Raw genomic sequence first — 72,089 nt, forward strand, 5'->3', positions numbered from 1 at the left:
AATGATCTGTTTTTGAAGCTGGGTGATGGGTACAGGTACATAGGTATTTGTTCTATAATTTATTCAAACTGTCAGACATGTATATTCTAAAATTTATAATGTATTATCATGAAAAATAAATAAAGTTAAAAAACAGGAATAATTGGATAGAGTGCTGGTGGGAGGGTATATTGTTTTAGGACCTTTTCTGAGGTCAGAGGGAATAAAACACTGCCCTCCACCCTGTTGAAGTGGAGCTAGGTGTGTAGGCAATTCCCTTTAGAAACATGGCTATGAATGGGAACAGACCCCAGAGAGTTCAGGTGATGGCAGGAGGGGCAAATAATGATTTTATTTTTTTTTAAAAGATGGGAGATACTAGACTATGCTTGTTTGCTGCTGGGAATGACCCAGAGATCATAGAAAGGGATAGGATGGGAACACAGAAGAGAAAGCGAAGAATGGAAGGGAAAGGGGGGGGCTGGGATCTGGGGCACTGGGCCTCAGAGAGAAGGAGAGGTCCTCAGGCCCTTCACTGTAAATAGAAAGGAATGAGACAAAAGATGAACACAGATACTGGGAAGTTTGGAGAGTCAGTGGTGGGAAGAGGAGGGTCTTGGAACAATGTTTGATGGCTTTTGTCACTGAAGCATGAGATAAGATCAATTTTCTAGAAATATTAGTCAGTCTTTCTTAATAGCATGGTTGATAGAAATTTGTTTTTTACTATTGATAGTTTAGAAAAGTTTCAGCTTTACAATAATGTACATTTTTAGGACTATTATAAAATGTGGGAAAACCTGTTTAATTTCTTTCAAATTTGAACTGTAAGATGCCAGGGCATTTCAATTTTTTTGTAGAGTGAAGAGTACATATCTTCAGTATACTCTGATTTTTCCCTGATTGTTAAGCAGGGCCTTGGAAAAGACCTGTGCAAATAAGGGACCCTGAAGCTTCGTTGACCACTATGTAAACCTCTCTTCGGCCTCTTTGAGGCATTCTCCTCCAGGAAGCATTCTCTGCTTTTCCCTGGCTGCTGTTCTCCCACAGGGCTTTATTCCTACCACTCACAGGACTTTTCTCAGTCTCTCTGAAGTAGCCAGGTCATCCTTTTTGATAGAGGGAACTCCAGAGGGTAAGGAGTCAGGATACACTTACCTTGGCTCAGCAGTCTTCCATTAGTCTGTGAGCAAGTCCACACACTGGAGTAGTGTGGCATGGTGGTCAAACATGCAGGCCTTGGAGTCAGGCAGACTGGAATTTGATTTTTTGCACCTTGGGTGCACAGATAGAACAGGGTTCATTCTAGTCCTTTGTTCATGACATACTCTCACCATTGGCCCACATAGGGGACCAACTGGTCCTAGCTCCTCTGTGTGATCCTGGGTAAGTTACTCATCACTCAAAGTCTCAGATTCCCCATCTGTAAACTGGGGATGATAATACTATCTACCACATCAGAGTTGTGAAGATTCGATAACATAATCCATATAATGAATGCACAGTCCCCAGTACCTAATGTTTAATAAGCACGTGATTGGGAGTATATTGTGGGTGGAGGATACATTATTGCATAACAAAGGCCTAGGCCCTGACTTCCTGAGTTCACAGCCTGTTGGGTACCACACAGTCCAGTGCCAGCCCTGATATATCCGAGACTTGTGAATGGTTGTTGAATCAAAATTACTTCATCTTGTGTCTCTATTTCTCTTTTATTTTTTACTGTCACCCCAGTTCACCATCACTGTCACCACTTCTCAGAGGTCTCCCATCTGTCTTACGCTGCTTGCTTGCCTTTCCATTTACATCTCTCTGGTGGTTTCTCTTTCCTGTCTCTCCTATTCTCTCTCCATCTCTCCCCTTCTTGCTCCTGCTCTCACTTTCTCTCTGTTGCCTCTGTTGGGGGTTGAATTGTCTCCAGTTTATTCTCATTTAACTTATGGCTCTCCTCTTGGTCTGTCTCCATCCTCACATACATAATACCACATTACCCTTCCTCATGTGTTTCTGAATTTGTGTTCCAAGATTTCAGTCTTTTCTGTTTTTTTTTTTTTTTCAAATTTCCTTTGGCTCCTTGGCCTCTTTTCTGTCTGCCCCTGTCTCAATCACACTCTACCTATTTATCTTACCTCTGGCTGTCTCCCAGTCATCATCTTTCTATTTGTATTGCTGCATCCATCTGTCTCTGTTCCCCACCTATCTTTCTCTATTTCTATTCTCACCTTTCTGTTCCAATCTCTGTCTTCACCCCTGCCCCTGAAACTCCCCCTAGAGTGAACATTTACATTCTCTGTTTCTGTCTCACACACATACCTCTCTGTTGGTCTTATCTTTTTTTCCCTCTTTGATACTCTCAGCTATCACCCCTTTTCTACCTCTGTTACCATCTCTCTTGTTGGGTGGCTCCCCTCATGTGCCTGTCTCTTGCCTCAATCTTTCTGTCCCTATGTGTGTTTTATCTGTGTGCTATCTTGTCTCCAGTTCCCTGTCTGTCTCTATCTGTCACTGACAAAGATGAGAGCATGGTCACTGGTGTTAGATTGTTTGGAGTCCAATCCTAGTTGTGTCCTCACCTGTAAAACAGCAGTACCTACTTCAGTGTTACCAAGAGCATTAAATGAGCTAACACATGTAAAGTTTGTAGAACTATGCCTCAGACAACAAGTGCTCAAAAATATTAGCTCCTAAAATTAAATGACAAGGACCTATGGTATAGCATAGGGAACTATATTCAATATCTTTTTTAAAAATTTTTATTTTTACTTTATTTTGCTTTACAATACTGTATATTCAATATCTTGTAACAACCTATAATGGAAAAGAGTCTGAAAAAAACACATATATGTACACATAACTGAATTACTTTGTTGTACACCTGAAACACTATAAATCAACTTTATCAACTTCTTCCTCCTCTTCCTCAATACCATCTCCATTTCTGTCTTTATCTAACCTCAGTCACTCTCCCAGTCACTACCTGGCTGTTATCATCTCTTTCTGTCCTCATGTTTTATGTAACTGCCTTTCTAACACCATTCTGTCTGTCTCTGCCCCCCTCTCTCTCTCCATACATTCCAGTCTTATTTCTGTCAGTACCTTTTTCTAACCTGCCCATTCCATCTGTCTATACATCTCTCTGTCCCCAATTTTGTTTCTTTATCATCATTTATTAGTATCTGTTGCTACCATTCAGGCCCTATTTCTTGGTCTCTGTCTCTTAGCCTCCTGTTCTCATTTCTCTACCTCTTGTTCCCACATCTATTTTTATTTATGTATTTGTTTAAAAAACCTTATTCTCTTTCTTTCTCTCATTTCCATGTGTCTTCTTCTGGCCTCTCTGGACAATTTAGATCAGAATTGGTCTGGTAGATAATGTGGAGCTATAAAAGGGTTTAGGAGGAAGAAGTAGGCCTGGCAAGAGGCGAGTGGCAGGGTGTGGAATTTCATGGCTCTGCCAGATCCTCCTGAAAGACACTGCCTCTGAGGTCAAGGTTAGCATAAACCTCCTCAACTCAGTCTCTTCAAGAAAGACAAAGAATGTTGCAGTTATTGGGAGGACCAGGAAGGGGTATTTTTTCTGAGTGAAATTCCATCCGGAAGCTGGAATCCAGAGCATTTCCTGTTGTAATGTTTCTTCCAGACTTGGAGAGTCTGAACTTGCCACGTAGCATGTGCACTGCATGCATATATTTCTACAGTAAAATATAAAGATGCATACATAATCCCCCACCCGCAGGCATGTGCAGAGACATAAAGATACACATAGAATGACGAACCCTCACAGTTGCAGATACTCAAACACATGGAAAAACACACAGAATGAATTACCAGCTGGCAGAGATGCAGATGTACACAGGGATATTAGAGACCCATGGAAATATTGCCATCACAGCTCATGGACCCATGCAAACAGAGACAGAAAAATAACTACCCAGAAAAATTTTGAAAAATTATTCATTTTCAGCCTGACATTTTAATATAAACAGAAACAAACCAGAGAATCATGTATAAAAACACACCTTTATAGAAGTGTACATATTCATTACACAATCACAAATATCCAAAGCAACAGAGAATCACATATAGCCATTGCTCTGCTGAAAATGCAGAGGTAGTCAAACTTCCTCTGCTCCCAAAAGACAGACATGCTTCTCCTCTTGTGCCCCTCTCTCTGTGAAGGCACCACCAGGTACTAGACAAATAACTGGAAAGATCTAGGTAAAGTTTTTTCCTAGAAAATTTAAAATGATAAAAATGGCATAGAAGGTAGAGAACTTGAAAGGTTACTAGGCATTAGTGAAATTGAAAGGGTAGGTAAGGATCTCCCTTTCCTCCAAACCTGGCCCCAGATGGATTTACAGGTATAATGTGCTGGATTCTCAAGAGTTATTTCTCTTCTTACACAAGTTATTCAAGAAAATAGAAAAGGAGAGAAAGCTGCCTAACTCATTTTATTTGTCTAGTAAAATCTTGAAATCTTGATTTTAAAACCAGATAAAGACAATAAAAAAACTCCATAGACTCATTTCACTTAGGAATATAGATGTCCAAGTCTTAAACAAAATATTAGCTTATCTAATTAAACAGTATGTTTAAAAATACATCACAGTTTAAGTGGGGTTTATTTTAAGAATCCAAGGAGAATGCATTCAACCTCAGAAAATCTATCAATGTAATTTACCATGTGAATAGACTAAAGGAGAATAATCATATGATTATCTCAATTAACATAGAAAAAGTATGTTACATGCCTACTTATGGTGAAAACTCTTTAAAAGAATGCAAATAGAATGTAAATTTCTTAACTGGTGAAGGTTACATATCAAAACCCTACATCATATTGCAAAATATGATGTAAATGGAGAAACTTAAGATGCATTACCTTGAAGATTAAGAATAATACTAGATACTTACTTTCACCAAGTACTGTTTAACATAGAACTGGAAGTCTTGCTTAATACTATTAAGGGAGAAAAAGAAATGAGAATTGTAAGGATTAGAAGAGATAAAACCAACAGATTCAACTGACATACTGTTAGAATTAAAAAGAGTTCAGCAAAATCAACTTACAGGACTTCCCTGGTGGTCCAGTGGTTAAGAAACTGCCTGCCAATGCAGGGGACATGGGTTTGATCCCTGATGTGGGAAGATTCCACATGCCATGGGGCAACTAAGCCCATGCGCTAGAGCCGGTGCTCCACAAGAGAAGCCACTGCATTGAGAAGACTGAACCCCACAACTAGAGAGTAGCCCCCCACTTGCCACAACTACAAAAAGTCTGCACACAGCAACTTAGCCAAAAATTAAATCACTTTTTAAAGGTCTTGCTATTTAGAATAAATCAACTTATAAAACTCAATAACATTTCTTTACACTAGCAATAGACAATTAGAAGAAAGTAACAAAATATACCTAAAATTAATCATGGTGGACGGTGACTGTAGCCATGAAATAAAAAGATACTTGCTCCTTGGAAGAAAAGCTATGACAAACCTAGACAGCATATTAAAAAACAGAAACATCACTTTGCCGACAAAGGTGCATATAGTCAAAGTCTTTCCAGTAGTCATGTGTGGATGTGAGAGTTGGACCATCAAGAGGGCTGAGTGCTGAAGAATTGATGCTTTCAAACTCTGGTGCTGGAGAAGACTCTAGAGTCCCTTGGACTGCAAGGAAATCAAACCACTCAATCCTAAAGGAAATCAACCCTGAATATTCACTGGAAGGACTGATGCTGAAACTGAAGCTCTAATACTTCAGCCATCAGATGCAAAGAAATGATTCATTGGAAGAGACCCTGATGCTGGGCAAGATTGAGGGCAGGAGGAGAAGGGGGTGACAGAGGATGAAATGGTTGGACAGCATCACCAACTCAATGGACGTGACTTGGAGCAAACTCTGGGAGATAGTGAAGGGCAGGGAAGCTTGGTGTGTTGCAGTCCATGGGGTCACAAAGAGTGGGCCACAACTTAGTGACTGAACAACAAGAATCAGGAGACCAAAATATAAACTTCTCCAAATGTCAGAACAACTGAAAAAAAAAAATCAAAACAGACTACATAAGTAATATGCTTTTTAAAAATCTGTAATATTTGCAAAAAGTTTGTCAAACAAAAAATAACCTAAATGTCCATTCAGATGAATGGATAAAACAATTGTGCTATGTCCATATGATAGAACACTACTCAATAATATCAAGGAATTAACTATTTATATAGAAATAATATAGATGAATTAAAAATAATTACACTGAGTAAAAGGAGCCAGACAATAAAGAGTACATAGATCATGATTCCATTTATATAAAATTCTAGAAAGCACAAATTAGTCTATAATGAACAGAAGTAAACCTGTGACTGCCTAGAACATGCTTTTAATATACAAAAATATAGCTAAAAAAGAAAATAAAATAATGTGACAATATTAAAATCAAACATCTTTTGTATCAATAAAAATAAATGATCTTAGTTTACATATTTAAAGAAAAACATTTTTCTATTGGATCACTAAGCAAAATCCAACTACTATATTCAGGAGAGTCAACTAGAACGAATTGATTCAGAAAGGTTAAAAATAGAAGAAGGGCAAAGGTATACCAGTCAAATGCAAATAAAGAAAGCAGAGGTTGCAATATTAATTATCAGACAAGTTAGAAACTCAAAATGAAAGGCATTAATTGACTGTCAAGGTCATGAAAAGACTGAGGAACTATCCACAGTTTGGAGGAGATATGATGACTAAATGCAATGTGGGATTTTGGTTTGGACCTTGGAACAGAAAAAGGACATGAGTGGACAAACTGATGAAATCTGAATAAAGTCAGGCATTTAGTTAATAGCAGTATACAAATGCCAATTTCTTAGTTTTGACAAATGTAGTCATATAAGATATTAACACGAGGGGCAACTAGATGAAGGGTTCTATAAAACTAAAATTATTCTAAAATAAAAAGCTTATTACAAAACCATTAATTGAGACAACAATGAAAATATAAAGTTATGACTATTTTTGTATCAAATAACACAGCAACTTTCACAAAGCTGAAATGTTAAGAGAGACAAGGAGAAATAGATAATAGATTGAAACACTCTAAAAATAGGAGAAATTTAACTCACCTTTTCCATTCTAGGACAGATCAATGAAATACAATAACATCAGCAAAAGCCCAGTAAGAGTATAGAAAACGTAAACAAAATCAATATTAGGCCAAGAAGAAAATCTCAGTAAATTCCAAAAGGTAGAACTAATATTGATAAAATTCTTTGGTCACAACTGGATAAAATAAGAAATCAATGTAAAATCTTCCATCTAAATATATAAAACTTCTCTGTCAAACAATTCTTGAGTCAAAGGGCAAACTCAAACCAAAACTGCTGAATTTCTGGACAATAATGATAATGAAAACATTACATATCAGAATCTATGGATACAGATAAAGCAGCAGTCACAGAAAAGTACACTGCCTCAAAATATTTCTATTGAAAACAGGGAAAAAAATTAAATGAATAAGCACTCAACTCAGAAAGTCAGTGAAAGAGAAAGAAAATAAATTTAAGGGGGGCAGAAGGAAAGAATTAACAAAAAGAAGTTCAAATAAAGGAGTTGGAAAACAGATAACAGTAGAACTCTCCTTCATGGATCACTGCCTTGTTGTGGCAAAGGGGCTTGTATTAACACAATGAAGCTACGAGCCATGCTGTGCACGGCCACCCAAGACAGATACAAAATGTGGTCCACTGGAGGAGGGAATGGCAAACCACTCTAGTATTCTTGCCACTACAATCCCATGAACAGTATGAAAAGGCAAAAAGATATGACACTGGAAGATGAGCTCCCCAGGTTGGCTGGTGTCCAATATGCTACTGAGGATGAACAGAGGGCAATTACTAATAGCTCCAGAAAGAATGAAGTGGCACTCTGTTGTGGATGTGTCTGGTGGTGAAAGTAAAGTCTGATGCTGTAAAGAACAATACTGAATAGGAACCTGGAATGTTAGGTCCATGAATCAAGGTAAATTGGAAGTGGTCAGACAAAGACAAAGATGGCAAAAGTGAACACTGACATCTTAGGAATCAGTGAACTAAAGTGGATGGGAGCGGGTGAATTTAATTCAGATGACCATTATATCTACTACTATGGGTAAGAATCCCTTAGAAGAAATGGAGTAGCTGTCATAGTCAACAGGAGTCCAAAATGCAGTACTTGGGTGCAATCTGAAAAATGACAGAATGATCTTGGTTTGTTTCCAATGTAAACCATTAAGCATCACAGTAATCCAAGCCTATGCCCCAACCACTAAAGCCAAAAAGGGTGAAGTTGACCACTTTTATGAAGCCCTACAGCACCTACAACTAACACCAAAAAAGATACCCTTTTCATCACAGGGGATTGGAATGCAAAAGGAGGAAGTCAAGAGATACCCAGAGTAACAGGCAAGTTTGGCCTTGGAGTACAAAATAAAGCAGGGCAAAGGCTAATGGAGTTTTGTCAAGAAAACACGCTGGTCATAGCAAACACCCTTTTCCAACAACACAAGAGTCATCCAACCAACTGTGGAAAATTCTTAAAGAGACGGGAGTACCAGACCACCTTACCTGTCCCCTGAGAAACCTGTACGTGGGTCAAGAAGCAATACTTAGAACCTTATGTAAAACAATCGACTGGTTCAAAATTGGGAAAGGAGTATGACCAGGCTGTATATTCTCATGCTATTCATTTAACTTCTGTGCAGAGTACATCGTGTGAAATACTGGGCTGGATGAACCACAAGCTGCAAGATTGCTGGGAAAAATTTCAACAACCTCAGATATTCAGATGATACCACTCTAATGGCAGAGAGTGAAGAGGAACTAAAGAGCCTCTTGATTAGGATGGAAGAGGAGAATGAAAAAAGCTGGATTAAAACTCAACACTCAAAAATCTGTGTTGGCATCTGGTGATGCCATCAGGCATCTGGTCCCATAACTTCATGGCAAATAGAAGGAGAAAAAGCAGAAGCAGTGACAGATTTTATTTTCTTGGGCTCCAAAATCACTGCGGACAGTGATTATAGCCATGAAATTAAAAGACACTTGTTTCTTGAAGGAAAGCTATGAGAAACCTAGATGGCATATTAAAAAGCAAAGACTTTGGGACTTCCCTGTTGGTCCCATGGCTAAGACTCCAAGCTCCCAGTGCTGGGTTTGATCCCTGGTCAGGGAACTAGATCCCACATACCATAAGTAAAGATCCTATGTGACACAAGTAAGACCTGGTGCAGCCAAATAAATAAATAAATATATAAAGCAAAGACATCACTTTACTGACAAAGGTCCATATAGTCAAAGCTATGGTTTTCCCAGTAGTCATGTAGTCATGTATGGATGTGAGAGTTTGACCACTGAATGCTGAAGAATTGATGCTTATGAATTTTGGTGCTGGAGAAGACTCTTGAGAGTTCTGTGGACTGCAAGAAGAACAAACCAGCCAATCCTAAAGGAAATCAATCCTGAATATTCATTGGAAGGACTGATGCTGAAGCTGAAACTCCAATACTTTGGCCACCTGATGCAAAGAACTGACTCAATGGAAAAGACCCTGACGCTGGGAAAGAATGAAGGCAAAAGGAGAAGAGGGCAGCACAGGATGAGATGATTAGATAGCATTACTGACTCAATAGACATGAATTTGAGCAAACTCCGGGACATAGTGAAAGACAGGGAAGTCTGGTGTGCTGCAGTCTATGGGGTTGCAAAGAGCTGGACATGACTTCGCAACTGAACAACAACAGTAGAAGTAATACATTAACAGATGAACTAATTCTGTGAAAAAGAAATATATAAGCCATAAATAATAATCAAGAAAAGAAGAAAGCACAAATACAAACCAAGAAATGAAAAGTTGGACATAACCACAGTACGAGGACATTTTACACATTTTTTAAAGGATTACTCATACAACTCTATTCAAATCATTTTAAAGACCTTGAAGGAATGGAAAACATCCTAGGAAAACATAATTTACCAAAACTCTAAAAAAGCAAAGTTCATATAGACCAATTTCCATGGAAGAAACAGAAAATGTTATGAAAAGCTACTTTCCTCCAAAAGCACTGGGCCATTATGATTTCACGGGGATGTCTACTAACACTGAGAGGCAGATGATTTGATGCTGTTCTTATTTTTCTGAGCCTAGACAAAAGTGGAACACTTTCAAATTCCTTTTATGAAGTGAGTATCATATTGATACCAAGATCTAACAAAGATTCCACAAGAAAAAGAAAATGATAAAGAGCAATTTTTGCTTATGTATATTAATACAAAATCCTAAATAAAATATTAGCAAACAGAATCCACAATTATGTGGAGTTTATTCCAAAAATCATTCAATATCATTCAAATCATTAATACAATCTAACATTGTGAATCTAAGGAGAAAAATCGTATCATCATTTTCAGAGATCCCAGAGAACCATGTGACACAATTCAATACCCATTCTTTACTAAAAGAATTCAGCAGAAGAGGAATATATGGTTTCTCCCTTAATATAATTATGTATATGTATATGTCTATGTATTTATATTTGTATATGTATGTATATGTATTTATATACATCTCCCCAAATCTAGCACTTCACTTAACTGGGGAAACACTAGCAGTGTTTATATGCTAAAATCACAAGTATACTCTCTCCACTACAAATTAACATTATAGTTAAGGTAGCAGAAGCACTGTGAGTAGAAAAGAGAAAGAAATTACGATTGGAATGGAGGAAGTAAAGCTGTCATTACTTATAGATAAGACTGTATAGTCAGAAAACCCAAGAGAATCCATAGAAAACAATTACAAACAAGAGAACTCAGCAAGGCAGCAGGATATAAAATTAATTATAGAAATCATTCAGTTTAGATGATGTACAGAAGAGGAGTCCATTTATCATAACAACAAAAAGACAAAATATTGTCTTGGTCTGTTGGGGTTGCTATAACAAAACACCACAGACTCAGACTATAAGCCAACCAAAACTTACTATTCACAGTTCTGGAGGCTGGGAAGTCCAAGATGAAGGCACTCATAGATTTTTATGTCTGGTGAGTGCCTGCTTCCTGGTACATAGACAGCCCTCTTCTCACTCTCACATGGCAAGAGTGGCAAAGGAGTTTTCTTAGGTCTCTTTTATAAGGGCACCAGTCTCATTCATGAGGGCTCCAATCTCATGATCTAATCACCTGCTAAAGGTCCTACCTCCAAACAGTATTACCTTAGGTTTCAACATATAAATTCGGAGGATGGGGGCAAATACAAACATTCAGTCTACATAGAAACAAACTTATCAAGAAATGTTTAAAAGCTCCAAGAGAAAACATTTATAACACTCTGAACAAACAGAACAGGCAGGGACAAATAGAAAGGCACCCCATTTTCTTAAGAAGACTAAAAATTATAAAGATATAAAGTTAATTTCTAAATTTAGTATAAGCTAAGTAAAAATACCACTTTTTCTTTCTCTGAAACTAGACAAGCTGATTTAGAGTTCAAATGGAAAAATAACAAACAAGCACAACCAGGATATCTCTGAAAAGGAAGAATAATGATGGAGAACTATTGCCACAATAATTCTCTGTAAAAAACCAAAATGAATATTTAGATACCCAAACTTGGATATAGTCTATGGTCAGCTGAGAGGTTCTGTGCTCTGGGTCAGGCTCTGTTGATGTCACTGCTAGTTCATGTGTTTGGTGGCTTGGCTAGAGGTTGGTTGCTATAGGATGCCTTGGCTCGGAGGCCCAGGCTCATTTCTAAATGTCCCTCATTGTAGTAGACTAGCCTGGGTATGTTCTCATAGCAGTGGTCGGGGGTCCAAGAGAGGAAGCAGAATATGCAAGAGCTTTCTCAGGTCTCTGCTTATATCAAGTTTACTACTATTCTGTTGGCTGAAGTAAACTGTATGGCCAAACTCAGTCAGTATGGGAGGGTACTACCAAAGGGTATGGAGACACATGAAAAATTGGAGTCATTAATCCAATCTATCTCAGAAGTACAAATCAAAATCTAGAATCCATAAAAGAAAACTGGATAAATTTGTTTACATAAAAATAAAGTAAAATTTGCTTGGAAAAAATACAATGGAAAAATCAAAAGAACAACAAACAGGGGAAAAAATATTGACAACTGATATCATTCACAAAAGTCTAACCTCTCTAATTTAATAAGCCTGTAGAAATCGAGGAAAGGTGAATAATCCAACAGAAAAAAAAACAGAGCATATAAACAGACAACTCATAGAAAAAGACAAAAATGACCCTTAAACATATAAAAAGATGCTCAATGTCATTCATTATAAGAGAAATATAAATTAAAACTACAGTGAGATACCATTTCTAACCTATCACATTTTCAAAAGCTTGAAAATTTTTAATAATATACACTTCTGAGTGAGGTTGTGGTGAAACATAAACTCATATATGAATGGTAAGTGCAAAATGGTACACCTATGGAGGGAAATTTTGGCAAAGTTACAAATGTGATTCTTACAGCTAATTCTATGGATGTATATCTGCATACATATGAAATGTCTATTCATCATGGCACCATTTGTAATACCGAAAGACTGAAAATACCCTGAACATCTGTAAGTAGGGTACTGCAGTCATTAAATGAACTATTATACATCCATATAATGTAATAGTTTGAGGAAGTACTCTATCTTTGCACTTCCATAGAGTGTCTATGTACTGGAAACTTTCTAATGCTCTGATATGTAAGGACCTGCAGGATGTATCAAGTGAAAAAAGCAACATGTATAACTATGTATATATATATATATATATAATGTTAACTTTTGTGTAAGAAAGAGGGAGATGGAACAGGATATACATTTATACTTGTTTTTAAGTGCATAAAGAAACACCGGAAGAATTAAAAAAAACTGGTAACTGTGGGTAGTGTGTATGGTGGCAACTGGGTAGAATGGAGAAAGGTTAAGTGACAATCCTCAACTTATAATTTTTATATAAGTTTGCTTTCAAAATGCATGTGCATTATCTATTCAAAAAGAAATTGAAATATTCACAATAGTAACAAAAACCAGGGGATAAAGCTACTAGAAATTAAATTAGTAAAATACATAACAATTCTAAAGAAAAAACTTTTAACTCTTAATAAAGAGCACAGCTAAAAGGTGAACTGAACAAATGAGAACATTCCATACTCTTGGATGGGATGAGTAAATATTTTGATGGTGTCAACCCCCCTAAATTAATCTATAAATTTAGTGCAATCCTAATAAAAATTACAGTTGATTTTTTGAAGAGCTCAATAAACTCTTTTTAAAATTTATGTGGATAGTTAAGACAACCCAAAAGAAGACTAAAGAGGAGGGACTTGCCCTATCAGATTTAAGATATATTATAAAATATTAAAACAAGGTGGCATTAGTTTAAGAACAGAAACAATCCATTTGTGTATGTTTCATAATATATGAAAAAGGTGGTATGGCAAATCAGTGAAAAAGGAAGGACTGCTTAGTATTTGGTGGTGGGAAATGTTGCTATGTGGAAAAAATAAAATTGCATACCTACCTATCAACACATATGAGATGGATTCTAAATGGATTAAAACCATGAAAGGTAAAACTATAAAGTTAATAGAAAAAAAAACAGGAGAGTATCTTTGTAACTTAGGAGGAGGGAACTACTTTTTAAGTACCCCCCACCCAAACCCAAAATCATAAGCAAAAGTGTGATGAATTTGATTACAGTAAAATTAACAGTATCTGTTCAAAGATGGCCATAATGGGCAAAGTTAAAACAAGGGAAGAATATTAGTCCCCTGAAACTGACAGAGGACTAATAGCTAGACTATATATGGAAATCTAGCAGATCAACAGGAAAGAAAGGAACCCTAATAGAAAAATGGGCCAACAATACAAGCAGGCAGTTTACAGAAGAGGTATTTAACATACATCTAAAGAGATGCTCAAAAACTAATTAGTGGGAATTCCCCAGTGGTATAGTGGTGAGGATTCTCTACTTTCATTGCTGAGGGTGCAGGTTCAATCCCTGACTAGAAATTAAGATCCCACAAGGTGCTCGACAGTAGCCACCCCCAAATTAATAATAATTATTAGAGAAATGTAAACTAAAACAAGGTAAGATATTACTTTACACCTATTAGACCAGCAAAAACTAGAAAGCTGGAAAATGTCAAGAGTCAGCGAGGATGGAGGGGTCCAGGAATCTTTGTACACTGATGGTAAAACTGGACTGGTGTAGCCATCCCAGAGAACCATTTAGTAGTACTGGTATTCTTAGTTAAACTAAGTATGTGCACACTATGATGCAATCATTCTGTTCCTGAGTATATATTTCAAAAGAATGGGGAAGGAGGTGGGAGGGGGGTTCAGGAATGGGAACTTATGTACACCCATGGCGGATTCATGTTGATGTATGGCAAAACAAATACAGTATTGTAAAGTTAAAAAAATTAGGAAAAAAAAAGAAATTCTTATACAGGCCAATAAGGAGACATGTACAAGGATGTGCATCACAGTATTATTTGTGGTGTCATGGAGCTGGAAGCAATCTTGCTGTCCATCACTGGGGTAATATTCAAGAAAAATGTGGTGAAGGCACATTGTGGTTAGCATGGTGGTGGTGGTTTAGTTTCAAAATCATGTCCAGCTCTTTCAACCCCATGGACTGTAGTCAGCCAGGCTCCTCTGTTCATGAGATTCTCCAAGCAAGAATACTGGAGTGGGTTGCCATTTCCTTCTCCAGGGGATCTTCCCAATCCAGGGATTGAACCAGAATCTCCTGAATTATAGGCAGATTCTTTACCAACTGAGCTATGAGGGAAGCATGAGCAGTTTCTAATTGTATTAGCATGAGCAGTGGTTAGCATGAATAGTTTCTAATTACATTAGATGTATATACAGCAATATGGATACTTTCAAAACAGAAGGCTGAATGAAAAAAGTAAGAAACAGAATGAAATGCCATTTATATAAAACAAAAATACATAGACAGAAAGCATTCTCCACAGTGGGACAACCTGATGTTATGTGCTCCTGAGAAGATACAATATGAAGTAAATGATACCCTCTATGTACTGTTATTGCTGAAATTATTTAACCTGAATCTAATCATGTGGAAAGGGGTGAATCCAGATATTCTGTGGGACACTCTATAAGAAACTGGCCTGAACTTTTGAAAAGTTATCAATGTAATATCAAATGTACACAAAATATAGGGTACTATTCTAGAATAAAAGAGGCTAAAGTATTACAATAACCAAATGTAATGCACAAACCGTAACTAGATACTGGGATCAAAAAAATCAGAGATGGAGAAGCTCTATAGAGTCAGCAAAAACAAGACCAGGAGCTGACTGGCTGAGATCAAGAACTCCTTGTTGCCAAATTCAGACTTACATTGAAGAAAGTAGGGAAAACCACTAAACCATTCATGTATGACCTAAATCAAATCACTTATGATTATACAGTGGAAAGGACAAATAGATCTAATCAAGGGATTCAGTTCAGTTCAGTTCAGTTGCTCAGTCGCATCCGACTCTTTGTGACTCCATGAATCGCAGCACGCCAGGCCTCCCTGTCCATCACCAACTCCCGGAGCTCAGAGTCGTGTCCATCGAGTCAGTGATGCCATCCAGCCATCTCATCCTCAGTCGTCCCCTTCTCCTCCTGCCCCCAATCCCTCCCAGCATCAGAGTCTTCTCCAATGAGTCAACTCTTCACATGAGGTGGCCAAAGTACTAGAGTTTCAGCTTCAGCATCATTCCTTCCAAAGAAATCCCAGGGCTGATCTCCTTCAGAATGGACTGGTTGGATCTCCTTGCAGTCCAAGGGACTCTCAAGAGTCTTCTCCAACACCACAGTTGAAAAGCATCAATTCTTCGGCGCTCAGCCTTCTTCACAGTCCAACTCTCACATCCATACATGACCACAGGAAAAACCATAGCCTTGACTAGACGGACCTTAGTCGGCAAAGTAATGTCTCTGCTTTTGAATATGCTATCTAGGTTGCTCATAACTTTTCCTCCAAGGAGTGTCTTTTAATTTCATGGCTGCAATCACCATCTGCAGTGATTTTGGAGCCCCCCAAAATAAAGTCTGACACTGTTTCCACTGTTTCCCCATCTATTTCCCATGAAGTGATGGGACCAGATGCCATGATCTTCGTTTTCTGAATGTTGAGTTTTAAGCCAACTTTTTTCACTCTCCTCTTTTACTTTTATGGAGTGCCTGAAGAACTATGGACAGAGGTTTGGGACACTGTACAGGAGGCAGCAGTCAAGACCATTCCCAAGAAAAACAAATGCAAAAAGGCAAAATGGTTATCTGATGAGGCCTTACAAATAGCTGAGAAAAGAAGAGAAGCGAAAGGCAAAGGACAAAAGGAAAGATACACCCATTTGAATACAGAATTCCAAAGAATAGCAAGGAGAGATGTCCATTGGCAGATGAATGGGTAATAAAGCTGTGGCACATATACACAATGGAATATTACTCAGCTATTAAAAAGAATGCATTTGAATCAGTTCTAATGAGGTGGATGAAACTGGAGCCTATTATACAGAGTGAAGTAAGTCAGAGAGAAAAACACCAATACTGAATATTGAGTATATTAATGCATATATATGGAATTTAGAAAGATGGTAATGATGACCCTATATGTGAGACAGCAAAAGAGACACAGATGTAAAGAACAGCCTTCTGGACTCTGTGGAAGAAGGCGAGGGTGAGATGATTTGAGAGAACAGCATTGAAACATGTGTATTATCATATGTGAAACAGATCGCCAATCCAGGTTTGATGCATGAGACAGAATGCTCAGGGCTGGTGCACTGGGATGACCCTGACGGATGGGGTGGGGAGGGAGGTGGGAGGGGGGTTCAGGATAGGGAACAGATGTACACCCATGGCTGATTCATGTCAATGTATGGCAAAAACCACTACAATAATGTAATTAGCCTCCAATTAAAATAAATAAATTTAAAAAAAGAGGTGGCAAGAATACACAGAAGAACTATACAAAAAAGATCTTCATGTCCCAGATAACCAAGATGGTGTGATCACTCACCTAGAGCCAGACATCCTGGAATGCAAAGTCAAATGGGCCTTAGGAAGCATCACTACGAACAAAGATAGTGGAGGTGATGAAATTCCAGATAAGCTATTTCAAATCCTAAAAGATGATGCTGTGAAAGTGCTGCACTCAATATGCCATGAATCTGGAAAACTCAGCAGTGGCCACAGGACTGGAAAAGGTCAGTTTTCATTCCAATCTCAAAGAAAGGCAATGCCAAAGAATGCTCAAACTACTGCACAATTGCATTCATCTCACACACTAGCAAAGCAATGCTCAAATTTCTCCAAGCCAGACTTCAACAGTACGTGATCCAAGAACTTCCCGATGTTCAAGCTGGATTTAGAAAAGGCAGAGGAACCAGAGGTCAAATTGCCAACATCCACTGGATGATCAAAAAAGCAAGAGAGTTCCAGAAAAACATCTACTTTGGCTTTATTGACTATGCCAAAGCCTTTGACTGTGTGGACCACAACAAACTCTGAAAAATTCTTAAAGAGATGGGAATTCCAGACCACTTGACCTGCCTCTTGAGAAATCTGTATGCAGATGAGGAAGCAACAGTTATAACTGGACATGGAACAACAGACTGGTTCCAAATCTGGAAAGGAGTACATAAAGGCTGTATATCGTCACCTTGCTTATTTAACTTATATGCAGAGTTCATCATGGGAAATGCCAGGTTAGATGAAGCACAAGCTGGAATCAAGATTGCCAGGAAAAATATCAATAACTTCAGATACGCAAATAACACCACCCTTATGGCAGAAAGTGAAGAACTAAAGAGCCTCTTGATGAAAGAGAAAGAGGAGAGTGAAAAACCTGGCTTAAAACTCAACATTCAGAAAACTCAGCTCATGGCATCTGGTCCCATCACTTCATGGCAAATAGATGGGCAAACAGTGGAAACAGTGAGAGACTTTATTTTGGGGGGCTTCAAAATCACTGCAGATGGTGACTGCAGCCATGAAATTAAAAGATGCTTGCTCCTTAGAAGAAATGCTATGACCATCCTAGATAGCATATGAAAAAGCAGAGACATTACTTTACCAACAAAGGTCTGTCTACTCATGTATGGATGTGAGAGTTGGACTATGAATGATGAGCACTGAAGAATTGATGCTTTTGAACTGTGGTGTTGGAGAAGACTCTTGAGAGTCCCTTGGACTGCAAGGAGATCCAACCAGTCCATCCTGGGGGAGATCAGTCCTGAGTGTTCATTGGAAGGACTGATGCTGAAGCTGAAACTCCAATACTTCGGCCACCTGATGTGAAGAACCGACTTATTTGAAAAGACTCTGGTGCTGGGAAAGATTGAAGGCGGGAGGAGAAAGGTACGACAGAGGATGAGATGGTTGGATGGCATGCTGAAGTGATGGACATGAGTTTGAGTAGGCTCCAAGAGTTGGTGATGGACAGGGAGGCCTGGCGTGCTGCAGTCCATGGGGTCACAAAGAGTTGGACATGACTGAGCGACTGAACTGAACTGAAGAACATTTTGGGCTTAACTGGAAAATCTGAATAGAGGGTATCCTTTATGATATTATGGAATTAATAAGTTTTCTTAGGTGTGATAACGGTACTGCAGTTATGTAGGAAAATGTCCTTATTCTACAAGATATGTGCTGAAGCTTTTAGGGATGAGGAGGTGTTATACTGCCTGCAAGAAAATGTACAGATACACATATAAAGACAAGTAGAGCAAATCTGGCAAATTATTAAGAGTATACTCTTTCATTGCACTACTTTTTCAACAGTTCTGAATTTTGCAAAATGGAAAAATGAAAATTTTGGGGAAATACATGCATGTAAAACAATATGCATTTTGCAAGAACACATAAAAAGAAAAAGATATGCATAAAAGACTTTAAAATGGTTGTCTATATGAGGGAAATAAGAGTGGGAATTAGAGATGAAAAATAATGGAAAAAACAACAAAACCTCTTCCTAAAGTAACATATACTCATTGAATACATGGAAAACACAGAAAAGCACAATGAAGAAAACTAAATTCATTGATAACTTCATTTTCCCCGTCAGTTTTCAAAATGTGGTACCTGGGTTTGCAGCAGCAGCTTCATCATCATCATCATCATCATCATCATTGAGAACTTATTAGAAATGTAAATTCCTGGGCTCTATTACAGACTTAACTAAAACACAATTCTGGGTGTGGGGCCCACCAACTGGTATTTTAATAAGCTTTCCCAAGTGATTCTGCTGCTGGCCAAATTTGAGAACCATTTAGACACCATTAATTTTGTTACAGATAAGTCTTTCTTAAAAAATATGAACTACTTCAGGCATACAAATAAGTATGAAGAATAACACAACACATACCCATGTACCTAGTACTCTGATAAAATATTAGAGAAACAGTTGCTAAGTCACTGTCAATTTCTCTCTCATGTTTTTCCCTTGTTTTCTTCCCCAGAGGTAATCTCAGGGCTACTGAGATGCGGCCACCTGGGCTGGGAGTACTAAACATCTTTACCAAATAAAACACTCTCTACTTTCAGGTTGTGACAAATTTTTTAGTTAACATAATCACCATTCTGCCTTTGTTGTTTAATTCCTTTGTTTTAAAAATATTGTTTATGTATCTATATAATAGATAATATAGTGAATTGTTTTCTAGCTTAAAAAATCCATATAAATGGTCTCAGACTTCATGTATCCTTTCACAACTTGCATTTTATCACAGCATTATGTTTTTGAGATTTATGTGTATTGGTATACCCAACTTTGCTTTGATTTTTTTCACTGCTGTATATGGTACTCTGTTGTCTGGCTGTACAACTATTTACTTATCCTCCTCTTGGTGAACTTTTAGATTGTTCAGTTTTTTTCTCTATTACTAACAGTTCTGCAATGAATACTCTTTTTTTACTGCTTAAAAAATTTTTATTTTGCAATGAATATTCTTGCACATGCCTCCTTGTGTATATGTGTAAGACTTTCTCTAGGACTTAATGTATATATGTGCACATCTCTGACAGAATTGCTGGGTTCCAGGGCCATCTTCAACTATTTGGATTACTTCTTTTTTTTTTCTGGTTACTTGTTTTCTAAAGTAGTAGTACCAATTTTCATTCCTATCAAAGACTTCATACAGTTTTTCCCCATGGTTTGTGCATTTAGGACTTTGTTTAAAAAGTCCTTCCACCATCCTAGGTCACAAAGATATTCTCTACCATCTCATGTGGAAATAAATAGGGATCCAGTTTACTCTTTCTTGTTATGGTAAGCGAAAATTTCCAGTGCTATCTACTAAAATGTCCATTTCTCATTGATCTGTGGTGTAGGCCTGTAAACTTACCCATTTAACAAATATTTGCTGAAGCCTGCTTTGTCTTGTGCTGGGTCTTGCAGAGGGCTCAAAGATATAGGCCGCTAGTCTCAGGGAATTTGCTCTCCTGTGGAGATACAGCAACATCAATGATAACCGTACTGAGATAAATGCAGCAAGGTGCTCTGAGTTTTTAACCAAGCTGGGAAAGTTCAAAGAAGCAACAAGAGTTAAGTCTTAAAGAATTTGCTAATGCAAAGGGGAAGGTGAAAGTGGCCAGGGCTGGTTTGGGGTCCAGAGTTGTGTTTCTCTAGGGAAAAGAGTTAAGATGCCGTCCATGGATGTAGTGGCAATGAGTCCTGTGTATGTAAGGGGTAGCAATAGGCAGAGGGAGTCCAGGAACATATCCTTGGGATAGAGAAGCTTGGCCTCACCCCAAAGTTTAGGCTAGAGGAAGAGCCGTCACTGGAACTAAATTATCAGGAAAAAGACATTTTCAGACATAATTATTTTTTTTACGGGGAGACTTTATTCTCCAGCCAGGTCAGGAGTTCCCCGAGATGGTTTCTTAAGAAACCCTCACTTGCCCCTACTCCAAAGATAAATCCATTCCCTCCAGCAGATGCCGCTCTGGAACCTGAGGGAAGGAGGGAGGAGGAGGAGGAAAAGAAAGCAAATGGGTGGGAGAGACTTTCAGTTGTCCGGGTTCCCGGGCCTGGCCCTAGATCTTTGCTAATGCAGAAAGAGCTCCGAGTGGGTCCCTCAGGGTTTGTCTGGGACCCTGCATGCCGGGATGGTTGCTGGGAGTAGCTAGTCGTTTCAGGTGGATATACGCTGCAAAACATGTGACCCAGGCAGCCATTTTCTCACACCCTGCCCGTCGCCATCTTCCATTGTAGACAAAGACACCGACCCCCCGACCCTTGTCTGATGCGGCCCTGGAGAAAGCTTGGTCACTAAGATTCGAGAACACACGTATTTAGGCACAGGCAGAGGCCCGCAGACAAGAACTTGCTTTACAAGTACATTATATGGCCACACCAGCCGTTGAACCGCTGCCCCTCCCTCTTCCCCACCTCCCTCTCAGCTATAACCTTACCTTACTGAGCAGCCGGGAGGCGGAGCCAGCGGGGCCGCGGGGAAGGGACGGGCGGGCGCGAACGGTCAATCCGAAGCTCCACCCCCGGGGACGCTCAACGTACTGAACCGGCTCGGCGAGACCGGGATCCGGAAGTCGAAGACTAGCGGCGGGAGCGCAGCCTCTGGGGCAACAGTGTTGTGCTGTCTTCTTTTCTCAGAGCTCCGCCGGAAGTGGAGGTAAGAAACTACTCTTTTTTGTGTGATGAGAGCTCACTTAGCCGGCCGCGCGGAAAGGATCAACTGTTTGAGGTGAAACCAAAGGCTCCCTCAGCCCCGGAACAGAGAGGTAAAGAGTCAGTTTACTTTCAGGGTAGAAGGGCCTGGATGAGAGACAGGGATTGCTCGGCACGTGGACATACGCCCAAACTCATTCTTGCGAGTAGAGGGGCATGGACCACCTTATCTAGATAGGCATAGACCCCTGTGTGTGTGTTAGTCGCTCAGTCGTGTCCGACTCTTTGCCATCCCATGGACTGTAGCCCGCCAGGTTCCTCTGTCCATGGAATTTTCCAGGCAAGAATACTGGAGTGGGTTCCTATTCCCTTCTCCAATAGACCCCTGGACACCCTTTATGGAGAGTTACAGACCCCGCTTATGTGGAGAAGCATGAAGTGCTCTCCCCCTTTAGGGTAATGAGGCTCCATTCCGCACTTTCCCAGTGTAGATGGGCGTGGGCACCCCAAAGGTGTGGCGACATCGACACTCCCCCATAAAGAGATATAGCTTCCCTTCTCACGAGGCTGAACCGTGCAGATTTCTACTGGCAGGTCCCCCCGGCTCACCTTTTCCCTTATGACAGAGGCTTTGATGTATTTACCCCCACCCCCGCCCGACCACTAGAATGGAAGAGCTAATAAACCGTTGAGTGAACCTCTTTCCCTTAGCGTCAAGACCTAGAGACCTCCCTACCTTGCCCCTGTGTAAACTAATTGACTGATGCCCTGCGACCATTCCTGCAGAAGTGCTAGACCACCCCTCCCTAAGTGTTTCGAGGCACAAGCCTCAGCCCATAGAGAACCATGCAGATATACCCCTTCTAGGCTAGAGTGAGTACCCATTGAGGAAAGTCAGGCCTGATCTTCTTCCCAGGCGCTGGCTTACTGAATTTGTTAAGGCTTGACCCACCAAAAATGCCCTGCAGCAAACAGCAGCAGGCCTTGACCAATGAAGAGAGAGAACTGCCTCTTCTGGGTCCCCCGGGGAAGAGGGACTCAGATTTATTCTTCTTTTTATGTAGACGCAGATCATTCCTTCTTCCCTGCCCTTCCAAGGATTTAGAATCACCAACTGTAGGAAAGGAGAGACCCCAAAGGAGCAGAGAGGTGCCTTGCAATATTGAGCGGCAGTGACATCACTGATCACCCCACAGTGCAGTGCATATGGGCTCCCCCTTATCCAAGGTAGAGGAGTTCAGACCTTTTTCTCTCCATCCAGGGGAAAAAAAAACCCATAGGAAACCATCCCCACCCCCCGCCTCCATGTAGAGAACCAGAGGTCCTTTCCCTTCAGTGTTACCACACTGAAGACTTCAGTAGGTATGCAAGATAAGCAGATGATGCCCCTCCCACCTCCCTGGAAAGGTCTAGAATAGCCCACTGCAGGCAGGGTGCAGGCCCTGTTCATGGAAAGCTGAATAATTCCCCCCTTTCTTAGCATGGCACTAATGAACTAATGTCATCTTGTAGTGGAGATAGGCATATCAGTCCCATCCCATGGCCCTCCCTAGGGTAAAGAGACTCAAGACACCCCCCCCACACACACACATGTACAGACCTGTGCTCCTCTTGCATGCAACAGAGATGCACACAGCCACTGTGCCAATTTTTCCAGTTCCTCTGTATCTTGGAGTAGAATGACAAAAGGCATCCTGCTCTCCCTGCAATCAAGGAATCTGCCAAGGAACAGACCCCAGCTATATATACAGGCACAGATTTTTTCCCCCTCTCCACCAAGATTTTGCACTGATCTCAGTCCACATAGACATACAGAGAAAAAGCTCTATTCAGATGTCCCTTATCCCCTAGGATATGTCTCTCCCCTCACCTCACTCCCAGGATAGATGAGACATAGAACTCCCTATTTGGGGAAAAGAGATGTAGTAAGTACTGTGTGTAGAAACAGATTGTCCTTGCATACCCCTCTCCCCTTAGAGTAGAGAAGTTTAGAGCTAGTCCCTTACCTGAGGTATATAACACTACAGGGTGGAGGATTGAGGACCCAGGATCCCATCTGATGCATTGAGGCACTGACTCCACCCAGGAAGAGAGGTTTACACCTACCTTCCCTATATTATTATTAATAGTTATATTCAGCCATACCAGACACCAGCTCCAATATAACCCCTTCACTCAAATTCCCCTAATTGTTAGGTCTTCCTTATCATGTTCTTTAACATTTTATTTTGCCTTCAGGGGGCTTAGAAGGGAGCTTGTGGCATTGTGGTTCCCCGCTTTGTCTTCAGATTGGTTCTTCTCCCATTCCGACAGGAAACAAAAGCCTGCAGATTTGAATCTACCTGCTTTCAAGTTAGTCATCATGATGAAACTTAGACACAGTGAGTTTCTTTTACTGCTCCTTCCCAGTCCTAAGCTTTAATAAATATAGTTATTTTAAGACAGCTTTAAAAAATTGCCCAGTATAAGCCAGATCATTCAGTCTGTCTTTTATGTATGGTATTATTGTTGTTTTCCCTCATGTTATCCCCCATACCCATTTTACAGATGAGGAAACCAAAGCTCAGCAAGGTTAAGTGACTTGATCAAGAGACTGTGGGTGAATAGTGGTAAATACCATATTACACTGTCTGTAACCCTAACACAGCTTAGCATTTTTCTTTATTATAAGTTGTACCTATAAGTTGGTATCATAGGTTGTGCCAGTGGTTAAGAGCATAGACTGTGGAGCCAGACTGAGTTTGAATCTCAGTTCTTCCACTTGCATGTGTGTGGCCTTGGGCAAGTTACTTAACTTCATTCTCCTTATCTACAAAATGGGTGGGAGTGGGGTGGGGGAAGAGGAGAATAATAATAGTTCCTACTAATAAAGAAATAAAAATAAATAGTATTTGCCAAATAGTGTTGTGAAGATTTCAATTCAGTTCATTTGCTCATTCATGTCCAACTCTTTGTGACCCCATGGACTGCAGCATGCCAGGCCTCCCTGTCCATCACCAACTCCCAGAGTTTACTCAAACTCATGTCCATTGAGTCAGTGATGCCATCCAACCATCTCATCCTCTGTCATACCCTTCTCCTCCCGCCTTCAATCTTTTCCAGCATCAGGGTCTTTTCAAATGAGTCAGTTCTTCACATCAGGTGGCCAAAGTATTGGAGTTTCAGCTTCAACATCAGTCCTTCCAATGAACACCCAGGACTGATCTCCCCCAGGATGGACTGGTTGGATCTTCTGGCAGTCCAGGGGACTCTCAAGAGTCTTCTCCAACACCACAGTTCAAAAGCATAAATTCTTCAGTGCTCAGCTTTCTTTATAGTCCAACTCTCACATCCATACATGACTTTGACTAGACGGACCTTTGTTGGCAAAGTAATGTCTCTGCTTTTTAATATGCTGTCTGCTGCTGCTGCTAAGTCGTTTCAGTCATGTCCAACTCTGTGCGACCCCATAGATGGCAGCCCACCAGGCTCCGCTATCCCTGGGATTCTCCAGGCAAGAACACTGGAGTGGGTTGCCATTTCCTCCTCCAGTGCATGAAAGTGAAAAGTGAAAGTGAAGTCGCTCAGTCATGTCCAACTTGTAGCGACCCCATGGACTGTAGCCTACCAGGCTCCTCCGTCCGTGGGATTTTCCAGGCAAGAGTACTGGAGTGGAGTGCCATTGCCTTCTCCGAATATGCTGTCTAGGTTGGTCATAACTTTTCTTCCAAGGAGCAAGCATCTTTTAATTTCATGACTCAGTCACCATCTGCAGTGATTTTGGAGCCCCCCAAAATAAAGTCTGTCACTGTTTCTGCTGTTTCCCCATCTATTTGCCATGAAGCAATGGGACCAGATGCCATGATCTTAGTTTTCTGACTATTGAGCTTTAAGCCAACTTTTTCACTCTCCTCTTTCACTTTCATCAAGAGCCTCTTTAGTTCTTCTTCACTTTCTGCCATAAGGGTGGTGTCATCTCCATATCTGAGGTTATTGATATTTCTCCCGGCAATCTTGATTCCCGCATGTGCTTCCTCCAGCCCAGCGTTTCCCATGAGGTACTCTGCATATAAGTTAAATAAGCAGGGTGACAATATACAGCCTTGATGTACTCCTTTTCCTATTTGGAACCAGTCTGTTGTTCCATGTCCAGTTATAATTGTTGCTTCCTGACCTGCATACATGTTTCTCAAGAGGCAGGTCAGGTGGTCTGGCATTCCCTCTCTTTAAGAATTTTCCAGAGTTTGCTGTGGTCCACACAATCAAAGGCTTTGGCATAGTCAGTAAAGCAGAGGTAGTTGTTTTTCTGGAACTCTCTTGCTTTTTTGATCATCCAGTGGATGTTGGCAATTTGACCTCTGGTTCCTCTGCCTTTTCTAAAACCAGCTTGAACATCTGGAAGTTCTTGGTTCATGTACTATTGAAGCCTGGCTTGGAGAATTTTGAGCATTACTTTGTTAGCGTGTGAGATGAGTGCAATTGTACAGTAGTTTGAGCATTCTTTGGCATTGCCTTTCTTTGAGATTGGAATGAAAACGGACCTTTTCCAGTCCTGTGGCCACTGCTGAGTTTTCCAGATTTGCTGGCATATTGAGTGCAGCACTTTCACAGCATCATCTTTTAGGATCTGAAATAGCTCAACTGCAATTCCATCACCTCCACTAGCTTTGTTTGTAGTGATGCTTCCAAAGTCCCACTTGACTTTGTATTCCGGTATGTCTGGCTCTAGGTGAGTGATCATACTGTCGAGATTATCTGAGTTGTTATCTGGGTCGTGAAGATCTTTTTTGTGGGAATTTAATGCATTAAAATAGGAAGAACACTTAGAAGAGTGCCTGGCACATAATAAGCACTCTTTTAAAAGATTCAGCCTTCATTTCTCTTTGGAATTTAACCCTTCAGAGGATGCATACAGTGTTCTGCCACTGAATTGTTGTCTGACATCTCTTGAGCTATGGATAACACAGTGTGGATAAATTGCTGTTGTTTTTGCCTTCAGGACTCCTTTTCCTTCTCATCCTTTAATTGGATAACTCTTGCCTGTTTTTCAGATTTTAACTTATACATCACTTCCTCTGGAAATTCGTCCTATATATCACTTCCTCTGGAAATTGCTGCTGTTAACCACCTCCCTTGGTTTCCACTTGTCTGTGCACCCATACGAACCAGGGCTATTAATTCTGTAGGTTAGGTCTGTCTCTTCTGCTGCTGCTAAGTCATTTCAGTCATGTCCAACCCTTTGCGACCCCATGGTCTATAGCCCACCAGGCTCCTCTGTCCATGGGATTCTCCAGGCAAGAATATTGGAGTGGGTTGCCATGCCCTCCTCCAGGGGATCTTCCGGACCCAGGGATCGAACCCTTGTCTCCCGTGGCTCCTGTATTGCAGGCGGATTCTTTACCACTGAGCCACCAGGGAAGCCCCTGTCTTTTCTACCATGCTGTTAACTTCTCACTGACACCTGGTTTATGTTTTTGTCCCAAGGGCGCAGCATGACCAGGCATAGCTATTGGACACTTACTGTGTGTCAGGCACTAGAATGTCTCAGTAATGCTAACTTAATTCCCTCTCCTTCCACCATGATGTTTATAGTCTAGAAGGAGAAGACAAATGTGATACATGGACTCTTCCTTATAAGAGATAAGGCAAGGGTGGTAGGACAGATTTTGTGCTCCTCTGCCTTTATCCTGCCATAGCCCAAGGAGAAAATAGCATGTGGATAGCACACTGGATAGACTGGATGAAAACTGTGCAACCAAGTGGCCTTGTATTCTGTGTGAATGGTGGCCCTGTCTATGTAGGGCTTGGTTAAAAAAAATTCACTTACTTTATATAGTGATAAAAATTTCATCAAGAGTCGGGCTTTGGTTATGTCAGTACCAAAAACAAATAATCATTTCTTCAAGCAACACAAAAAGAGTGAACAAAATTAGTTTGTACTGTAAGAACATCAAATACAAGATAATAATAAAATTTCTATTTTTTTAAATTAATTTTTATTGGTAACAATTATTGATAGTGATGAAAAAGACAATAATTAGCTGGTTAAATAGAGTATATGCATACAAAGGAACCCTGGCAATTAAAAGAAGTGAAGTAGTATGGAAAAACAGTTAGATGGAAAGATCTCCAGGATTTGTTAAGTGAAAAAAGCAAGTTACTGACAGGAGTACATAGTATATTACCTTCCGTGGGAGAAAATGGGAAAATAAGAATATATATTTATATTTGCACAAAGAAACTGAATGATGCGTGACAAACTAATAAAGTGGTTTCTTGTGGTGAGAGGACTGCAGGGACTAGGGACAAGTATGGGAAGGAGACCTCTGAGAATACACGTTTTTATTTATTTTTCATAATTTTTATTAGAGTATAGTTGATTTACAGTGTGTTAGTTTCAGGTGTATAGCAAAGTGAATCAGTTATACATATATCCACTCTTTTTTAGATTCTTTTCTGATGTTACTACTGTTGTTGAGTAGCTCAGTCATGTCCAACTCTTGCGACCCCATAGACTGTAGCCCGCCAGGCTCTGCCCATGGGATTTCCCAGGCAAAAATACTGGAGTGAGTTGCCATTTCTTTTTCCAGGGGATCTTCCCGACTTGGGGATCAAACCTGGGTCTCCTGCATTGCAGATAGATTCTTTACTGTCTGAGCCACCAGAGAAACCCCATTTTTTATAGTAGTGTGTATATGTCAGTCCCAATCTCCCAGTTTATCCCCCCACTTTCCTGCACTGGTGACTGTAAGTTTGTTTTCTACATCTGACATGGTTTTATTTTGGAACTGTATGACTGTATTACCTGTTAAAGACATTTAAAAGATTTACAGCCATCAGTGATTGGTTGCACAGCTGTGTAATCCATCATAATGGCAGACTGTGCAAGCTGCACAGGGAGGGAAATGGGGTGGCCACTGAATGAAGAACCAAGTGGCATCAGTGTTTTGGAAGTCTCTGGGAGGTTGAACAAATGTGCTTGAAGATAGTTGAGAGGAATGTCTGAGACTATTTTTCTTTCAAATAATAAAACACACTCTCCTTTTCAATAGCCATTCAAAAATGTACAACAGTTGAAATTGTATTTGAACACTCTTTCTAGGGCTTCTGAGTAACCTTCCTAGATTTAATCATTATCATTACCATTTGGGTCCAGGGTATCTCTAGCCCAGGATATGGAGAGCTGTACTATGAAGCATCTCCCCTACCTTCTGCTGCTGAATATCAGTGAGAGTTGATAGATGGCAATATTGGTGCTCAGATTTAAGAAAATTCTTCAAGGTCATATAGGTAGGTAGTTATTGAACCAGAACAGAAACCTAGCTCTGGCTGGTTAAAAAATGGTAGCTGTTTTCTCTCTGAAGCTATTAAAGAACAATAACAGGGGCTCCTGTGTGTTGCATTGTTGTGAGTGGTACATGCACCCCTACCTTCTTCCCTGTTTCTCTTCCCCTTCCTTCTCTCTGAAGCAGATGTTTTTTCCCCTCTCTAAGTGATGTATTTTCTTTCATCATGGCGCTCATTTTGCAGGGAAGTTAGGTTGATGAAAATTGTTGAGTAAAATGGCCAGACCTGGTTAATTCGAAGCCTCACATTCTTTTCATTGCAACGTGAATATTGTGGAAGAAAAGACTTGGGATCTAATTTTTTTGTTACAGGGGAATTCAGTCCATTTACTTTAATTATGATAACTAATATGTTTGGTCTGATTTCTACTATCTTATTTTATATTTTCTGTTTGTTTCTTCTTATTCCCTTATTACTTCTAAAAAGTTTAACAAGTTAAATCCTCCGCCAGTACTTAAAATTATGTTGGTAATTGCATTCATATTTAAATCAAGTGTAACTAAATTTCTGTATCACTTTATCATGTACCTAAATTTCTGTATCACTTTATCAAAGTTAAATAATAACTATTTTTATCCTACTCTTCCAAAGTGAGACCTTTAGCATGGTTTTATGCTTATTTTTGCCGATATACTTCAAGTCATTTTACCAGAAGGCGAATGCAGGTAGTAATCTTTCTACATCTGAAAATTTCCTTTACCTTCACATAAGAGTGAACTTATTGGTCAGTTGTAGAAATTTAACTTGGAATACTGTCCCTTGTCTCATTACTTTGTAATGATTATTCTTCTGTCTTAACTGTTCAGAACTGTGGCTTTGAGAAGGCTGTCTGTTTCTCCTTTGCTGGGAATGCCTTCTATTTGGAAGTTTACAAGATTTTCTCTTTGTCTTTGGGGCTCAGAAAGTTCATCAGTATATGTCCAGGGCATCATCTCAAGACTCATGAAGTCGCTCAGTCGTGTCTGACTCTTTGTGACCCCGTGGACTGTAGCCCACCAGGCTCTTCTATCCATGGGATTCTCCAGGCAAGAATACTGGAGTGGGTTGCCATTTCCTTCCCAGGGGATTGTCCCAACCCAGGGATTGAACCCAGGTCTCCCACATTGCAGGCAGATGCTTTAACCTCTGAGCCATATGTGTCTTTTTTTGTTAATCTTGATGCGCCTGAATCCTGTTTTCAATTTTGAAAATGTTTATATAGTATTTTAAAAAATAATTGCTTCTCCATTTGTATCTTTTCTCTTTCTGGAACTCTTCTTAATTTAGATACTAGCTCTCTTGAGTCCATTCTTCATTTTCTATATTATACTTTTCTTTGTATTTTTGTTCTGTTTTAAAGAAGCTTTTCCCTTGACCTTCTAGCTTATTAATTTGGTTGTTAGTGATATTCCTTCTGTTTTTCACTACATTGATTGAATTTTTATTCAATATCAAGTTTTGGGAATCTTTTTCTTATACAGTTCCTTTGAAGTATCTTCTTGAATCTCCTTAAGAATAAGTAGTATTTAAATCTTCTGTTTCCTACAGTAACACTGCTTTGATGTGAACCACCTGATGTGATTGGAGCCTGTCCTCTGTCTGATAATCTCAAGCTGATCCTATATTTGTTTGTATATCCTGACCTTCTAGAACCTCTTCCTATAGGAATTCCTTTAGCCCCTTTGCAAATGGTGAGAATTATGGGACGCCATTCTTTCTGAGAGGCCAGTTGTGAAGCAGGTGACAGAAGGGACTTCTCATTGAAGTGGGGAGAGGCCTTTTACTTTCCTAGGCTTTGTTAAGGTGTGATTGTAGAAGGTGAGCTCTCTGCTCCTTAAATCAAAGGGAGGCTGCAGTTTGGCTGAGTAGTGTAATTCCCTTGGGAGGCAATGGCATGAACAGGGTCAGCAGGAAAGGACAGTTCTCTCTCCAAGAGCTGAGGGCATCTGCTCTGGTTTAGCTGGGTGGGACTCCTCAGATCACTTCTCATGCTGCCAGTCCCCCACTTCAGCCTGGTGCCAAAATTGTTGAGCTGCCTCAGCTAGAAGTTGTAAGAGAGAAGTTATAAGTGCATGTTCCTATTGCTCTCTTCACAGGATTCCCTTAAGAATTGTTTCAGTTTGTACTGGATATAATGTTTCAGTGAATACCTCTTCTGACACTGTAGCTGCCAGCTCTGTCTGTCTTGTGTGCTTAGAGAGACATGGTCTCTGAGGCTTCCTTAGATTCCCAGTGTTGCCTGACCTCCATTAAGGTTCAAAGAATGCTGGGTAGGTGGATGATGGCTTTTTTTTTTTTTTTTTTAGAAAATAAAAAGCCAGGTAAAGGTTCCAAAGGCTGCAAGAAGGTAAGTTGGTACCACTCTCAGGTAAGGTATATCCATTGTTGGGGACAAGGTTGGGAACAGGTTGCCCACCCTAGAAGAGGCCCACAAAACCAAGTAGATATTGGGTGACTCCAAATAGAGCACCACATTGGAATCAGCAGATTTGGCTTTCCCAAAAGCCATTTGGGTGGCTTCAGCAGAGAAGCAACAACATTTATTAAGTTCCCACCACAAGCCATATACTGCTTTGTGCTTAGTTTACCTTGATAGGGATTGTCATAATCTCATTTTTTTTAGATGAAGAAACTGACCCTCAATGAGAAAGTTCCTAGGTTCAAGGTAGCTCAGCTGGGACTTGAGTCTTAATTCCCAAGTCTCTTGCTCATGGAGAGGCAGGATTCAAGCAGTCTTTGGCCCAGCTCCTGAATCTCCTGGTCAGGCTGGGAAAGTTGTGGACAAATAGGACTTGCATCAGAGCAGCAGTTCTTAAATTTTAGCATGGTTAAAGTTCTCAAACTTTAGCCCTCCAGAATCACCTGGAGTGTTGGTTAAAACACAGATTTCTTGAGCTTCTGATTTAGTGGGTCTGTCTCAGCATCTGATAAGTGCCCAGATGATGCTACTGCTGTTCCAAGGGCTGCACTTGTAGAGCTATTTAGTATTCCCTTGGCCTCTACTTGGGAAACCTTTCTACTTACTGCCCACCCCCCCCCACCTTTCCTGGTATTTCTTTACTTAGTCCCTGCCTAGCTAGGGGAAAAAGGGTCTCTCTGGTCATATGGACAGACTTCTGGGGACAGAGCCCTTTTTGTTTGCTTCTCTCCTCTTTCATCCCACAAATATACTTATGAGCAGCTTTAAACCGCCGCTCCCCCCGCCCCCTGAACGGTGATTTCTATGGGTTCATTAACTCTTCATTTTTTTTTCTCTTGTTTGGTAATCAGCCTGCAAAGCAGAATGGGAAGAAAGCAGCCACCAAAGTGGCCTCCTTTCCCCAGTTTGTCCACTCCAATGATCATGCCAGTCGGGAGGCTGAGTTAAAGAAGAAGAGGGTAAGCCCTTTCCCTTGGGGGAGAGAGAGGACCTGACTTGACTGCCAGGTCCATGGAAATGTTGAAAGGCAAAGGCCAGAATTGTTAGGGTTGTTGAGGCTGTGGAAAGGAAAGAAAGGGCAGTTGCGTTGATACTTGATTTAGTGTCTCCATTTGCTCACCTCCCAGTTCATGGCTATTTGGGTTTTTGTTCTCACTGCTCCACTGGAATGACCCTGCCAGTCTCACCAGCATGTTCTCTGACATCAGACTCATGGATTGCTTTCTTCCCTCATCTTATTCAATTCTCAGCATTTGAGACCATGCTTTTTAAAAAAATTTATTTGTAATTGAAGGATAATTGCTTTACAGTATTGTGTTGGTTTCTGCCAACACATCAGCATGAATTAGCCATAGGTATACACATGTCCTCTCTCTCTTGAACTTCCCTGCCATCTTCCTCCCCATCCCACCCCTGTAGAGCCCTGGTTTGAGTTCCTGAGTCATACAGCAAATTCCCATTGGCTATCTATTTTACATATGTAGGCTTTTATTTTTGAAACACTGTCACTTTGGTTTTCCTGTCATCTCTCTCTCCTGGATGTCCTTCTTCCTTTTCTCTAGTTTCTTTTGCTTTTTTTTATAGGACGGAATATCCCAGTCAGTTCAGTTCAGTTCAGTCACTCAATCGTGTCTGACTCTTTGCAACCCCATGGACTGCAGTATGCCAGGCTTCCCTGTCCATCACCAACTCCTGGAGCTTGCTCAAGCTCATGTCCATCGAGTCGGTGATGCCATCGAACCGTCTCATCCTCTGTCGTCCCAGGGCCTATTTTTTCCCGCCTCTCTGGTCCTAAGTGGTTCCCACTGCCTGGAACATGATCCCTCTCAGCTTTATATACTTCCTTTGTATTAGTGTCTGCCGTGCTTTCCCCTCCTTCATCTCTTTGTCTTTCTTTCCCTCAAACCCCTTATCTCTTTATCTCTTGCTGTCATGTCTTCTCCCTCCCCGTATCCCTGCTCCTACCACCTGTGCCAAGTCACACTGTTTTCTTTCTTTGTCACCTGCTCCCTATTACTCTTGATCTTCCATCCGTCTTAGATTGCAGACCTCATCAGCTTCAGCCCTTTTGTATGGTCACTTGTTAGGTTGGGGAGATGAGGGAGAAGCAGCAGGCTGCCCGGGAGCAAGAGAGACACCGACGCAGGACCATTGAAAGCTACTGCCAGGATGTCCTGCGACGCCAAGAGGAGTTTGAGCACAAGGTGAGAGAGCAGTTTTTGCCCCTCAGTAGGACTGGTGTGGGCTTGCTCAAAAGCGTCTTTTGCCATTGCTCCGTGAAAAGGGAAGAGGAAGGGTGTGAGAGTTTTGGAGGGGGAGTAGGGAACCAGTTCAGAGAGGATGGGAAATGGTAGGGACATGGAGGGAGGGTAAGAAGGAAGTGAAGAGCTGTATCTGTGATTGGAGAGCCCTGATCAGGTCCTTTCTCCCAAGCTGAAACACAGACTGGGGATTGGGAGTGGGGAGGACTGGGGGACGGGGGAGAGAAAGATTGAGAGTGTGAAGTGAAAGTTAAGAGAGGAGTTGACTTCTTTCTAGGACTTCTTACTGTATTTCTGGCATATAATCTCATCTCACAGAATATACGCTTTCCAGTTCAAAGTTTCTTTTCTAGTATAAAGTACACATTTTGCTTCCTCCATCGCATGTTCCCCATAGATTGTTTTTCTCACTTACACCTCCCTCTTAAATTCCTCCCTTATACACTCAGGTGCATACCTGGTCCTCTAGCTGGTACTCAAACACAAACTTACAAATAGGCACACACATGGACCATGTGGGTCTGTCCTTTCCTCTTCTTGATTTTGTTGCTCATGGTGGGCTGGGACTCACATGACTCCCAGCTTCCCATGGTTGCCAAAGATGGCTCTCACTCTCCTCCCCAGGACCATCCTCTTTTTTTTTCCTTTAGGGGGAAGTTTTGCAAGAATTAAATATGTTTCCTCAACTGGATGATGAGGCTACAAGGAAGGCTTATTACAAGGAGTTCCATAAGGTATGGGGGCCCATTTCTTAAGGCCCTTTAGGGAGGGCACCAATCCAGTCTTGTATCTTCTCTGTTTCTGTTTTTCCTAATAGGAAGACCTCTTCTTTCATGGGCCTTTTGATTCCTGCCCAGTTCTTTCCTTGCTTTCTTACCCTCTTCCCTGCCCTGCAGGTGGTGGAATACTCTGATGTGATTCTGGAAGTCCTGGATTCCAGGGACCCATTGGGCTGCCGCTGCTTCCAAATGGAGGAAACTGTCCTACATGCAGAAGGGAACAAGAAGCTGGTCCTGGTCTTGAACAAGATTGGTAGGTGTTGGACAGGATTGGGTAAGGCAGGGCAGGGGCCAAGCCTTCTTAAAAGACTAGCTTGGACCAGGCCCTGAGACACAACAACTCAGTGGTATTCATAATAGTTGTGCAAGGTAGGAATTCTTGTTTGAGTTTTTAAAGCTAGGGATTTGAGAGGTAAAGTCACTTGTTGAAACATTCACACACACACCACACAGTATAACAGAAGTTGAGAATGGAGTTATAGCCTGTCTGCCTTTCAGTTCCCTGTTTTTTGCCATTTGGAGCTTTATTTGTGCCTGGCCAGTGCTAGAGAGTTCCTCTTCTCCCTCATGCTGGATCCCAGATGGGGCATAAGAGCACATGGATGCACTCAGGAGTCACTCTGGTCTGGGTTTCATCCCAGTTTTGATGTCTATTTTCTCTGGAATCTTGGACAAGTCATGTCACTGGAGAGCTTCCATTTTTCTAGGTGTAAAATGGGCTGTGATTGTCCCAATCTCATAGGATCATTGTGAGAATTAATGATAAAGTGCTTGGTACATACATGGTCAGTACTTCATAAATGGTAGCCATTCTTTTCAAGGTTATTTTTGACATTTGGCCCAACCTAGAATAATCCAGGGAGGGAATGGAAAATAGTCTTTGGGAGGCCTCTGGTACGAGGCCCCAGGTCTGGAAGGAAGGCATCTAGGAATATAGCTGGTTACCCATTGTCCTTGAGGAAACAGGTCTACTTAGAGAGGGCCAACTTGTCCCCTAGACTAGACTGTCCTTTCTGACTAACCTGGGGACTGGACAGGAACTGGCAGGCTAGGGAGATATCTGTTGGCAGAAAGTGGGCCAAGCCTGGGTTGTGGGTGGCTGCATCTTTGGAGTGAGCCATGAGGTGATGTTTTTACCAGTCCTATCCATTCCTATTTTTCCTAGACCTGGTCCCTAAGGAGGTTGTGGAGAAGTGGCTGGAATACCTTCGGAATGAGCTGCCAACTGTGGCTTTCAAGGCCAGTACCCAGCATCAGGTCAAAAACCTGGTAAGCTGGGGCCAGAAACATCTAGCCTCTTACACAGTAGCCTGGGGCTACACTCTTTTCTAATTCTATTATTAACATAGAAATATGTTTTCAGTGTCAGACTAAATTAAAGTGTACAGAAACATTTGTTGCTTCTAAGGAGAGAAAATGGGTCCTGGGGGACATTTTTTTCAGTTTTGTACGAAGTGTAAAACTTACTTATTAAAAAATAAAGTAGAAAAAGTAAAAACAATTACAGTTGACCCTTGAACTAAACAAGGGTTAGGGACATCCACCTTCTGCACAGTGGAAAATCCATGTATAACTTATAGTTGGACCTCAGTATCTGCGGTTCTGCATTTACAGATTCACCCAACTGCAAATCATGTAGTATTGTAGTATTTATTAGTGAAAAAAATTTGCATGTAAGTGGACCTGCACCATTCAAACCTATGTTGTTCAAGGGTCAACTGTATAGATGAGACTTGAATATCCTTTCACTATTACCCATTCAAGGGTCAACTGTATAGATGAGACTGACTTGAATATCCTTTCACTGTTACCCCTAATCCCAATCTCCTTTATCCATATACCAGATTAACCACCATTGTTAGTTTGGTGTGTATCCCTCCATATGTTTTTCTGTGCTTTATATTATACGTGGATTTGTATATAGAGAAAATAGTGCTTGGGTGTATCATATATGTCATCCTGCGGTGTACTTTTTTTCCCTTGAAGATCTTTCTATAGAGTTCTACCTTTTTTACACTAAATAAAGATAGTTTTCAATTTTTTTATCGTTATAAGCAGTACTACAATGCATACCCTTACATGTCTTCTTGGCTAGTCAGCAAGTGTAGGTTGGGTACTGAGAGGTAGAGTGGCTGGGTCATAGTTATTTTGCATTTTAGATTTTCCTAGATACTGAAAAATTGCTCCCCAGCCCCACCTCCCTCCTCTGCCCCCACCCAAGTGGCTATACCAATTTATCTTCCCACTACTGGGACAGATGAATGTGTGAGAGGGCCTAATTCCCTCCACCCTTGCCAATATTTGATATCATTAAACATGTAAATCTCTGTTCATCTGGGAGAAACATGGTAGTTCCTTTATAATTTTTTGCCTTTTAGATATCAAAAATGTGATAAGCATCCTTTTATAACAGGTTTTTCTTTGATCTGTATTCCACTTTAAGGATATAGCTCCTTAACCTATTTCTTATTAATGGATATTTAAGTCAATTTCTATTTTGCAGTACTATGGTAGGTAAGTAAGGACAGAGGAAGAGATGAAAGGGCATTCTGGGCAGAGGAGGTGGCATCAGGAATAAAGAGATGGAGGCTGAAATGGCCTTGTCCTGTGTGAGGAATCAAGGGAAGGTAGGCTCTATGTGGGCCGGACAGTATTTCTTCTTTCTCTGGACAGGGAGGCAAATGTTCTCATTGTGTAGACAGGGTTCACTGAAGCCCAGAGAATGGAATCAGAATTTGCTGGCCACATACCTGTGAGAAGCAGAGTTGGAACTCAAACCTGGCCTGCTTAGAGGCGAGGAGGCTGTCTTGCTTCTGTTGAGGGAGGCAAGCGATGTGTGTCTAGGCAGAGACTGAGACAGAAGACTGGAGATGGAAAAACTGGAAAAAATAGGCCTTGTGGAAGCAGGGAAATGGCACGTGTTCATTCAGGGCCTGTGTAAGAAGCACTTCGCTTCATGCTGGGGATCTCGGTGATAAAAGGGAGGCAGCCCTGAAATTTGGAAATCTTTGCTCAGACCACATCTCTCATCTGATACCTCTTCTGTAATACCCCTCATTTTCCAGAATCGCTGCAGTGTGCCAGTGGATCAAGCCTCTGAGTCGCTGCTGAAAAGCAAAGCCTGCTTTGGAGCTGAAAACCTCATGAGGGTTCTGGGGAACTATTGCCGCCTTGGTGAAGTGCGCACCCATATCCGTGTGGGTGTTGTGGGTAAGGCCTCGTGGGAGGTTATGGGGCCCAGGCTTCTTCCTTGTATAGGGGCTTCTTTGGGGGAAAGGATTCTGGGAACTTCATGTTACTTTTGGCTAGGGAGGAGAGGAGCTATTCAGGAAGGGTCCTTTTTTTTTTTAAGGTATTTATTTATTTTGGCAGCATTGGGTTTTTGTTGCTGCATGGGCTTTCTCTCGTTGTGGCAAGTGGGGGCTACTCACTAGTTGCAGTGCTTGGGTTTCTCATTATGGTGGGTTCTCTTATTGTGGAGGCTTCAGTAGTTGCAGCTCGCATGGGCTGAGTTGCCCTGAGGCATGTGGAATCTTCCTGGATCAGGGATTGAACCCCTGTCCCCTGCATTGGCAGGCAGATTCTTCCCTGCTGTGCTACCAAGGAAGTCCCAGGAAGGCTCTTGTGATTTGTAATTTGGATTGGTGGACATGGGGAGGCAGACTCAGAATCACCACTGTAGTTGGAGTATTAAAACCATGGACTACATGTGTGGGGCTGGGCTTAGAGTCATTCTACCATTCTGGGGAAGGGAATTGTTGCCTCATCTAGTATTCTTGCCTGGGAGATCCCATGGACAGAGGAGCCTGGTGGGCTACATTCCATGGGGTTGCAAAGAGTCAGACATGACTGAGCATTATGTATGCATCCCACCAGCGCTGTGGGAGAGAGGGGTGAACATCTCCCTTTCATAGATAAGAACACTAGGGCTCAGAGAAAGGAAAGGGACTTGTAGGGTTCACCCCTGTGTGAGACAAAACAGAGCTGAGGCTCAAACCTGGAGCCCAGGGCATTGAAAGAAAGCTGTTGGGAGAGGAACCAGGAAGTTGAGAGAGGCAGAGAGAGACCAGCAGGGAAAAGAAATGAAGCCAAGAGAAAAAAACATTGGAGAAAGAGCTGGAAACAGAAAAAGGTAAAATACCTGAATAGATACAGAAATATATCTGGAAAACCAAATGTGGGATTGGTGGGGAGTAGAGAAGGAAGACAGAGTTGAATGACAGAGGCATGTAGACAGAGGGAGATATGATCACAAAAATGTGTGCAGAGGCCTGCAGAGAGAGAGATGAGAGGGCTAGAGACCCTCTCATGTGAGTAGGGAGGGAGACATGTATACCCAAGGAAAGAATGAGTGAGTCAAACTCAGGGATAAAGAGATTCAGAGGGAGATGCACATAGAAAGAAGCAGGAACAAAGATGCAGACAGAAACTGAAGAATATACACCCAGACCTATACACACATATGGATCCACAGACACATGTACAGATCCACACATATGAAGACACATACAGATCCAGAGCCAAAATACATGGAGACCAAGCCCTTCCCACACACTTAGCCAACTCCCCTCCAAGCAAACAGAGCCATAGAGAGACATGTGTGCCCAGATGCATTTGACCCTCAGACACAATCATGTTAGAGACAGACACACATCTATGACAAGACAGATGTATATGTATATATAGAGAAATAGAGGCAGAGAGAGGACTAGGGAGACACAGAGAAAAAGAGACACAGTGATTCATGTAGAGAGACAAGCCCACTGAGAGAAGGACCAGATACAGAAAGAGCTGAGAGGAGTTGGCATAGAGGGAATAACAAAGAGGCAAAATTGGTGGGGTGGGGAGAATTTGAGAGAAAGGACAATAGCCATAAAGAGAGAAAGTGAGACAAACTGGCAGAGAAAGAGTTGCTTAGATACGCAGAAAGACAGAAATGGGAAAAGCAATGGTATTTAGAATGAGCACAGCCAAGAGAAGATACACAGAGACTTCTACACACAAGGGATATACACACAGGCACATCTATCAGGGAATAAATAGTACACATGTAAGTTCTAGCACACAGAGAAAGAGAATGGTAGGAATGAGAGACCCAATGAGTAAGGAATAGATAAGGACATCCATAGACCGAGAGGTGCTTACAGATGCCCAAACAGAAAAACATACCACAGACAGAAAGCTCAAAGACTGACATCTCAGAGAGGAGCCCCACCTCCTACTCCCTACCCCCTGCCAGGTGAATTATACACCACGATGGATGGTTCTGTTTTATGACACTTCCCAGTGCTCACCATCCATTGGATTGTGTCACAGAGGCCTTGCATCCAGTACCTTTCCCAAGCTGGTTGTAAGTGGGAGGTGAGTGTCAAATCTAGTGAGAGGAACACATCTAGCCAGAGTGCTCACATGTAGAGGAAAGGGATAGAAAGGCCATGGAGGGGCTTGGTCAGGACCTTGGACAGGAAGGCAGGAGGCCAGGCTCTGTTTTTGGCTTCCCATGGCCTGGTCACACTGCCCCTGCCTGGGCCTCCCACACACAGGCTGTCTCAAATAGTTCTGAGGACCCTTCCTGCCCTGAAGTATCTGCTGCTCCTTTGTAGGCCTTCCCAATGTTGGGAAGAGCAGCCTGATCAATAGTCTGAAGCGCAGCCGTGCGTGTAGTGTGGGAGCCGTTCCTGGGGTCACCAAGTAAGTACCTGCTTGCTCTCCTACTTCACAGGTCCTTCACCCTACCATTTCCCAACTCCCATGCCTTCAGTCCCTGTCCCTTATGTTGGACCAGCTTCTGATTCTGCCGTAAGCATGGGAGTTTCATTAATAGCCCTCATTTACCTGGTACATCCTGGGTTTGGGCCAGGCACCCAGCTGGGTGTCCCCCCCCCACCACCACCCACAGCTCCTTGAAGCCTCCTGACAATCATGCAAGATTGGGCTCTGAGTAAGCAGCTCTGCTTCCTTGATGAAGCAACAGGCTCAGAGAGTCAGAGGCTTGCCTGTGGTCCTGCAGCTCAGTCCCTGGTGGTGGAAGTGAACCAGACTAGAATCAGACCCCACATCTCTCCACCTTCATCTGTATGCCATTTGTCACATTCCTTCTCTCCACTGGGTGCTTGGCTTAGAGGATGCCAGACACATCTGGGCTCATCACTGTCCTACGTCCTCTCTTATCTCCCCTCTCCTGACCCAGGTTCATGCAGGAGGTCTACCTGGACAAGTTCATCAGGCTGCTGGATGCTCCGGGCATCGTCCCAGGACCCAACTCAGAGGTGGGCACTATCCTGCGCAATTGCATTCACGTGCAGAAGCTGGCGGACCCTGTGACCCCGGTGGAGACCATCCTGCAACGCTGTAACCTGGAGGAGGTATGCAGGGCTCTGCTACCTGCCTTGCTATAAGGGCCCTTCTTTCTTACTCATGATTTCTTCCTCTCTTTACCAGATTTCCAGCTATTATGGTGTCTCTGGGTTTCAGACCACTGAGCACTTTCTGACTGCAGTGGCCCACCGCTTGGGGAAGAAGAAGAAGGGGGGTGTATACAGTCAGGAGCAGGCAGCCAAAGCTGTCCTGGCTGACTGGGTGAGGTGAGTAGGGGTAAGGGTGAGGCCTTCTGGGAGTCAGGCTCCACAAGGGGGTTCATCTGTTTTCACTGCAGCAGCGGGGCAGCCTGACTTCCTGCGTAGGGAAGGCCAAGGCATCAGGTCATATCCGGCTCGGCAACTCATGCCCAGTGATTATCCAGCAATTCAACCTCTTGTTCAGAAGTTACTGTCTGGGCTTTCTAGTTGACCCTCACTGTTTCTGACTTGAAAACTCATCCTTTCTTTGACTGGTCATTAGCTTTTTTTAACATACAATTAAAATTTTTATTTATTCATTTATTTATGTTTGACCATGCTGGGTCTTTGTTGCTATGTGTGGGCTTTCTCTAGTTGTGGTAAGTAGGGGCTACTCTCTAGTTGCAGTGTGTGGGCTTCTCATTCAGTATTTTATTGTGGAGCACAGGCTCTAGAGTATATGGGCTTCAGTAGTTGCAGTGTGTGGGGCTCAGCAGGTGTGGCGATGGGCTTAGTTGCCCTGTGACGTGTGGAATCTTCCTGGACCAGGGATCGAACCCATGTCCGCTGAATTAGCAGGTAGATTCTTAACCACTGGATCACCAGCAAAGTCCTCATTTGTCATTTGTTGTCTTAATAACGTCAGTTTCTTCCCAACTCCTAATGCAGCGGGAAGATCAGCTTCTATACACTTCCACCCTCCACCCACACTCTGCCTACCCATCTCAGTGCTGAGATCGTTAAGGAGATGACTGAGGTCTTTGACATTGAGGATACCGAGCAAGCCAATGAAGATACCATGGAATGTAAGTAGGGTTGAGTGGGTTGGCCTGCCCAGCAACTGGTCCTGTCCTAATGGAGCCACACACACCTGACAACAGGTCCCATATTTGACCTCCTCATGCTCTGGCCCTAGTCTGGTTTGGGGAGAACTATTTTAAACATCTTTAAATTTAATGTCTTTTCCCACAAAGTGAAGAATTGTAATTTGGGTCACAGGAAGATAGGGTGGTGGTGGAGTGGAGTGGGGGGGTTGGCTGGCTGTGGGCTCTTAGTAGACACGAAAAAATCAACAAAGTACCTGGAACATGATAAGGTGTTTAGGAAGCGTGAGTTTCCTTTCCCCATCTCTTGAGGCCTGGAGTGGACTGAGATACTTCTCTCAAAAACCCTTTCTCTCCACAGACATAGAGAACAGACTGGTGGACATAATGGAGGGAAGGAGAGGGTGGGACGAATAAAGAGTAACATTGAAACATATACATTACCCCATGTAAAATAGATAGCCAGTGGGAATTTGCTGTATGACACAGGGAGCTGAATCTGGTGCTCTGGGACAATCTAGAGGGATGAGATGGGATGGGAAGTGGGAGGGAGGTTCAAGAGGGAGGGGCATATATATATACCTATGACTGATTCACGTTGATGTATGGCAGAAACCATCACAACATTGTAAAGCAATTATCCTCCAATTAAGAAAGGAAACAAAAAACCCTTCTCCTTGCCCTAGGTTTTGTCACAGCCATTGACATGGATATAGCGTGTCCATTCCTGCATTTTTACCCTTGTCCCCATTGGTGGGTGAGGCATCTGAGACACAGAAAGGTGATACTTGCTAAATGGTACATGGTCAGTGACAGGCAGATGTGGCATTCAAACTAGCTCTCTTGTCCTATTGTTGAAGACTGTTCTAGCTCAGTGTATCTGAGTGGTTAGAAGAACTGCCTGGATTAAAATCTGAGTTTTGTTAGCTGTGTAGTGCTGCACAAGTTTCTTAATCTCTCCATGACCAATGACATCATCTGTACAATGGGATGATAGCACGTACCTGATAAGATAGTTGTGAAGACTTATTTAATATGTAAAACCTAGTGCCTGGCATATAGCACATGCTTGGTAAATATTAGCTGTTATTAAGATGGTTATTTGTTGGAGTACAAAGGTATGACTTTCAGAAAGTCCTGCGGGAAGTTTATTCTCTTCAGCTATTCTACCATCTGCAGCTCCTTCCTTTTCTACCCCACCCAAGAAAGGTGCCCGGTGCTCTCTGGGCCTGTCTATGGACACTCTGGGGTAGTGGAGAAAGTCTTGGCTGGCCTGGCTTCCAGTTACTCTATTTCTCTTGAGGGCCAGCTTTCCTTCTCTGGGCATTATAGTGTGCTTGGATTACAAATGAGGACAAGAGGCTTGCCTGCTTCAGAATATATCCCCTTGTAGCTTTGGGCAAGTCAGCCCTCTTTTGAACTTTACTTTTCTGTCAAGTGGGCATTTGGGAGGAATTAGAGCTCATATTTTTAGGGCTGTATGTGAGGGCAAGTTGGACTCTGGCAGTGAGAATGCACTTTAGCAAATGATTGAGGTCCCAGAAGTTGAGAAGAAGGAGTGGTTAATAATCAGAGTTTCCTAGTTGCCCTAGTGTTGAATCTTAAAGAGTGATTAGCAATTAGAGGCCCAGGGAAGGAGATGGGGCAAAGTTTAGAAGAGGTGGCGAGGGTAGTATGGGCCCAGGGCAATGTGCACTTTTGTGGTCTGCAGTAGAGGCCAGCTCCAGACAAGGCAACAGTGAAATAGGGAGAGAGGCCTGGTCCTGGGGAGGGAATCCCAGTAGCTGCCATTTATAGAGCAGTGTCTCAGGCCAGTGCATTTCAGGCACCCATTGCTGTGATTCACAGCAGCCCTGTGTTACAGGGCTTGTGGCATTCTGCTTTTCAGATGAGGAAGTTGAGGTTTCAAGACCGGCAGGCGAGTGGAAAACCCGCACCTTTAATCCTTTGTTATATGGCCTCCCAGCAGGAATAAAAGAGCCTGCCTTCTTTACTCCCCTGGGCAGTGTCCACATATCCTTTCCACTGAGGCCTGACCGGGGGGCTGGTAGCAGAAAGGAGACAGGGCCCTGACAATGGTATTGATTGTGTTAAAGGCTTGGCCACTGGAGAATCGGATGAGCTGTTGGGTGACATGGACCCGCTCGAAATGGAGATCAAGTGGCTCCGTTCTCCGATGGTGAAAATAGCAGATGCCATGGAAAATAAAACCACCGTGTATAAGGTACCTGTCTCTTTCTTCATGGCAACCCTCTCCTCTACCCAAGGGCTCTGGGAAATGGTCAATCCCTTCCACCTGGCTCCCATGAGGTCCACCTGTAATAGTGGGGAGGTACAGGTCATTCATTCACTCCCTGTGGGCACCCTGGCTGTAGGCAGGGTATATCCTTTGCAAACCAATGGCAGATCCAAGGAGGAGATATGCTCTCAGGCAGCTTTCCCAGCCCAGCTTTAGCCCTAGAGAACAGGATCCCCGTCTATCCACCCCGCTGTTCAAGTTACAAACCTGGACATCCTTGACTTGTCCTTCCCACTAACTGGTATCTTGGATCCTATACATAGTCACCAAGTGTGTCTTCTCTCTCCTAAATCTTAATAGATGCTCTCGGTGTCTTTCTGGCCTACCATTCCTGTAACCCTAGCCTAATCTTCCAGTTGTCTTTGACCTGGACATATGTCTCATATCAGTTCAGTTCAGTTCAGTCGCTCAGTCATGTCCAACTCTTTGCGACCCCATGAATTGCAGCATGCCAGGCCTCCCTGTCCATCACCAACTCCTGGAGTTCACTCAGACTCACAGCCATTGAGTCAGTGATGCCATCCAGCCATCTCATCCTCTGTTGTCCCCTTTTCCTCCTGTCCCCAATCCCTCCCGGCATCAGAGTCATTATTTTCCAATGAGTCAACTCTTCGCATGAGGTGGCCAAAGTACTGGAGTTTCAGCTTCAGTATCATTCCCTCCAAAGAAATCCCAGGGCTGATCTCCTTCAGAATGGACTGGTTGGATCTCCTTGCAGTCCAAGGGACTCTCAAGAGTCTCCAACACCACACTTCAAAAGCATCAATTCTTCGGCATTCAGCTTTCTTCACAGTCCAACTCTCACATCCATACATGACCACTGGAAAAACCATAGCCTTGACTAGATAGATGGACCTTTGTTGGCAAAGTAATGTCTCTGCTTTTCAATATGCTATCTAGGTTGGTCATAACTTTTCTCCCAAGGAGTAAATGTCTTTTAATTTCGTGGCTGCAATCACCATCTGCAGTGATTTTGGAGGCCCAGATATAAAGTCTGCCACTGTTTCCACTGTTTCCCCATCTATATGGCAGGTCCCAAAGGTCACTTGCCCTTTCATGGCTCCCCAGCACCTACTGGATCAAGTTGATATGCTGTGCTGGGCTGTGATCTCTGGAGGCTTTTTCAGCCTCTTCATCTGCCAGTCCCCCCTGTCTCTGCCCTTTGAGAGGTCACAGTTTAGTGGTTTAAGCCATAGATAATCTACACTGATGAGACACACAGGGATTCAGGGCAGAGGCTGGGAAAGCATGAATCTAAGGGCCCTAACCTATACTGCTTGTGAGCCAGTGAAGTCTTCCCTCGGGGCTCTGATATTTATGCCACATCTTGAAATTTGAGGAATTTTCTGGGCAGGAGGGGCAGCAGCCCTGGGGCAGGGGCTCAGCCTGTGCATGTGCCAAGACCTAAAAGGGTGAGCATGGTATTTTGCAGAAATCACTAGTGGTCTGAGGTGGCTGGAGTCAGGTAAGAGGCAGGGAAGGGTGAATCTGGTGTCAGATCCCTGAAGGCCTCGAGTTTGACTTTAAACCATGGGTAATAGGTAAACACTGAAAGTTGGCTGTTTTGTGTGGGAGGAGGAAAGGCAAAGGGCTTAAATTTTTTTCCCATTTTGTTTATTTAAGATATTTTGACTAGGTACATGGTAAAAAAACTGAAAAGGTAGGAAATTTCCTGGCAGTCCAGTGGTTAGGACTCTGTGCTTTCACTGCCAAGGTCTGGATTCAATCCCTGGGGAACTAAGATCCCACAAGCCGTGCAGAGTGCCCCCTCCCCAGCCCCCGCCGCCAGAGAAAGGTAAAGGGTATACAGTAAAAGTAAATCTCTCCTACTTCTCTATTCTAGCCACCCTGCCCTCTCCTTGGAGACAGTCACTATTAGACTTGAGTGTCCTTTCAGAGCTATTGCATCTTCACGCACATGCACATAAAAGCAGATAGCGAATCTATTTTAATCCAAATAGTCATATGCTGTTTGTATTGCTCTGCACATTCCTTATTTCACTTACAAATTCACAGTGTAGATTGTTCCATAAGATTACTTAACTGCCCTTCATTTTTGATGGCTACATAATATCTGGAAGGGTTCCTTAAGCAGGGAAGTGACATGGTCAGTTTGTATAATAGAACTATCACTCCAGTGACTGCAGTAAGAATCAGGTTGGAAAGAAAGGAGCTGAAGTAGAGGTAGGGAGTCTATGAAGGAAACTCTTGCCTGTGCTCTGTAAGAGATAAGACCTGCCTTAGGGCAGTGGTAGGAATTATGCCCATTCCAATTTTCACATAGTTTCAAAACTCTCCCTAGTGCTTATAGGAAAATCAGTTTAAAGTTGTGAGTTTAAGGCCATCCCCCAGTATTTCTTACTGAGCCCACAGGCACCCAGAACATACTATTTTTCCTCACGGACCAGCAGTAGTTCCCTAGTCTGTATTATAAGTTCCAGGCTCAGGTTCAGGGCCATGAGTAGGGCCACTCCATTGTCCAACTCTGGGAGATACCATTAGGTGTGCTGTGTTGTAAGTGGTGCCCACCCCCTGCAACCCCAGAGTTGTAGGGTTTATAGCATTGCTTTTCCCCTGCTGTAGTGTAGTAGGTAGTCATACATACAGAATTCTGATTGCTTGGGTTCTGATTTATTCCATTGCTTACTAGCTGTGTGACCTTAATTACCTTGTTTGTCAAAGACATTGTTGCCAGCATTAAATTAGTTAATATGTACATGTATGTGAGTACATGTATATATATTCATATGTATGTATATGACACATATACATGTATGTGCTTAGAAATGTACCTGGCACATAGGGAGCTTTCTGTCAATATTATGTTTTACTGACCCTGTGTACCTTCTACTCCAGCCCAGTAGATACCCTTTCAGGTGCCCAGGTATGCTCTGTGCTTTCCAGTGTTCAGTCAGGAATGACCCTTCCATCAGCAGTATGTTGACCACCACCATGCCCTCAGCCTCTGTCACTTAGGCGGCATATCTTTGGTGGGCACTTACTGTATTCTAACTTGTGGTACAGTTGGGTTTTTTCCTCTTTAGCCTGGTTGCTTCCCAAAAATGGGTGTACATGTGAATCATTTCTCCAGCATTTCCCCATACAGAACTGGGCACAAGATAGATGTTGGAACATATTTGTTAAATTGAGTAAGACCTTAAAAGGTCATTTGAACAAAGAATCATTGTAATATCAATTGTCATTGACAAGTAGTTCTACTTTTTCATTTTATTCTTGTAAAAACCAGGCAAGCTACCCATTGCCCACCCTTATTTGACAGATGATCAAATTGTGGCTGAAAGAATAACTGAGCACCTGCCAATCTGTGGTAGAGCCAGACTTGAAGCTTAGGTCTGTGTAACTCCAGACTCCTGTTCTTAATGCAAGCCTGTCCCTGCCTCCTTTGCAGAAGTCTTTGGAGTTATATTGGGGGCCCAGACCTCACTGTTGTCCTCACTTTCCCCAGATTGGAGATCTTACTGGGTATTGCACCAATCCAAACCGTCATCAGATGGGATGGGCTAAGCGCAATGTGGACCTTCACCCTAGGAACAATAGCATGGTGAATGTTTGCCCAGTGGACCGCCGCCCAGTGCTTCAGAGGATCATGGAGACAGACCCCCTGCAGCAGGGCCAGGCTCTGGCATCTGCCCTGAAGAAGAAGAAGAAGATCCAAAAGCGTGCAGGTGGGAGGACCTGACCACCCTCCTGTGCTCCAAAAAGGAACCACCTGAGGCCTTAATTAAGGGCCCCTAAATGAGCATCTCCATGTGTCCAATCCTCTTCCAGGATTAGGGGGCAGGGATGGGTTAGGAGTATCACCTGCTAGCAGAGTGGTCCTCAAACTTCAGTAGCTTATTTTAGAATTGCCTGGGAGGTTTATTAAAACACAGGATTCTGGGACCCACCCCCAGAGTTTCTAGTTGAGTAGGTTGGCCGTTGGCGGGGGCTGAGAATTTGTGTTTCTAACTGGTTCCTAGTCAGTGCTGATGTTGCTCCTCTGGGGGCCACACTTGGAGAACCACTGGCCTAGTCTTATGTATCAAATACCACCATTTATTTATCATTGCTTTCTATGTGTTAAGAAGCTTTCAAGCTACGTACATATGTTTACTTTATCTATAGATAAAACACTCAAAATCCAAAGCATACAAAAGGATATACATTAAAGTCTCCTCCAGTCCCCTAGTTCCAGGCTTCCCCCCAGAGGCAACCAGTTAATTTCTTGTGTCTCATTCCTGGGGTAGGTATACAGGCAAATATCTATATATTCCTTGTTCTCTTTTTTAGACAAATGTTAGTCTCCTGAACATACAATTTGCCACATCATTTTTCCACTCAACATATATTACAGGTATTTCCCCATCAATTCACAAAAGAAGTCCCTTTACTTTAATGGAGGTCCATTGTGTGGCCGGTCCACTTAGGTCTTCATGCTATACTAATTTTCACTAACTCATTGCAAAAGTCTTATTCTCATTCGGTAAGTGAAGAAACTGGGTCCCAGATACTGCAGGTATTTGGGCCAAAACGTGAACCTAGGATGACTTGATCCCATAAGCCCTGTTCTTTGAACTAGACTATGTTCATAGCCATTTTCTCTTGGCCTGATTGTACACTGAGTCCTGGGAATACAGAGATTAATTGCTCTTTAACTGCTGGTCTTATTGGAGTGAGGAGGAGATAAGAAAACAGACATTGGGAACACAAAATGATCACTATGAAGACATAGAAAACAAAACGAGGGAACTTAACCCAGCCTGAAGGTTGTGGTGGGATAGAGGTGATCAGAGAAGGCTTCCTGAAGGAGGTTATGTTTGAGGAAAATCCCAAGGAATAATAGGGTGTGGCTGAAAGCTGGAGGTGAGCATTCAGGTTCAAAGACCCTACTGCCATCCTGCTGGTTTGCTGTAAGAGCTTTGGGGGTCTTAAAAAGCACTGCTGATGGCAGAGTGCTAAGTTCAACATAGTAAAAGAAAAGAGCTGTTTTGATACTAGGAAGAGATAAATATACTTGAAGCTCAGTAGTATGACTCTGAGATACAAGCTATTTTGGGGTGATCATTTCACAGGTAGACAAATGGGTCTTTCTCTGTGATTCAGTAGTGGTCTGCCAGTAGCCCACCAGTTGTTTTGTTTAGTGTTGATGGTGGGTGGTTAGGGAGCCAGTTTGGGAGTTTGGTGCAGACAAAGATAAATGTAGCCTAGCTCCTGCAAGCCTCCTGTTAGCCTCCACCAAATGACTTCCTGTTTTTCTCCATCTGCAGACAAACTTGCCAGCAAGCTGTCTGATTCCATGATGTCCGCTCTTGATCTCTCTGGCAATACTGATGACAGTGCTGGTGACTGATCCGCTGATCTCACCTCCCTCTCCAACTCCAGTTCCAATGGAAATAACAGATGAAATGGTTTGCTTCTCCCTGAAGCACCTGCATATTAAAAGAACCCCTCACCTACTTCCCTTCATTCTCCAGGAAAAAAAAAAAAGGTCCCAAGTGTCTAAAGCTGACAAACCTAATACCTTTATTTAACCCCTACTCTGTTTACAAGAGAAATAAAATAATCAGAAGATCCCTTATGCCAACAATTTATCCCCCACCTTACAGGCTGGACTGGTTGGAGGGCTGACCCCTCACAAAACCCTCTTGCAGACTGCAACTAGAGGCTAGGCTGCTGTATATCTGGGGATTCCTTGTGAGTGTGTGTGGGTGTGTGTGAGTGTGATGATTTTTCTACCAGTCCACAACAGAGCTTAGCAGTAAGATATCCCTGCAATGGGCTGTAGGCCACACATCTTCCTCTCACCCAAGTCTACAGATCCTTGCTGTGGCAATGGGAGTAAAGGGAACAGTGATAAGCCTTCTGAGACTCTGGAAGGATCTAGGGATAGGATAGAGGAAAGAAGACAACACACAAGCCTGGCCGGTTTGAGGTGTGGTAAGCACTGTTTGTTCACACAGGGAAAATAAGGCACCTGTTGGTTGGTTCTTGTTATGGGGCATTTCTGGGCAGACTGAGTTGGGAATCCCTTGAACTGATTGATGTACTCTGGCTGGGCCCCATCCTTGTGTCACCATGTCTCACCCAGTACCAGCATTTGATTCAAAAGAGTTTTGGTGTCATTTATTCGTAGGCTGCATCCTCAAGAGCTACCAACTCCTTTCCCAGTGTTTTCTAAACATTATACCCCTTAAAACTATTAGCTACCTCTTCTGGAGGAGCCTGCCCTATCAGACAAAGGCCCAGGAAGTGTCAACATTCCTCAGTAAGGACTTTGGGTAAATTATGGCAACAGAAACACAAATCTTACTTTACCAGAGCTTGTTTGAGTCATGCTTAGGACCTCAGTTCCCAGCAGTCTACCAGAGACTGGACACGTTTGAAGGGAATGGGTCTTAGACTGCAGTCTGCCCCTCACCCCAAACTTCCACATCCTCATCTTTGGAACCACATTCACAGCTTAGCCTTGCCTCTTGCTGTCACCCCCTAATTTACCTATTCAAATCCTAAGACTAGAACCATGTAATGGACTGATGAGCCCTTGGCTGCAGGATGATTGGCAGGGAAGTGCAGACCACTTCTGCATTCTGGCACAGCCAGAGGAAAGAATTACATACTGCTTGAGCACAATACCCTGATACCTCCCTTAACATTCAGTGCAATTCTGCCAGTAAGAGGTTAGTCTCTCCAAATGTAAGATAGTAGGCTCAAAGTTGTCAGAAAGTAGGCAAGATAACATACATGTATATTGGGACCTAGGTGTGATAAAAACTATGCCAGGCCCTTTACTCTGCATTGTATAGCCTTCTTAACATTGATTAACTACCTATGGTGTGCCAGCCTCGTTAATCAAAATTTTAATACATTCTCTTTTTTGGCTTTAAAAATAGAGTCTTGCTAAAATTCTGCTCCAAATGTCCTTTAATGGGGGCCAACTTACTTCACACTACCTTAGCAAACTCCTGAAAGATAATAGTGCTACAGTGAAAAATTGGGTACCAGGACGGCTAAGGCCATTTAAAAACCATATGACAAGTCATAATTTAACTTCATAAATCTTTTATAGTGCTCCTGAGAGATAAAGTACTAGAAATCGGTATCTTGATAAGGAAGAAACAGTAAGGGAACAAAATTTGGTCCAAGTCAAAAGAACTAAGGTACTCATGTCAGGATAAGAATTTGGGATTCCAGATTTTCTACAGCATATCACAATTCTTTAAATAATTTCTAACTTTAAAAAATACGATTTTTGGCTGCACTGGGTCTTCATTGCTTTGCTCATGCTTTCTCTAGTTGTGGCCAGTGAAGTGTATTCTTCATTGCGGTGGCTTCTCAGGCTCTAGGCATGTGGGCTTTAGTAGTTGCAGAACACAGTCTCAGTGGTTGTGGTGCACAGGCTTAGTTGCTCTTGTGACATGTGGAATCTTACTAGACCAGGGATCAAACCCATGTTCCCTGAATTGCTAGGCAGATTTCTAGCCACTGTACTACCAAGGAGATCCCCACAGGTTTTAAAAAATGTTTCTTGAGTCTTTTCCCTCTTGCCTTAATAGTATAATTTATGTACAATAAAGTTTACCCTTTACAGTGTAAGTACTGTGAGTTTGCACAAAAATATACAGTAGTGAACTACCATCACTATCAAGATATGTGATAGTTTGCATCACCTCCAAACTCTCAGGACCCTTTCTAGTCAACCCCTACCCCCACCCTCAGATCCACTGATCTTTTTTTTTCTGCTCCTATGGTTTTGCCTTAATATGGATGTCATGTAAAAAGAATCATACAACATGCAGGCTTACGTTATGCCACTGCCACAGTGTGTGTGTGCTCAGTCATGTTCAATTGTTTTTGACTCTATGGACTGTAGCTTGCCAGACTCCTCTCTTCATGGGATTACCCAGGCAGGAATACTGGAGTGGGTGGCCACTTCCTTTTCCAGGGGATATTCCCGACCCAGGGATTGAACCCATGTCTTCATCTCCTGCATTGGTAGGCAGAGTCTTTACCATTGAGTCACCTGGGAACCTCTTTTATGTTTTAAAATTTTTTATTAAAAATTTACATAGAATAAAATAACTAATGTCTGGTATACAGTTCAAGAAGCATTGACAAATGCATAGAGTTGTGTAACCAACACAGTTAAGGTACAGAACTGTTCCATTACCCTTTGCACTCCCCTGTCAAATTCATACTGGCTACTTTATAGTAAAAACTTCCCTACTTCTGACTCATGGCAAACCTGATTTGTTCTTTCTCCTTATAGTTTTATCTTTTGGAGAATGTCATATAAATGGAATTATACAATATGGAGCCTTTGGAGACAGGATTCTTTCACTAAGCATAATTCATTTGAGATTCATCTACATTGTTGGGTTTAATAGTCCCTTACCCGAGATATACTCCATTGTATGAATGTACCATCATTAGCTTATCCATTCCCCAGTTGAAGGGACATTGGGTTGATCCCAGGTTTGATCAGTCACAAATAAAACTGGAGAACAATTATACCAAAGAAGTTCTTACACTGTTGTGAAAGTTCTAGGCCCCACAACAGACTTTCCAACCTAGGGATCCAGCAAAGGGACTGAGAATTCCCAGGGAATCTAACTTTGAAGGTCAGCAGGATTTGATTACAGAACTTCCACAGGCCTAGGGAAACAGAGATTCTTGGAGGGCACAAACAAAACTTTGCACACAATCAGGACCCAGGGGAAAGGAGCAGTGATACTACAAGAGACTGAGCAAGACTTGTCTGTGAGTGTTTGGGAGTCTCCAGCAGAGGCATGGGTCAACAGTGGCCTGCTGCTGGTCAGGAGCACTGACAGCAGCAGTCCTGGGAGGCACAGAGTGCTAGCATATGTCCCTTTGGAGGAGGTCACCATTACCCCTACCATGGTTTGCCATCAAGGCCAAACTACAGGGAGGGAACACAGTCCCACCCATCAGCAGAAAGTTGGATTAAAGATTTAATGAACATGGCCTTGCCCACCAAAGCAAGACCCAGTTTCCTGCACACCCAGTCCCTCCCATCAGGAAGCTTGCACAAGCCTCTTATCTTTAGAGGGCAGACAGAATGAAAACCACAATCACAGAAAACTAACCAAAATGATCATATGGATCACAGCTTTGTTTAACAATAAATTGTAAGCAATGCTATGTAGGGCCACCCAAGACAGATGGGTCATGGTGGAAAGTTCTGACAAGACATTGTCTATTGAAGAAGGGAATGGCAAACCACTGCAGTATTCTTGCCTTGAGAACCCTATGAACAGGATGAAGAGGCAAAAAGATATGGCACTGAAAGATGAATCCCTTCCAGGTTGGTAGGTGTCCAATATGCTATGGGAGAAGAGCAGAGAAATAGCTCCAGATGGAAGGAAGAGGCTGAGCCAATCAGAAATGACGCCCAGTTGTGGATGTGTCTAGTGGTGAAAGTAAAGTCTGATGCTATAAAGAACAATATTGCATAGGAACCTGGAATGTTAGGTCCATTAATCAAGGTAAATTGGAAGTGGTCAGACAGGAGATGGCAAGAGTGAACATCAACATTTTAGGAATCAGTGAACTAAAATGGACTGGAATGGGTGAATTAATTCAGATGACCATATATCTACTACTATGGGCAAGAATTCTTTAGAAGAAACGGAGTAACCCTCATAGTCAACAAGAGTCTGAACTGCAGTACTTAGATGCAATCTCAGAAACAACAGAATTACTTCAATTCGTTACCAAGGCAAACTATTCAAAATCACAGCAGTCCAAGTCTATGCCCCAACCATTAATGCTGAAGAAACTGAATGGTTCTATGCAGACCTCTAGAAGGTCTACAAGACCTTCTAGAACTCACACCAAAAAAAGATGTCTTTCTCATCAGTGTTGTATTTCAGTCATTCAGTCATGTCCAACTCTTTGTGACCTGATGGACTGCAGCACGCCAGGCCTCCCTGTCCTTCACCATCTCCTAGAGTTTGCTCAAACTCATGTCTGCTGAGTTGATGATGCCATCCAACCATCTCGTCCTCTGCCGTCCCCTTCTCCTCTGCCTTCAACCTTTCCCAGCATCAGGGTGTTTTCTAATGAGTCAACTCTGCATCAGGTGGCCAAAGTATTGGAGCTTCAGCTTCAGCATCAGTTTTTCTAATGAATATTCAGAATTCCTTTCCTTTAGGATTGATTGATTTGATCTCCTTGCTGTCAAAGGAACTCTCAAGAGTCTTCTCCAGCATCACAGATTGAAAGCATCAACTCTTTGGCACTCAGCCTTCCTTATGGTCCAACTCTCACATCCATACATGACTACTGGAAGAACCATAGCTTTGACTTTATGGACCTTTGTCAGCAAAGTAATGTCTGCTTATTTATTTATTTACCAACTTTTTGGCTGTACCAGGTCTTAGTTGGGGCATGCGAACTCTTAGTTGTGGCATGTGAGATCTAGTTCCCTGACCAGGGATTGAACCCAGGCACCCTGCATTGGGAGCTTGGAGTCTCAGCCACTGGACCACCAGGGAAGTCCCCTCTCCCAGCAATCTTGATTCAAGCTTGTGCTTCATCCAACCCAGCCTTTTACGTGATATAATCTGCATATAAGTTAAATAAACAAGGTGACAATATACAGCTTGGTCATACCCTTTCCCAATTTTGATCCAGTCAGTTGTTCCATGTCCAGTTCTAACTGTTGCTTCTTGACCTGCATACACATTTTTTAGGAGGCATGTAAGGGAGTCTGGTATCCCTACCTCTTTAAGAATTTTCCACAGTTTGTTGTGATCCACACAGTCAAAGGCTTTAGCATAATCAATGAAGCAGAAGTAGATGTTTTTTGGAATTCCATTGCTTTTTCCATGGTCTGACAGATGTTGGCAATTTGATTTCTGGTCCCTCTGCCTTTTCTAAATCCAGCTTGTACATCTGGAAGATCTTGGTTCACATAATATTGAAGCCTGGCTTGAAAGATTTTGAGCATTGCCTTGCTAGCATGTGAAATGAGTGCAATTGTTCAGTGATTGGAGCAACCTTTGGCATTGTCTTTATTTGGGTTTGGAATGAAAACTGACCTTTGCCAGTCCTGTGGCTACTGCTGATTTTTCCAAATTTGCTGGCATATTAAGTGCAGCACTTTTAACAGCATCATCTTTTAGGATTTGAAATAGCTCAGCTGGAATCCCATAACCTCCAGTAGTTTTGTTTGTAGTGATGCTTTTCCTAAAGCCCGCTTGACTTCGCACTCCAGGATGTCTGGCTCTAGGTGAGTCATCACACCATCATGGTTATCTAGGTCATTAAGACTTTTTTTCTATAGTTCTTCTGCATATTCTCACCACCTCTTCTTAATATCTTCTGCTTCTGTTAGGTTCTTACCATTTCTGTCCTTTATTGTGCCCATCTTTGCATTAAATCTTCCCTTGGTATCTCTAGTTTTCTTGAAGAGATCTCTAGTCTTTCCTATTCTATTGTTTTGATCTATTTCTTTGCCTTATTCACTTAGAAAGGCTTTCTTATCTCTCCTTGTTATTCTTTGGAACTCTGAATTCAGATGCAAATATCTTGGAATGTTCTATGTAGATTACTTTACCTTCTGCAAATTTTAACAGTTTAATTTCTACATTTTCAATATATATGATTTTTATTTTGTTTTCTTTCTCATTGTACTGGTGAGAACTTCCAGTATAGTGTTTAATTGAAGTGATGAAAGTGGAATTCTTGCCGTGTTCCATATCTCAGGAGAATACATTGTATTTCACCATTTTGTATAATATTAGTTGTAGTTTCTTTTTTAGATGCTGTTGGTCAAATCAAGAAAATTTCTATCATTATTATTCTGAGTATTTTTTTTTAATTTATTTTTTAATTTGGCCCATGCTGCGTCTTCATTGAGGTGTGGGCTTTTCTCTAGTTGTGGCGAGAGGTGGCTACTCTCTAGTTGAGGTCTAGGGCTTCTCATTGCAGAAGCTTCTCTTGTTACAGAGCACAGGCTCTAGGATGTGTGGGTTTCAGTAGTTGTGGCACATGGGCTCATAGTTAAAATTCCTGGGCTCTAGAGCACAGGCTCAGTAGTTATAGTATACAGGTTTAGTTACTCCCTGGCATCTTCCCAGATGAGGGATTGAACCTGTGGCTCTTGCATTGGCAGGCAGATTCTTTAACTCTGAGCCACCAGGGAAGCCTGAGCATTATTATTATTTTAATATATATCATCAATGGATGTTGAAATTTTGTCAAATGCTTTTCTGTATCAGTTGATATATGTTATTTCTTTCTCAGTCTGTTGATGTGATGAATTACATTGGTTGATTACAAATGTGGAACCATTCATGTTAGCACTGCTTTAGCTTTGTTCCTCAAATTTTCATATGATTTATTTTCATTTCCATCCAATTGAACCCAATTCAATGTATTAAAATTTTTTTAAAATTATTGAGATACAGTACCATATCTTCTTTATTCATTCATCTGTTGATGGACCCTTAGGTTGCTTTACTATCTTGGGTATTGCAAATAATGCTGCAGTAAACATTGAAGTGCACATATCTTTTCAAATTAGTGTCTTCATTTTCACTGGATAAATACTCTGAAGTGGAGTTGCTGAATCTTATGACAATTATATTTTTAAATTTGGGGGAACTTCCATACTGTTTTCCATATTGGCTGTACCAGTTTGCATCCCTACCAACAGTGCTGGAGTGTTCACTTTTCTCCATATCCTCACCAACATTTGTGTTTTGTAGTCTTTTTGATAATAATCATTCTGACAGATGTAAGGTGATATCTCATTGTGGTTTTTACTTGCATTTCCCTGATGATTAGTGATGTTTTTGTTCCAGTAACATACTGTTTTGATTAGTGTAGCTTTTTAGTATAGTATGATATCGGGGTGTGTGATACTTCCAGCTTCTTTCTCAGACTGTTTTAAATACTCAAGCTTGTATGTGTTTCTGTGATGCCATAGAAAATTTAGGATTCTTTGTTCCAGTTTAGTGAAATATGCTATTGGTACTTCAATAAGGATTGCATCAGATCTTTAGATCATCTTGAGTAATATGGTCATTTTCACAATATTAATTCTTCCAATCCATGAAAATGTATATCTTTTCATCTGTTTGTCATCTTCAATTTCTTTCATCAATTTATTCAGTTTCCAAGTATGAATCTTTTACCTTCTTGATTAGGTTCATTCCCAGGTAATTTAATTCTGTTTGATGCAACTTGTAAATAGAATTGTTTTATTAATTTCCAGAAAAACATCTATTTCTGCTTTATTGACTATGCCAAATCCTTTGACTGTGTGGATCACAACAAACTGGAAAATTCTGAAAGAGATGGGAATTCCAGACCACCTGACCTGCCTCCTAAGAAATCTGGATGCAGGTCGGGAAGCAACAGTTAGAACTGGACATGGAACAACAGACTGGTTCCAAATAGGAAAAGGAGTACGTCAGGGCTGTATATTGTCACCTTGCTTATTTAACTTATATGCAGAGTACATCATGAGAAATGCTGGGTTGGATGAAGCACAAGCTGGAATCAAGATTGCTGGGAGAACTATCAATAACCTCAGATAAGCAGATGACACCACCCTTATGGCTGAAAGTGAAGAACCAAAGAGCTTCTTGATGAAAGTGAAAGAGGAGAGTGGAAAAAGTTGGCTTAAAACTCAACATTCAGAAAACTAAGATCATGGCATCTGGTCCCATCACTTCATGGGAAATAGATGGGGAAACAATGGAAACAGTGACAGACTTTATTTTTGGGGGCTCCAAAAATCACTGCAGATGGTGACTGCAGCCATGAAATTAAAAGACACTTACTCCTTGGAAGAAAAGTTATGATCAACCTAGACAGCATATTAAAAAGCAGAGACATTATTTTGCCAACAAAGGTCCATCTAGTCAAAGCTATGGTTTTTCCAGTAGTCATGTATGGATGTGAGAGTTGGACTATAAAGAAAGCTGAGTGCCAAAGAATTGATGCTTTTGAACTGTGGTGTTGAAGACCCTTGAGAGTTCCTTGCACAGCAAGGAGATCCAACCAGTCCATCCTAAAGGAAATCAATCCTGAATATTCATTGGAAAGACTGATGCTGAAGCTGAAACTCCAATACTTTGGCCCCCTGATGCGAAGAACTGACTCATGGGAAAAGACCCTGATGCTGGGAAATATTTAAGGCAGAAGGAGAAGGGGATGACAGAGGATGAGATGGTTGGATGGCATCACCGACTCAATAGACATGCTGCTGCTGCTGCTGCTGCTGAGTCGCTTCAGTCGTGTCCGACTCTGTGCGACCCCATAGACGGCAGCCCACCAGGCTCTGCCGTCCCTGGGATTCTCCAGGCAAGAACACTGGAGTGGGTTGCCATTTCCTTCTCCAAAGCATGAAAGTGAAAACTGAAAGTGAAATCACTTAGTCGTGTCCAACTCTCAGTGACCCCATGGACTGCAGCCCACTAGACTCTTCTGTCCATGGGATTTTCCAGGCAAGAGTACTGGAGTGGGGTGCCATTGCCTTCTCCCCAATAGACATGAGTTTGAGTAAACTCTGGGAGTTGGTGATGGACAGGGAGGCCTGGTGTGTTGTAGTCCATGTGGTTGCAAAGTTTCGGACATGACTGAGTGACTGAACTGAACTGAACTTTCAAATAATATATTATTAGTGTATACAAAGGCAACTGATTTTTAAAATTAATTTACTTTTAGTTGAAGGATTGGTTCACAATATTATGCTGGTTTCTGTCATACATCAACATGAATCAGCCAAAGGTACACATATATCCCCTCCCTTTTGAACCTTCCTCCCACCTCCTGCCCCATGCCACCCCTCTAGGTTGTCAGAGAGGCCTGGTTTGAGTTCCCTGAATCATACAGAAATTCCCACTGGCTATCTATTTTGCTGTCTATATGATAGTGTATATGGTTCCATACCACTCTCTCCATTTGTCCCACACTCTCCTTCCCCAACTTGTGTCCACAAGTTTTTTCGCTGTGTCTGCCTTTCCATTGGTTCCCTGCAAATAGGTTCATCACTACCATCTTTCTAGATTCCATATATGTATGCATTAATATACAGTACTTGTTTTTCTCTTTCTGAATTACTTCACTCTGTATAATATTCTCTAGGTTTGTCTACCTCATTAGAACTGAATCAAATGCATTCCTTTTTATGGCTGAGTAGTATTCCATTGTCAGAGAAGGCAATGGCACCCCATTCCAGTACTCTTGCCTGGAAAATCCCATGGATGGAGGAGTCTGGAAGGCTGCAGTCTATGGGGTCGCTGAGGGTCGGACATGACTGAGCAACTTCACTTTCACTTTTTACTTTCATGCATTGGGGAAGGAAATGGCAACCCACTCCAGTGTTCTTGCCTGGAGAACCCCAGGGATGGGGAGCCTGGTGGGCTGCCATCTATGGGGTTGCACAGAGTCGGACACAACTGAAGCGATGCAGCAGCAGCAGCAGCAGCAGCAGCAGCAGCAGTATTCCATTGGTACCACAGCTTCTTTTTCCATTCATCTGTCAGTGGACATCTAGGGTGCTTCCATGATATAGCTATTGCAAATAGTGCTGCAATGAGCATTGGGGTACATTGGCCATTTTCAATTTTCGTTTCCTTGGGGTATATGCCTAGGAGTGGGATTGCTGGGTCATATATTGTGGTTTTATTCCTAGTTTTTAAAGCAATCTCCATACTGTCTTCCATAGTGGCTGTATCAATTTACATTCCCACCGATAGTGCGAGAGCATTCCCTTTTCTCCACACCCTTTCCAGCATTTATTGTTTGTAAACTTTTTGATGAGGGCCATTCTGACCAGTGTGAGGTGATATCTCATTGTAGTTTTGATTTGCATTCCTCTAAGGAGATGCAACCAGTCCATTCTGAAGGAGATCAGCCCTGGGATTTCTTTGGAAGGAATGATGCTGAAGCTGAAACTCCAGTACTTTGGCCACCTCATGCGAAGAGTTGACTCATTGGAAAAGACTTTGATGCTGGGAGGGATTGGGGGCAGGAGGAGAAGGGGACAACAGAGGATGAGATGGCTGGATGGCATCACTGACTCAATGGACGTGAATCTGAGTGAACTCCGGGAGTTGTTGATGGACAGGGAGGCCTGGCATGCTGCGATTCATGGGGTCACCAAGAGTCGGACACGACTGAGCGACTGAACTGAACTGAACTGAATAATGAGAAATGTTGAGCATATTTTCATGTGTTTATTAGCCATTTGCATGTCTTCTTTGGAGAAATGTCTGTTTAGATCTCCTACCCACTTTTGATGTTGTTCAGCTGCTCACTTGTGTCCTAATCTTTGCAATCCCATGGACTGTAGCCTGCCAGGCTCCACTGTTCATGGGATTTCCCCAGCAAGAATACTGGAGTGGGTTGCCATTTCCTTCTCCAGGGCCTCTTTCCAACCCAGGGATTCAACCTGCATCTCTTTAATCTTCTGAATTGGCTGGTGGATTCTTTACCAGCTGAGCCACTGGTATGCACTGGTAAGCCACATATATGCAATAATGTATTAATTAATGCATTATAACATGTTAATATACAATATTTATTTCTCTCTTTCTGACTTATTTTACTCTGTATAATATTCTTTAGGTTCATTCACCTTATTAGCAATGACTCAAAAGGGTTCCTTTTAATGGTGAGTAATAGTCCATTGTATATTTACACTATAGCTTCTTTATCCATTCATCTGTTGATGGACATCTAGGTTGCTTCCATGTCCTAGCTATTGTAAATAGTGCTGCATTGAACATTGGGGTGCATGTGTGCCTGCTAAGTCACTTCAGTCATGTCTAACTCTTTGTGACCCAAAGAGTATGGCCCACCATGTTCCTCTGTCCATGGGATTCTCCAGGCAAGAATACTGGAGTGGGCTGCCAAGCACTAGGGGATCTTCCCAACCTAGGGATCAAACCCAGGTGTTCTGAAGCTTCTGCTTTGCAGGTGAATTCTTTACCACGGAGTCACCAGGGAAGCCTGAACCCTGGAGTACATATATCTTTTTCTATTTTTAAAAAATAATTAATTTTTTATTGAAAGATAATTCCTTTACAGAATTTTGCTGTTTTCTGTCAAACCTGAACATGAATCAGCCATAGGTATACATATACCCCCTCCCTTTTGAACCTCCCTCCCATCTCCCTCCCCATCCCCCTCCTCTAGGTTGATACAGAGCCCCTGTTTCAGTTTCCTGAGCCATACAGTAAATTCCTCTTGGCTATCTATTTTATATATAGTAGTTTAAGTTTCCATGTTACTCTTTCCATACATCACAACTTCTCCTCCTCTCTCCCCATGTCCATATGTCCATTCCCTTTATCTTTTTCTCTATTGTTGCCCTGTAAATAAATTCTTCAGTACCATTTTTATAGATTCTGAATATGGTATTTATCTTTCCCTTTCTGACTTACTTCGCTCTGTATAATAGGTTCTATGTTCATCATCTATCTCATTAGAACTGACTCAAATGTGTTCCTTTTTATGGCTGAGTAATATTCCATTGTGTAGTACCATGACTTCTTTATCCATTCATCTGTCGATGGAAATCTAGGTTGCTTCCATGTTCTAGCTATTGTAAATAGTGCTGCAATGAACAATGGGATACATATGTCTCTTTCTATTTTGGTTTCCTCAGGGTATATGCCTAGGAGTGGGATTGCTGGGTCATATGGTGGTTTTATTCCTTATTTTTAAAGGAATCTACATAGTGTCTTCCATAGTAGATGTATCAATTTACATTCCCACCAACAGTGCAAGAGCATTTCCTTTTCTTCACATCCTCTCCAGCATTTATTGTTTGTAGACTTTTTGTTGAGGGTCATTCTGACCAGTGTGAGGTGATATCTCATTGTAGTTTTGATTTGCATTTCTCTAATAATGAGCAATGTTGAGCATCTTTTCATGTGTTAGTCATCTATATGTCTTCTTTGGAGAAATGTCTGCTGAGGTCTTTTCTCCACTTTTTGATTGGCTTGTTTGTTTTTCTGGTATTGAGTTGTATGAGCTGCTTGTATACATTGGAATTCAATCCTTTGTTATTTTCTACTTTGTAGCAAATTAATCATTTGCTATTATTTTCTCCCATTCTGAGGGTTGTCTTTTCACCTTGCTTATGGTTTCCTTTGCTGTGCAAAAGATTTAAGTTTAATCAGGTCTCACTTGTATACTTTTGTTTTTATTTCCATTACTCTAGAAGGTGAGTCAGAGTATCTTGCTTTCCAATGTATACAAGCAGCTCATACAACTCAATACCAGAAAAACAAACAAGCCAATCAAAAAGTGGGAAAAAGACCTCAGCAGACATTTCTCCAAAGAAGACATATAGATGGCTAACACATGAAAAGATGCTTTGACATATGTCATTGACTGTTCTGCCTATGTTTTCCTCTAAGAATTTTATATTTTCTGGTCTTATATTTAGGTCTTTAATCCATTTTGAGTTTCTCTTTGTGTATGGTGTTAGGAAGTGTTCTAATTACATTCTTTTAACATGTAGCTATCTAATTTCCCCAGCACCATTTATTGAAGAGGCTGTTTTTGCCCCATTGTATATTCTTGCCTCCTTTGTCAAAAATAAGGTACCTATAGGTGCCTGGGTTTATTTCTGGGCTCTCTATCTTGTTCCATTGGCCTATATTTCTGCTTTTGTGCAAGTACCATACTGTCTTGATGACTGTAACTTTGTAGTATAATCTAAAGTCAGGAAGGTTGATTCTCCAGCTGAATTCTTCTTTCTCAAGACTGCTTTGGCTATTCAGGGTCTTTTGTGTTTCCATAGGAACTGTGAAATTTTTTGTTCTAGTTCTATGAAAAATGCAATTGATAATTTGATAGGGATCGCAATGAATCTGTAGATTGCATTTGGTAGTATAGTCATTTTCACAATATTGATTTTTCCTACCCAGGAACATGGAATATCTCTCCATCTGTTTATGTCATCTTTTGTTTCTTTCATTAGTGTCTTATAATTTTCTGTGTACAGTACTTTTGTCTCCTTAGGTAAGTTTATTCCTAAATATTTAATTCTTTTTTTTTTACAATGGTGCATGGGATTGATTCCTTAATTCTCTTTCTGATTTTTCCTTGTTAGTATGTAGAAATGCAAGTGATTTCTGTGTCTTGATTTTGTATCCTGCAGCTTTGCTAAATTCACTGATTAGCTCTAGTTATTTTCTGATACTATCTTTAGGGTTTTCTATGTACAGTATCATGTCATCTGCAAGTGGTGGCAGCTTTACTTCTTTTCCAATCTGGCTTCCTTTTATTTCTTTTTCTTCTCTAATTGCTGTAGCTGGTGCAGGCGGCTGTGACTGGCGCACATAGCTGGGTGGCTGCAACCAGAGAACATAGTGCGGCTGAGAGGAGCTACCCCACATCCGAGGTCAGGGGCAGAGGCCAGGAGGACCCTATGCCCGAGGGGCGGCGGCCAAGAGGAGTTACCCCGTGTCTGTGGTCAGGGGTGGCGGCTGAGAGTGCCAGGCTGTGACGGTGCAGGAATGGCCAAGAGGTACCCCACGTCCGAGGTTGGGGTGGCAGCCGAGAGGAGCTACCCCGTGTCTGAGGTCAGGGGCTATGGCTGAGGGTGCCAGGCTGTGACAGCACAGGAGCAGCCGAGAGGAGCTACCCCATGTCCGAGGCCAGGGGTGGTGGCCGGGAGGAGCAACCCCATGTGCAATGAGCAGTAGCTGTGTGGGCACAGGAGGGCCTAGAGGAGCTATTCCACGTTCAAGGTCAGGAGGGGCGGCAGTGAGGAGATACCCCTCATCCAAGGTAAGGAGCAGCAGCTGTGCTTTGCTGGATCAGCCGTGAAGAGATACCCCATTTCCAAGGTAAGAGAAACCCAAGTAAGATGGTAGGTGTTGCAAGAGGGCATCAGAGGGCAGACACACTGAAACCATACTCACAGAAAACTAGTCAATCTAATCACACTAGGACCACAGCCTTGTCTAACTCAATGAAACTAAGCTATGCCTGTGGGGCCACCCAAGGTGGGCAGGTCATGGTGGAGAGGTCTGACAGAATGTGGTCCACTGGAGAAGGGAATGGCAAACCACTTCAGTATTCTTGCCTTGAGAACCCCATGAACAATATGAAAAAGCAAAATGATAAGATACTGAAAGAGGAACTCCCCAGGTCAGTAGGTGCTCAATATGCTACTGGAGGTCAGTGGAGAAATAACTCCAGAAAGAATGAAGGGATGGAGCCAAAGCAAAAACAATACCCAGCTGTGGCTGTGACGTGATAGAAGCAAGGTCCGATGCTGTAAAGAGCAATATTGCATAGGAACTTGGAATGTCAGGTCCCTGAATCAAGGCAAATTGGAAGTGGTCAAACAAGAGATGGCAAGAGTGAACGTCGACATTCTAGGAATCAGCGAACTAAAATGGACTGGAATGGGTGAATTTAACTCAGATGACCATTATATCTACTACTGCAGATAGGAATCCCTTAGAAGAAATGGAGTAGCGATCATGGTCAACAAAAGAGTTCAAAATGCAGTACTTGGATGCAATGTCAAAAACGACAGAATGATCTCTGTTCGTCTCCAAGGCAAACCATTCAATATCACAGTTATCCAAGTCTATGCCCCAACCAGTAATGCTGAAGAAGCTGAAGTTGAATGGTTCTATGAAGACCTCCAAGACCTTTTAGAATTAACACCCAAAAAAGATGTCCTTTTCATTATAGGGGACTGGAATGCAAAAGCAGGAAGTCAAGAAACTCGTGGAGTAACAGGCAAATTTGGCCTTGGAATACAGAATGAAGCAGGGCAAAGATTAATAGAGTTTTGCCAAGAAAATGCACTGGTCATAGCAAACACCCTCTTCCAACAACACAAGAGAAGACTTTACACATGGACATCACCAGATGGTCAACACTGAAATCAGATTGATTATATTCTTTGCAGCCAAAGATGGAGAAGCCATCGTGAACTCCTTATGGCAAAATTCAGACTTAAATTGAAGAAAGTAAGGAAAACCACTAGACCATTCAGGTATGACCTAAATCAAATCCCTTATGAGTATACAGTGGAAGTGAGAAATAGATTTAAGGGCCTAGATCTGATACATAGAGTGCCTGATGAACTATGGAGTGAGGTTCGTGATGTTGTACAGGAGACAGGGATCAAGAACATCCCCATGGAAAAGAAAAGCAAAAAAGCAAAATGGCTGTCTGGAGAAGCCTTACAAATATCTGTGAAAAGAAGAGAAGTGAAAAGCAAAGGAGAAAAGGAAAGATATAAGCATCTGAATGCAAAGTTCCAAAGAATAGCAAGAAGAGATAAGAAAGCCTTCCTCAGCAATCAATGCAAAGAAATAGAGGAAAAGAACAGAATGGGAAAGACTAGAGATCTCTTCAAGAAAATTAGAGATACCAAGGGAATATTTCATGCAAAGATGGGCTCGATAAAGGACAGAAATGGTATGGACTTAACAGAAGCAGAAGATATTAAGAAGAGATGGCAAGAATACACAGAAGTGTACAAAAAAGATCTTCATGACCCAGATAAGCACGATGTGTGATCACTCACCTAGAGCCAGACATCCTGGAATGTGAAGTCAAGTGGGCCTTAGAAAGCATCACTACGAACAAAGCTAGTGGAGGTGATGGCATTCCAGTTGAGCTATTTCAAATCCTGAAAGATGATGCTGTGAAAGTGCTGCACTCAATACGCCAGCAAATATGGAAAACTCAGCAGTGGCCACAGGACTGGAAAAGGTCAGTTTTCATTCCAATCCCAAAGAAAGGTAATGCCAAAGAATGCTCAAACTACTGCACAATTGAACTCATCTGACAAGCTAGTAAAGTAATGCTCCAAATTCTCCAAGCCAGGCTTCAGCAATACGTGAACCGTGAACTTCCAGATGTTCAAGCTGGTTTTAGAAAAGGCAGAGGAACCAGATATCAAATTGCCAACATCTGCTGGATCATGGAAAAAGCAAGAGAGTTCCAGAAAAACATCTATTTCTGCTTTATTGACTATGCCAAAGCCTTTGATTGTGTGGATCACAAGAAACTGTGGAAAATTCTGAAAGAGATGGGAATACCAGACCACCTGACCTGCCTCTTGAGAAACCTATATGCAGGTCAGGAAGCAACAGTTAGAACTGAACATGGAACAACAGACTGGTTCCAAATAGGAAAAGGAGTACGTCAAGGCTGTACATTGTCACCCTGCTTATTTAACTTATATGCAGAGTACATCATGAGAAACGCTGGGCTGGAGGAAGCACAAGCTGGAATCAAGATTGCCGGGAGAACTATCAATAACCTCAGATATGCAGATGACATCTCCCTTATGGCAGAAATTGAAGAGGAACTAAAAAGCCTCTTGATGAAAGTGAAAGAGGAGAGTGAAAAAGTTGGCTTAAAGCTCAACATTCAGAAAATGAAGATCATGGCATCTGGCCCCATCACTTCATGGGAAATAGATGAGGAAACAATGGAAACAGTGTCAGACTTCATTTTTTGGGGGGCTCCAAAATCACTGCATATGGTGACTGCAGCCATGAAATTAAAAGACGCTTACTCCTTGGAAGAAAAGTTATGAGCAACCTAGATAGCATATTCAAAAGCAGAGACATTACTTTGCCAACAAAGGTCCATCTAGTCAAGGCTATGGTTCTTCCAGTGGTCATGTATGGATGTGAGAGTTGTACTGTGAAGAAGGCTGAGCGCCGAAGAATTGATGCTTTTGAACTGTGGTGTTGGAGAAGACTCTTGAGAGTCCCTTGGACTGCAAGGAGATCCAACCAGTCCATTATAAAGGAGATCAGCCCTGAGATTTCTTTGGAAGGAATGATGCTAAAACTGAAACTCCAGTACTTTGGCCACCTCGTGTGAAGAGTTGACTCATTGGAGAAGACTCTGATGCTGGGAGGGATTGGGGGCAGGAGGAGAACGGGACGACAGAGGATGAGATGGCTGGATGGCATCACTGACTCGATGGACGTGAGTCTGAGTGAACTCCGGGAGTTGGTGATAGACGGGGAGGCCTGGCATGCTGCGATTCACGGGGTCGCAAAGAGTCAGACACGACTGAGCGCCTGAACTGAACTGGACTTCCAGAAATATGTTGAATGATAGTGGTGAAAGTGGACACCCTTGTCTTCTTCCTGATCTTAGGGGGATTGCTTTCAGTTTTCACCATTGAGAATAATGTTTGCTGTAAGCTTATCATATATTGCCTTTACTATGTTGAGGTAGGTTCTTTCTATGCCCATTTATTAAAGCGTTTTAACCATAAATGAGTGCTGAATTTTGTCAAAGGATTTTTCTACATCTATTGAGATTATCATGTGGTTTTGTTATTTCAATTTGTTAATACAGCGTGTCACTTGAATGATTTTCATATATTGAAGAATCTTTACATCCCTGGGATAAACCAAACTTGATCATGTTTTTGATGTGTTGCTGAATTCTGTTTGCTAAAATTTTGTTGAGGATTTTTACATCTATATTCATCAGTGATATTGGCCTGTAGTTTTCTTTTTTGTGTTTTCTTTGTCTGGTTTTGGTATCAGGTGATGGTGGCCTCATCGAATGAGTTTGGAACTGTTCCTTCCTCTGGAATTTTTAGAAAGAGTTTTAGAAGAATAGGCATTAGCTCTTCCCTAAATGTTTGATAGAATTCTCCTGTGAAGCCATCTGGTCCTGACTTTTGCTTTTTTGGGGGATTTTTGATCTCAGCTTTAGTGTCAGTGCTTGTAATTGGGTTGTTCATAATTTCTATTTCTTCCTGGTTCAGTCTTGGAAGATTTAATTTTTCTAAGAATCTTTCCATTTCTTCCAGGTTATACATTTTTTTGCCATATAGTTGTTCATAACAGTCTCTTATAATCCTTTGTTTTTCTGCATTGTCTGGTGCAACCTCCCTTTTTCATTTCTAATTTTGTTGATTTGATTCTTCTGTCTTTTCCTTGATGAGTCTGGCTACTCTCTTTTTTTCTTTTTTTCTGGCTAAAGGTTTTTCAATTTTGTTTATCTTCTCAAAGAACCAGCTTTTATTTGTATTAATTGTTCCTATTGTTTTTTTCATTTATTTCTGCTCAGATTTTATGATTTATTTCCTTCTACTAATTTTTGGGTGTTTTTGTTCTTCTTTTTCCAATTGTTTTAGATGTAAAGATACTTTGTCTATTCGATGTTTTTCTTGTTTCTTAAAGTAGGATTGTATTGCTATAAACTTCCCTCTTAGAACTGCTTTTGCTGCATCCCATAGGTTTTGAGTTGTTGTGTTTTCATTGTCGTTTGTGTCTAGAAATTTTTTAATTTCCCTTTTGATTTCTTCAGGAAGCTGTTGATTATTTAGAAGCGTGATGTTTAATCTCCATGTGTTTATGTTTCTTACACTTTTTTCCTTGTAATTGATATTTATTCTCATAGCATTGTGGTTGGAGAAGATGCATGATACAATTTCAATTTTCTTAAATTTACTGAGATTTGATTTGTGACCCAAGATGTGGTCTCTCCTGGAGAATGTTCCATGTGCACTTGAGAAGAAGGTGTATTCTTCTGCATTTGGATGCAATGTCCTGAAGATATTAATGAGATCCATCTCATCTAACTTATCATTTAAGACTTTTGTTTCCTTAATTATTTTCTGTTTTGATGATCTGTCCATTGGTGTGAGTGTGGTTTTACATTCTCCTATTATTATTGTGTTACTGTCAGTTTCTCCTTTTATGTCTGTTAGTGTTTGTCTTATGTATTGGGGTGCTCCTATGTTGGATGTTTACACTTGTTATGTCTACCTCTTGGATTGATCCCTTGATCATTATGTAGTGTCCTTCCTTATCTCTTGTAATCTTCTTTATTTTAAGGTCTATTTTGTTTGATGTGAGGATTGCTATTACAGATTTGTTTTGCTTCCCACTTGCAAGTAATATATTTTTCCTTCCTCTCACTTTCAGTCTACATGTGTCTTTAGGTTTGAAATAGGTTTCTTGTAGGTAGCATATATAGGGGTCTTGTTTTTGTATCCATGCAGCCAGTCTGTGTTTTTGTTGCAGCATTTAATCCATTTACATTTAAAGTAATTATTGATATATATGTTCCTATTGTATTTTCTTAATGGTTTGGGGTTGATTTTGTAGATCTTTTCCATCTCCTGTATTTCTTGACTATATAAGTCCTTTTAACATTTGTTGTAAAGCTGGTTTGGTGGTAATGAATTCTCTTAACTTTTGCTTGTCTGAAAAGCTTTTTTATTTCTCCATCAGTTTTGAATGAGATTCTTGCTGGGTACAGCAATCTTGGTTTTAGAATTTTCCCTTTCAGTATTTTAAATATATCCTACCATTCCCTTCTGGCTTGCAGAGTTTCTGCTGAAAGGTCAGCTGTTAAGCATATGGGGTTTCTCTTATATATTACTTGCTGCTTTTAATATGCTTTCTTTGTGTTTAGTCTTTGTTAGTTTAATCAGTAGTGTCTTTGCATGTTTCTCCTTGGGTTTATCCTGTATGGGACTCTTTGCGCCTCTTGGACTTCATTGACTATTCCCTTTTCTATCTTGGGGAAATTTTCAACTATAATCTCTTCAAAAATTTTCTCATACCTTTGTTTTTCTCTTCTTCTGGGACCCCTATAATTTGAATGTTGGTGCATTTTATATGGTCCTAGAGGTCTCTGAGACTGTCCTCAGCTCTTTTCAGGCTTTCTACTTTATTGTGCTCTTCAGAAGTTATTCCCACTATTTTATCTTCCAGCTCACTGATTTGTTCTTCCTCTGCAGATATTCTGCTATTGATTCCTTCTAGAGTGTTTTTAAATTCAGCCTTTGTGTTGTTTGTCTCTGTATGTTTATTCTTTAACTCTTCTAGGTCTTTGTTAATTGATTCTTGCATTTTTTTCCATTCTGTTTTCAAGGTTTTTGATCATCCTTACTATCATTATTCTGAATTCTTTTTCAGGGAGTTTTCCTATTTCCTCTTCATTTATTTATACTTCTGTGTTTCTAGTTTGTTCCTTTATTTGTGCAGTATTTCTCTGCCTTTTCATTTTTTAAGTTATTGTGTTTGAGGTCTCCTTTCACAGGCTTCAAAGGAAGTTGAATTCTTTCCTTGAAGAATATTGAATTCTTTCTTCCTTTTGGTTTCTGCCCTCCTAAGATTGGTCCAGTGGTCTGAGTGAGCTTTGTATAGGGTTAGATTTGTGCTGAGTTTTTAAAAAAATTAATTAATTTATTTTAATTGGAGGCTAATTACTTTACAATATTGTAGTGGTTTTGCCATACATTGACATGAATCAGCGATGGGTGTACATGTGTTCCCAATCCTGAATCCCCCTCTCACCTCCCTCCCCACCCCATCCCTCAGGGTCATCCCAGTGCACCAGCCCTGAGCACCCTGTCTCATGCATTGAATCTGGGCTGGCGATCTGTTTCACATATGATAATATCCATGTTTGAATGCTATTCTCCCAAATCATCCCACCCTCACCTTCTCCCACAGAGCCCAAAAGACTGTTCTATACATCTGTGTCTCTTTTGCTGTCTCACATATAGGGTCATCATTACCGTCTTTCTAAATTCCATATATATGCATTAATATACTGTATTGGTGTTTTTCTTTCTGACTTACTTCACTCTGTATAATTGGCTCCAGTTTCATCCACCTCATTAGAACTGATTCAAATGCATTCTTTTAAATAGCTGAGTAATATTCCATTGTGTATATGTACCACAGCTTTCTTATCGATTCGTCTGCCAATGGACATCTAGGTTGCTTCCATGTCGTGGCTATTATAAACAGTGCTGCAATGAACATTGGGGTACATGTGTCTCTTTCAATTCTGGTTTCCTTGGTGTGTATGCCCAGCAGTGGGATTGCTGGGTCATATGGCAGTTCTATTTCCAGTTTTTAAAGGAATATCCACACTGTTCTCCATAGTGGCTGTACTAGTTTGCATTCCCACCAACAGTGGAAGAGGGTTCCCTTTTCTCCACACCCTCTCCAGCATTTATTGCTTGTAGATTTTTGGAGAGCAGCCATTCTGACTGGAGTGAGATGGTACCTCATTGTGGTTTTGATTTGCATTTCTCTGATAATAAGTGATGTTGAGCATCTTTTCATGTGTTTGTTAGCCATCTGTATGTCTTTGGAGAAATGTCTGTTTAGTTCTTTGGCCCATTTTTTGATTGGGTCATTTATTTTTCTGGAATTAAGCTGCATAAGTTGCTTGTATATTTTTGAGATGAATTCTTTGCAGGTGCTTCGTTTGCTATTATTTTCTCACATTCTGAAGGCTGTCTTTTCACTTTGCTTATAGTTTCCTTCATTGTGCAAAAGCTTTTAAGCTTAATTAGGTCCTATTTCTTTATTTTGCTTTTATTTCCATTATGCTGGGAGGTAGGTGGGTCATTGAGGATTCTGCTGTGATTTATGTCAGAAAGTGTTTTGCCTATGTCTTCCTCTAGGAGTTTTATAGTTTCTGGTCTTACATTTAGATCTTTAACCTATTTTGAGTTTATTTTTGTGTATGGTGTTAGAAAGTGTTCTAGTTTCATTCTTTTACAAGTGGTTGACCAGTTTTCCCAGCACCACTTGTTAAAGAGATTGTCTTTTCTCTATTGTATATTCTTGCCTCCTTTGTCAAAGATAAGGTGTCCATAGGTGCATGGATTTATCTCTGGGCTTTCTGTTTTGTTCCATTGATCTATGTTTCTGTCTTTGTGCCAGTACCATACTGTCTTGATGACTATGGCTTTGTAGTAGAGCCTGAAATCAGGCAGGTTGATTCCTCCAGTTCCATTCTTCTTTCTCAAGATTGCTTTGGCTATTTGAGTTTTTTTTTTTTTTTGTATTTCCATACAAATTGTGAAATTATTTGTTCTAGCTCTGTGAAAAATACCTTTGGTAGCTTGATAGGGATTGCTTTGAATGTATAGATTGCTTTGGGTAGTATCCTCATTTTCACTATATTGATTCCTTGAATCCATGAACATGATATATTTCTCCATTTATTTGTGT

At 41.6% G+C, this 72,089-nt stretch overlaps 1 protein-coding gene and 1 long non-coding RNA gene across 4 annotated transcripts; one reads left to right on the forward strand and one right to left on the reverse strand.

Moving 5' to 3' along the window:
* Positions 1 to 3,261: 3,261 nt before the first annotated feature.
* Positions 3,262 to 21,669, reverse strand: LOC120882181. Of its 2 annotated transcripts, XR_005725435.1 has the most exons (4): positions 21,452 to 21,669; positions 20,383 to 20,479; positions 4,894 to 4,939; positions 3,262 to 4,210 (listed from the first exon to the last, which is right to left on the reverse strand). It is a non-coding gene; the product is annotated as an uncharacterized LOC120882181 (long non-coding RNA). The 2 variants fall into 2 exon arrangements; XR_005725434.1 differs by having other exon boundaries at positions 20,383 to 21,457.
* GNL3L (G protein nucleolar 3 like) lies at positions 21,250 to 49,683 on the forward strand. 2 transcript variants are annotated; one of them, XM_040266056.1, is made up of 17 exons: positions 21,250 to 21,374; positions 21,464 to 21,669; positions 23,979 to 24,046; positions 31,277 to 31,317; positions 32,241 to 32,348; positions 33,477 to 33,593; positions 34,301 to 34,384; positions 34,547 to 34,682; positions 35,595 to 35,698; positions 37,495 to 37,639; positions 40,033 to 40,120; positions 40,620 to 40,794; positions 40,871 to 41,013; positions 41,656 to 41,792; positions 43,907 to 44,034; positions 47,576 to 47,795; positions 49,377 to 49,683. In XM_040266056.1, exons 3-17 carry the CDS (start codon positions 24,028 to 24,030, stop codon positions 49,457 to 49,459), a joined length of 1,728 nt encoding a protein of 575 aa, XP_040121990.1. In that variant the 5' UTR covers positions 21,250 to 21,374; positions 21,464 to 21,669; positions 23,979 to 24,027; the 3' UTR covers positions 49,460 to 49,683. The 2 variants fall into 2 exon arrangements, with proteins under 2 accessions (XP_040121990.1, XP_040121989.1); XM_040266055.1 differs by lacking the exon at positions 21,250 to 21,374 and adding an exon at positions 28,801 to 28,934 and having other exon boundaries at positions 21,550 to 21,669.
* The last annotated feature ends 22,406 nt before the right edge of the window (positions 49,684 to 72,089 follow it).

The sequence above is a fragment of the Oryx dammah genome, unplaced genomic scaffold, assembly GCF_014754425.2.
Source record: "Oryx dammah isolate SB20612 unplaced genomic scaffold, SCBI_Odam_1.1 HiC_scaffold_23, whole genome shotgun sequence".
Classification (NCBI taxonomy): domain Eukaryota; kingdom Metazoa; phylum Chordata; class Mammalia; order Artiodactyla; family Bovidae; genus Oryx; species Oryx dammah.

Coding starts and splice junctions, on each gene's coding strand:
- GNL3L (XM_040266055.1), top strand. CDS start 28,886: ATGGCAATATTGGTGCTCAGATTTAAGAAAATTCTTCAAGGTCATATA. Junction 34,385..34,546: donor ATTACAAGGAGTTCCATAAG/GTATGGGGGCCC, acceptor CCTGCCCTGCAG/GTGGTGGAATACTCTGATGT. Junction 44,035..47,575: donor ATAAAACCACCGTGTATAAG/GTACCTGTCTCT, acceptor CACTTTCCCCAG/ATTGGAGATCTTACTGGGTA.